Source organism: Salmo trutta, chromosome 2, assembly GCF_901001165.1.
Source record: "Salmo trutta chromosome 2, fSalTru1.1, whole genome shotgun sequence".
NCBI classification, from domain to species: Eukaryota; Metazoa; Chordata; class Actinopteri; order Salmoniformes; family Salmonidae; genus Salmo; species Salmo trutta.
Window position 1 is genome coordinate 5,537,356 of NC_042958.1, and position 72,089 is coordinate 5,609,444.

Here is a 72,089-nt window from a genome sequence, read left to right on the forward strand (position 1 = left end):
TTTGAAGTTCAGTTTGCTTGAAATCCGCCGTCCAGTTCCCTTTTTTAGGAAATGTGAACACAAAGCTCTTCAGGTTCGCTTGTCATTATTCCTGAACCACACACTAGACTACCGCAACACCATTTCCCCTGCCATAACCCCTCACACTAGACTACTGCCATAACCCCTCACACTAGACTACTGACATAACCCCTCACACTAGACTACTGACATAACCCCTCACACTAGACTACAGCCATAACCCCTCACACTAGACTACAGCCATAACCCCTCACACTAGACTACTGTTATAACCCCTCACACTAGACTACTGTTATAACCCCTCACACTAAACTACTGACATAACCCCTCACATTAGACTACTGACATAAACCCTCACACTAGACTACTGTTATAACCCCTCATACTAGACTACTGGCATACCCCCTCACACTAGACTACTGACATAACCCCTCACACTAATCATAACCCCTCACACTAGACTACTGACATAACCTCTCACACTAGACTGCTGATATAACCCCTCACACTAGACTACTGACATAACCCCTCACACTAGACTACTGACATAACCCCTCACACTAAACTACTGTTATAACCCCTCACCCTAAACTACTGTTATAACCCCTCACACTAGACTACTGTTATAACCCCTCACACTAGACTACTGACATAACCCCTCACACTAATCATAACCCCTCACACTAGACTACTGTTATAACCCCTCACACTAGACTACTGACATAACCCCTCACACTAGACTACTGTTATAACCCCTCACACTAGACTACTGACATAACCCCTCACACTAGACTACTGACATAACCCCTCACACTAGACTACTGTTATAACCCCTCATACTAGACTACTGACATAACCCCTCACACTAGACTTCTGACATAACCCCTCACACTAGACTACAGTCATAACCCCTCACACTAGACTACTGACATAACCCCTCACACTAGACTACTGACATAACCCCTCACACTAGACTACTGACATAACCCCTCACACTAGACTACTGACAAACCCCCTCACACTAGACTACTGACATACCCCCTCACACTAGACTACTGTTATAACCCCTCACACTAGACTACTGACATAACCCCTCACACTAGACTACTGTTATAACCCCTCACACTAGACTACTGACATAACCCCTCACACTAATCATAACCCCTCACACTAATCATAACCCCTCACACTAGACTACTGACATAACCCCTCACACTAGACTGCTGTTATAACCCCTCACACTAGACTGCTGTTATAACCCCTCACACTAGACTACTGACATAACCCCTCACACTAGACTACTGACATAACCCCTCACACTAGACTACTGACATAACCCCTCACACTAGACTACTGACATAACCCCTCACACTAGACTTCTGACATAACCCCTCACACTAGACTACAGTCATAACCCCTCACACTAGACTACAGTCATAACCCCTCACACTAGACTACTGACATAACCCCTCACACTAGACTACTGACATAACCCCTCACACTAGACTACTGACATAACCCCTCACACTAGACTACTAACATAACCCCTCACACTAGACTACTGACATAACCCCTCACACTAGACTACTGACAAACCCCCTCACACTAGACTACTGTTATAACCCCTCACACTAGACTACTGACATAACCCCTCACACTAGACTACTGTTATAACCCCTCACACTAGACTACTGACATAACCCCTCACACTAGACTACTGTTATAACCCCTCACACTAGACTACTGACATAACCCCTCACACTAGACTACTGACATACCCCCTCACACTAGACTACTGACATAACCCCTCACACTAGACTACTGACATAACCCCTCACACTAGACTACTGACATAACCCCTCACACTAGACTACTGACATACCCCCACAAACTAGACTACTGACATACCCCCTCACACTAGACTACTGTTATAACCCCTCACACTAGACTACTGACATAACCCTCACACTAGACTACTGATATAACCCCTCACACTAGACTACTGATATAACCCCTCACACTAGACTACTGACATAACCCTTCACACTAATCATAACCCCTCACACTAGACTACTGTTATAACCCCTCACACTAGACTACTGATATACCCCCTCACACTAGACTACTGACATACCCCCTCACACTAGACTACTGACATAACCCCTCACACTAGACTACTGTAACACTGTTTCACCTGCCATAACCCCTCACACTAGACTACTGCAACACCGTTTCCAATACCAAGCTCTGTCAGGTTTATGGGAAGTGTTGCTGCAAAGCTGTTTTCAGGTCTCTACAGAGATGTTTGATCGGGTTCGGGCTCTGGCTGGGCCACTCAAGGACATTCAGAGAGTTGTAATGGGAATATTCATGTTTGTGCTGTTCTTTAAACCAATTTCTGTGTTCATGCAAGTGGCTGACTGAACGAATCCTCACTATCAGTAGCTGCAATTTGGCAGTACGCCCAGACCTTGTTTTGAGAACAAAAGATATCTCACTTTCAAGGTCTCAGCCTAGAGAGAAGAAGCCTTGTGAGTTATTGGACTGTCACATGTTATGAACCAGTATTGGTCAGTCACATGAATGAAACAAAGAGGTAATCATTAATTCATTATGCTAAATCATGCACATATAACTTGTCTGTATAGCCGTATAGACTGCCCAAGCAGAGCTCCTGATTGACATGTGTACTATGGTGCATTAAATTGGTGGGAACCTCTTCGGCACGCTGACAATAAAAAATGATTCATATTAAGATTTCCTTCGAGTGTCCCTGTGTAAGAATTTCCACAACACACTCCTGCATTGTTTTGGCTGTGTGCTTAGGGTCGTTGTCCTGTTGGACGGTGAACCTTCTCCACAGTCTGAGGTCCTGAGCACTCTGGAGCAGGTTTTCATCAAGGATCTCTCTATACTTTGCTCTGTTCACCTTTCCCTCAATCCTGACTAGTCTCCCAGTCCATGCCGCTAAAAAACATTCCACAGCCTGACACTGCCATCACCATGCTTCACCTTAGGGACGGTGCTAGGTTTCTTCTAAACTTGACGCTTGGCGTTCAGGACAAAGAGTTCAATATTGATTTCATCAGACCAGAGAATCTTATTTCTTATGGTCTGAGAGTCTTTAGGTGCCTTTTGAAAAACTCCAAGCGGGCTGTCATGTGCCTTTTACTGAGGAGTGGCTTCCGTCTGGCCACTCTATCATATAGGCCTGATTGGTGAAGTGCTGCAGAAATGCTTGTCCTTCTGGAAAGCTCTCCCATTTTCAAAGAGGAACTCTAGCGCTCTGTCAGAGTGAACATTGGGTTCTTGTTCAAATCCCTGACCAAGGCCTTTCTCCCCCGATTGCTCAGTTTGACCGGGCAGGCCAGGTCTAGGAAGAGTCTTGGTGGTTCCAAACTTCTTCCATTTAAGAATGATGGCGGCCACTATGTTCTTGGGGACCTTCAGTGCTGTAGACATTTTTTAGTACCCTTCCCCAGATCCCTCGACACAATCAATGTGTTAGGATAGTCTACACAGGGGATTGTAGCGAATTCAAAGGGCAGCATGACAGGGACTGATGCACACAACTCCAGTCTGACAATGTACCATGGCCGTTTGAATAGTATATATTTTATATATGTATATATATATATATATTGTCTGTCTGTCTGTCTGTCTGTCTGTCTGTCTGTCTGTCTAGAGTGGAAATGGAATGCAGCGCAATCTGATGAGGAACTTTGCAAAACTATTTGGAACTGGAAAAAAATAATCCCCTTATTAACAATGACCAACACAATTCCAGTCAAAATAGAAGGTTGTATGAAATAGCATTGCCTACCATTACTATATCCAACCCAACTCCTGATACTGTAGCCTACCATTACTATACTAACCCAACTCCAGATACTATAGCCTACCATTACTATACCAACCCAACTCCAGATACTATAGCCTACCATTACTATACCAACCCAACTCCTGATACTATAGCCTACCATTACTATACTAACCCAACTCCAGATACTATAGCCTACCATTACTATACCAACCCAACTCCAGATACTATAGCCTACCATTACTATACCAACCCAACTCCTGATACTATAGCCTACCATTACTATACCAACCCAACTCCTGATACTATAGCCTACCATCACTATACCAACCCAACTGCAGATACTATAGTCTACCATTACTATACCAACCCAACTCCTGATACTGTAGCCTACCATTACTATACCAACCCAACTCCATTTGTTGGCACAATCATGTATCCCAGTGGTTTTAAAACTTTTTGACAGGCAACTTCCAAAAACTAGTGGTACAAATCTTCCGACCCCCTGCGCACGCAAACAAACACGTGAACATGTGCGCACAAACCTTGTGCAAATGTATAGCCTGTCATTACAGCCATAAATGGTGATGCATTTTCTAAACACAAGATAGCTACAGCAATAAACTACGTTTTACACCTGCATTTGGAGCTGAACGTCATTAATGTTGGCAGCCAATATTAACATGGGATATATCATGTTGTTTCTCTGGAGTCCAGAGCAAGCAGAATCATATGGTTCAGAATTGGATGGAAAGCACATTCTGTTTGCACCACACCGTCATGTTGGAAGGCTACATGCCTGCAGAGTGCCCGTTGGCCAGCCGGGTAGCACTGTTCCTTCTCAAAAACGTCATAATACATTCGCCAGAATATGTCTTCATCCCATTGCATTAAAGGCAATGCAATGTTACAGCTGCCTATCTTTGGACTTATAGCCAGTAGCCACGCACTGGCGGACTTATCATTAATTAAGCAGATGAGGCAATTGCCTCAGTATTCACATCATAAAGGGGCCTCATGAGCTGGGCATGAAAAAATTCTATATACAGTTGAAGTCGGAAGTTTACATACACCTTAGCCAAATGCATTTAAACTCAGTTTTTCACAATTCCTGACATTTAATCCTAGTAAAAATTCCCTGCCTTAGGTCAGTTAGGATCACCACTTTATTTTAAGAATGTGAAATGTCAGAATAATAGTAGAGAGAATGATTTATTTCAGCTTTTATGTCTTTCATCACATTCCCAGTGTGTCAGATGTTTACATACACTCAATTAGTATTTGGTAGCATTGCCTTTAAATTGTTTAACTTGGGTCAAACGTTTCAGGAAGCCTTCCACAAGCTCCCCACAATAAGTTGGGTGAATTTTGGCCTATTCCTCCTGACAGAGCTAGTGTAACTGACTCAGGTTTGTAGGCCTCCTTGCTCGCACACACTTTTTAAGTTTTGCCCACAAAGTGTCTATAGGAGTGAGGTCAGGGCTTGTGATGGCCACTCCAATACCTTGACTTTGTTGTCCTTAAGCCATTTTGCCACAACTTTGGAAGTATGCTTGGGGTTATTGTCCATTTGGAAGACGCATTTGCGGCCAATCTTTAACTTTCTGACTGATGTCTTGAGATGTTGCTTCAATATATCCACATAATTTTCCAGCCTCATGATGCCATCTATTTTGTGAAGTGCACCAGTCCCTCCTGCAGCAAAGCACCCCCACAACATTATGCTGCCACCTCCATGCTTCACGGTTGGGATGGTGTTCTTCGGCTTGCAAGCATCCCCCTTTTTCCTCCAAACATAATGATGGTCATTATGGCCAAACAGTTCTATTTTTGTTTCATTAGACCAGAGGACATTTCTCCAAAAAGTACGATCTTTGTCCCCATGTGCAGTTGCAAACCGTAGTCTGGCTTTTTTATGGCGGTTTTGGTGCAGTGGCTTCTTCCTTGCTGAGCGACCTTTCAGGTTATGTCGATATAGGACTTGTTTTACTGTGGATATAGATACTTCTGTACCTGTTTCCTTCAGCATCTTCACAGGGTCCTTTGCTGTTATTCTGGCATTGATTTGCACTTTTCGCACCAAAGTACGTTAATCTCTAGGAGACAGAACGCGTCTCCTTTCTGAGCGGTCTGACGGCTGCGTGGTCTCATGGTGTTTATACTTGCGCACTATTGTTTGTACAGATGAACGTGGTACCTTCAGGCATTTGGAAATTGCTCCCAAGGATGAACCAGACTTGTGGAGGTCTAAAAAACAAATCTGAGGTCTTGGCTGATTTCTTTTGATTTTCCAATGATGTCAAGCAAAGAGGCACTGAGTTTGAAGGTAGGCCTTGAAATACAGTCACACGTACACCTCCAATTGACTCAAAAGATGTCAATTAGCCTATCAGAAGCTTCTAAAGCAATGACATAATTTTCTGGAATTTTCCAAGCTGTTTAAAAGCACAGTCAACTTAGTGTATGTAAACTTCTGACCCACTGGATTTGTGATACAGTGATTTATAAGTGAAATAATCTATCTGTAAACAATTGTTGGAAAAATGACTTGTGTCATGCACAAAGTAGATGTCCTGACCGACTTGACAAAACTATAGTTTGTTAACAAGAAATGTGTGTAGTGGTTGAAAAACGAGTTGTAATGACTCCAACCTAAGTTGACGTAAACTTCCAACTTCAACTGTATATATAATTTTTGTAAATCATTTATTTTCTTGAGGCCCCCCCATACTCTGCTCGAGGCATAATAAATACATAACCAAAACATTTCCTCAAAATCCGTCTGCTGGAGACTGCATCTCAATCCATCGCATCCGCCAAGGTCTCATCTTCTCACAAAAACATCTGTAGCGTCCTAGCGGTTTGGGATACACACTAATATGAAAAGATGAGACTCTCATGAAGACGATGATGTTCTCAGTGTTGTGTCTCTGACTGATTAAATTATATGACATGCTACTTTGAAAGAAAGTTAGTGGGTGCACAGTTCGGACGCTGGAATAATTTTGGATGAACGTGCGAAGGTAACCTACCTTTTGAAGTGATGTGTTTGACAGTCACCTCTGGGATGCTGCCTAGAAGGCCAGTATCCCGGAGTCCCCTCTTCACTGTTGATGTTGAGACTGGTGTTTTGCGGGTACTAATTTAATGAAGCTGCCAGTTGAGGACTTGTGAGGCGTCTGTTTCTCAAACTAGACACTCTAATGTACTTTTCCTCTTGCTCAGTTGTGCACCGGGGCCTCCCACTCCTCTTTCTATTCTGGTTAGAGACAGTTTGCGCTGTTCTGTGAAGGGAGTAGTACACGGCGTTGTACGAGATCTTCAGTTTCTTGGCAATTTCTCGCATGGAACAGCATTATTTTCTCAGAACAAGAATAGGCTGACGAGTTTCAGAAGAAAGTTCTTTGTTTCTGGCCATTTTGAGCTTGTAATCAAACCCACAAATGCTGATGCTCCAGATACTCAACTTGTCTAAAGAAGGCCAGTTGTATTGCTTCTTTAATCAGAACTAAAGTTTTCAGCTGTGCTAACATAATTGCGAAAGGGTTTCTAATGATCAATTAGCCTTTAATAAATGATAAACTTGGATTAGCTGACACAATGTGACATTGGAATGGGCCTCTGTAAGCCTATGTCAATATTCTATTAAAAATCAGCTGTTCCCAGTTACAATAGTCATTTACAACATTAACAATGTCTACACTGTATTTCTCACCAATTTGAAGTGTCCCAGCTACAACATGAATGGTCGTTTTGTTAGATGAAATCCTTTTTTATATCCCAAAAAGTCAGTTTAGTTTGCGCCATCGATTTCAGTAATCCACTCGTTCAACATGTAGACAAAGGAGTCCAAAAAGCTACCACTAAACTTCGTACAAACATGTCAAATTACGTTTCTATTTAATCCTCAGGTACTCTAAAATGTAAATACACTATAATATTTCATACGGAAAGTAGTATGTTCAATAGGGAAGGAAAATTCGTAAGTGCAGGCCGAAAGACTGATTTTGTCCAGGTCTCCTAACAAAAACTCCAAATACTTGTTAGTTTTTCATAAAATAAGCCTGAAACCTTGAATAAAGACTGTTGACATCTAGTGGAAGCCATAGGAATTGCAATCTGGAAGACGGACTTACATAGAAACAATAGGTTTCCTTAATAAGAGCCTTGGACCTCAAAAAAATTAATTATGGTTGGATTTTCTTCCGATTTTTGCCTGCCATACTAATTCTGTTATAGACTCGGACATTATTTTAATGGTTTTAAAAACTTCAAAGTGTTTCCTATCCAATGCTACCAATATGTATGCATATCCTGGCTTCTGGCAGTTTACTTTGGGCACTTCGGTCAGGCGGAAATTCAGGAAACTAGACCCTATCTCTTAATGGTCAAAAAAAGGTGCTTTCTTTCAAAAACAAGGACATTTCTAAGTGACCACAAACTTTTGAACGGTAGTGTATATAAAAACATTTTCCTTAATGTGAGAATAGTTATAGAATGTATCCATAATAAACATCCCCTTTTCTGTATCTTTCTATTTTTCCCACCCCCGTCTCCAGCTCTGTGTAATAAGCCTAATATATAATAATAAGTAATAAGTTATTATTTAGTTAGTAAATAAATAGTTAAACCAATTTGTGTAGTACTGAATAAGGCTCAAGGTTGGGGGTTCTTGCAGATCCAAGAAGGTCACGACTGTTCAGAATGAGACTGATATGAAGTAATGGTTAATACGTGTCTGTTATCAATATTTAACTTATGTATCTTTAGAGTTTAATTCAGGAGATGGTAACTCTCTAAACAACTTATTTCGTGGTGCCCCAAATCCTAATGAGGTAATTGTTACATGAATATTTTAAATGAGTAACAATTAAACATAGTTAGTGGACTAAATAAATAACAGTCATCAGAAAGTAAAGTCATGACACTATGTTGATGTAAAAATCGGAGTATAATATTTATACAGATGTCAACCCCAATGCATGTTCATGTCATCGTCACCAATTAACTGCATTACAGTTAAAAACAACTTTGACTACCACCACCGATTCTAAATATTAATCAGCGAAAACAGACATATATATCCAAATTGGACTTTAGTTACCACATTGTGGGCCTGCTACAATACACCAATCATGTTGTATTTGACGAATATCCACTTGTTAGATTAGATTTGTTGAATGTGCACCAATCAGATTTGTTATATCAGATTTGTTAAATGTGCACCAATCAGATTTGTTAGATCAGATTTGTTGAATATGCACCAATCAGATTTGTTATATCAGATTTGTTGAATGTGCACCAATCCGCCGTCTTTCTTCTAACCCCCACGGTCTGCGGTCCATTGAACTCTTTACATATTGGCTTCTTAAAATAATGACGCACTCAACTTGAAAGGCTTGTGAGTGTACAGAGAACGTCTTTCTTTTCTGAACCAAGGACAGACCTATTGAATAGTCTATTCGTAGGCTTTAGCCTAATGTCAATACAAATACATTTACTGTAGCTTTAATAGATTCATATTTCTGGATTATATTAATTCGATTTCTGCCCTTTTATGGTGCTGAAAGGAGAGCGACAGGATCGCTCAATGATGTTGAACCAACTTGTGGTCCTATAGGATAGCTCTGCCATTCGGCCAGTTCTGGAACAAACAACAATCATTTGCAATATAGCCTAATAGGTCTGTGACTATGGGATTTAGTTATTCGTAGGTTAAAGCCTAATGTAAATACAAATACACATAGCTTAGGACGTTGTAAAGCTCTCCTCGCTGTTTGCGAGGAGAGCTTTAGTTATGAGGCATTTCATTGCATTGTGTAGCTTACACTGCGCTGTATCATAAATAAACATTGATAAGCTTGAATACATGGTTATAATATAGGCTACCCTATTACAGAGTAAAATAAAACAGAGGTGAACTAGCAATTCATTGATAAGTAAACATACCATCAAATAAATTGACCAAGTCGTAAACATGAATCATTACTACGTATAATTTGAGGAAATTAGTTTTAAAAAAGTCATAAAATCAATATGTTGGTGTGGTGTATTCATGCATCTCAATAAACTATAAACTAAATGCATTATTACCTCCAACTTGACCCAACTAACATTTCCAATTTTCCACCCTGACATAACAACCTAGAACGGGCAGAACAGTGTTGCTATAACCAAGAGGTTACATATTGTTCTGGGTTCCACTGCGCAAGAGGGGGTCTGTGGAGTTTTATGAACATCAAGGCAGACACACGGTGAACTTGGATCCTAGATCTCGTTGGTGTGATGATAAGTCAAGGCAGACACACGGTGAACTTGGATCCTAGATCTCATTGGTGTGATGATAAGTCAAGGCAGACACACAGTGAACTTGGATCCTAGGTCTCGTTGGTGTGATGATAAGTCAAGGCAGACACACAGTGAACTTGGATCCTAGATCTCGTTGTTGTGATGATAAATCAAGGCAGACACACAGTGAACTTGGATCCTAGATCTCGTTGGTGTGACGATAAGGTTCATGTGGCTAACCCTCTCTCACACTCTGCCGAGCTGCAGGAAATTAGATATGAATGTTCAACGTTCTGATTGGCCAAAGTGGTCAAGCCTCCGACAGTCCTCCGCAGTGCAGACACGTAGCCTACAGTTGTTCGTTCTGGTCACTGTCACAGAGAAGACGAGAGAAACCACCATTTACCTCTAGGCTACTATACATATTTATTAGGCTTGTCATTCTATCATCTTTCATGGAATTGTAGTGGTAATTAAATGTATTTTATTTAGAATTTATCAGAATAAAATGACCAGAAATAGTTTTACCAGCTTAGTGTATTCTCAAAATGAAAAAAGTTAGTGAGCACCGCTCCCCCCCACTCTCCGGCAGCACTACACCCCTGGACCTTACGCCAATTAAGATAAGCAGAGTATGGTGTTTACATGACTAATGCCATACTCTGCCTTCTGCTATAATTTGTATTTGTATATATTATGGATCCCCATTAGCTGCTGTCAAGGCAGCAGCGACTCTTCCTGGGTTCCAGCAATATGAAGGCAGTTATACAATTTAAAAAACATTACAATACATTCATAACAGATTTCACAACATATTAAGTGTGTGTCCTCAGGCCTCTACTCTACAGTACTACCGCATATCGACAACACAAAATCCATGTGTACATGTGTGTATAGTGCATATGTTATCGTGTGTTTGTATGCATGTTGCGTCACAGTCCCGGTGTTCCATAAGGTGTATTTTTATCTTTTTTTATTTTTTTTAATCTGATTCTACTGCTTGCATGAGTTACTTCCTTTTTGTGACACCTGACCACACGACTGAACATTAGTCCAGGTGCAACAAAACTAGTAGGACCTGCCTTGTTGATTGTGCTATTAAGAATGGACATGTCACAATGGGTGGCTTGAGGAAGCAGGAGAGGTGGAGTCAGGTGCAGGAGACAGATGATTCCGGGAATAATACTTTTAATAAATATTCGCACAGAAAATACAAGCACGGAGTGCAGGGTGTGCAAAACCGAAGGCACCACCCACTACGAAAGAAAACTAGGGACGCAGCCCACCAATAATTCAGTGGAAAAACACAGACCCTCACAAGCAACATCAGCCCAGACAATAAACAATCCCGCACAACCCACAAACCTAACTAGCTAGCCCAAATACCCCTCCCCACTAAGAACTAATACAAAACAAGTGCGTAACTAACCTAGACCGAACTAACAGAACGTGAAACAGAGATCAGTGGCAGCTAGTAGGCCGGCGATGACGACCGCCGAGCGCCGCCCAGGCCGAGGAGGGGCGCCACGTAGGTGTCGTGACAGGACAGCAGTTCTTTATTATAGACCGACTTCTCCCCATCTTAGCTACTGTTGAATCAACATGTTTTGACCATGGCAGTTTAAAATCCAGCATTACTCCAAGAAGTTTAGTCTCCTCAACTTGCTCAAATTACACATTATTAATAAGAAGATTTAGTAGGGCTTAGTGAATGATTTCTGGTCCCAAAATCAATGCATTTATTTCATGCCACCCATTCTGAAATTAACTGCAAGTCTTTGTTAAGTGTTGCAGTCATTTCAGTCACTGTAGTAGCTGACGTGTATAGTGTTGAGTCATCCGCATACATACACACACTGGCTTTATTCAAAGCCAGTGGCATGTCGTTAGTATAGATTGAAAAAACTAAGGGGCGTAGACAGCTGCCCTGGGGAATTCCTGATTCTACCTGGATTATGTTGGAGAGGCTTCCATTAAAGAACACGCTCTGTGTTCTGTTAGACAGGTAACTCTTTATCCACAATATAACAGGAGGTGTAAAGTTATTACGCATATGTTTTTCCAGCATCAGACTATGATCGATAATGTCAAAGGTCGCACTGAAGTCTAACAAAACAGCCCCGACAATAATTTTTATCATCAATTTCTCTCAGCAAATCATCATGCATTTGTGAAAGTGCTGTGCATGTTGTATGTCCTTCCCCATATATATGCATAAAGTCTATAAAATAGTATTGTATCTGGTCAAACACATTTTTTTCCAAAAGTTTACCAGGGTTTGTTAACACGCTGATTGGTCGGCTATAACTTTTGCTTTCCTCCAGGTCTGAGGGAACACACTTTCTAGTAGGCTTAAATTGAAGATATGGCAAATAGGAGAGGCAATATCGTTCGCAATCATCCTCAGTAATTTTCCATTCAAGTTGTCAGACCCCCGTGGCTTGTCATTGTTGATAGACAAACAATACTTTTTTTCCACCTCTTCCACACTAACTTTAAGAAATTCAAAATTACAACGCTTATCTTTCATAAGATATTAGTTTCAGCGTATGGATATTAGTTTCAGCGTTTGCTGCTGGCATCTCATGCCTAAATTTGCTAATCTTGCCAATGAAAAAAAGTCATTAAAGTAGTTGGCAATATCAGTGGGTTTTGGGATGAATGAGCTATCTGATTCATTGAATGTTGGAGCTGAGTTTTTTCCCCAAAATGTTAGGTGTTCCATAGCTTTTTTCTATAATTCTTTATGTCATTTATCTTGGTTTCATAGTGCAGTTTCTTCTTCTTTTTTTATTCAGTCCAGTCCCATGATTTCTCAATTTGCAGTACGTTTGCCAATTGGTTGTACAGCCAGACCTATTTGCCATCTCTTTTGCCTCATCCGTTTCAACCATACAATTCCTCATCAATCCACAGGGATCTAACAGTTTTTACAGTCATTTTCTTAATGGGTGCATGCTTATTAGTAACTGGGATAAGAAATGTCATAAATGTGTCAAGTGCAGCGTCTGGTTGCTCCTCATTACACACCACAGATTAACAAATATTATTTACATCAACAACATAGGAATCACTACAAAACATATTATATTACCTCTTATACACTATTAGGTACAGCCTTTGGAACTTTGGTTTTCCTAGATATGGCTACTATACTGTGATCACTACATCCAATGGATTTGGATACTGCTTGCAAACAAATTTCTGAAGCATTATTAAAGATATGATGAATACATATTGATGATTTCATTACCATGCTGTTTGTAACTACCTTGGTAGGTTGATTGATAACCTAAACCAGGTTGCAGGCACTAGTTACAGTTTGAAGCTTTCTCTTGAGTGGACAGCTTGATGAAAGCCAGTCAATATTTAAATCACCCAGAAAATATACCTCTCTGATATCACATACATTATCAAGCATTTCACACATGTTATCCAGATACTGACAGTTAGCACTTGGTGGTCTATAGCAGCTTCCCACCAGAATGGGCTTCAGGTGAGGCAGATGAACCTGTAGCCATATTACTTCAACAGTATTTAACATTAGATCCTCTCTAATCATTACAGGAATGTGGTTCTGAATATAAACAGCCACACCTCCACTTTATGCATTTGTCTTTTCTGTAGATTTTATAACCATGTATTGCTACCACTGCATCGTCAAATGTATTATCTAAGTGAGTTTCAGACATCGTCAGAATATGAATGTCATCTGTTACTAGCAAATTATTGATTTCTTAAGCTACTTATGATAATGTGGGCTAGTTTTAACACTTTTCTGGGATGCTTGATTATTTTTCTTGCCTTACTGGGAAGCTTAGCAGAGGTAAACATTTTTATTAGTGCAGGGTGAGCTGCACACAGTGGACTTCCCACTGTGGACTTCCCACACCACCTCAGTACTAACAGTATTCCTCTGGTTCATAGGCATATGATTACTGCATACAATAGCTGTAGAATCAGCAGAGGCATTTCGGGCAGTAAGATGGACATACAGTAACAGTTTGGACACACCTACTCATTCAAGGGTTTTTCCTTATTTGTACTATTTTCTACATTGTAGAATAATAGTGAAGACATCAAAACTATGAAATAACACGTGTAATCATCTAGTAACCAAAAAAGTGTTAAAAAATATGTTTTAAATTATTCAAATTAGCCACCCTTTGCCTTAATGACAGCTTTGCACACTCTTGGCATTCTCTCAACCAACTTCATGAGCTAGTCACCTGGAATGCATTTCAATTAAAATGTGTGTCTTGTTAAATGTTCATTTGTGGAATTGCTTTCCTTCTTAATGAGTTTGAACCAATCAGTTCTGTTGTCACAAGGTAGGGGTGGTATACAGAAGATAGCCCTATTTGGTAAAAGACCAAGTCCTGATTATGGCAAGAACAGCTCAGATAAGCAAAGGTAAACGATAGTCCATCATTAATTTAAGACATGAATGTCAGTCAATCCAGAACATTTCAAGAACTTTGAAAGTTTCTTAAAGTGCAGTCGACCGTCAACTGTTTTTTGAATACTACATGATTCCACATGTGTTATTTCATAGTTTTTATGTCTTCCCTATTATTCTATAATGTAGAAAATAGTAAAAATAAAGAAAAACCCCAGAATAAGTAGGTGTGTCCAAACTTTTGACTGGTGCTGTACATTAGGTTATTTACAATATAATCAGTTAAATATCTAACGGCCGTCAAAGGGAGTAGACCAAGGCGCAACGGGTTGAGTGCTCATAATTAACTTTATTTAGAACACTAAACAAAACAAGAAAAACACGACAGCCAAACAGTACTGTCAGGTACACGAAACACTGAACAGAAAATAACCACCTACAAACACAATGAGAAAAAAACCCTACTTAAATATAGTCTCTAATCAGATGCAACGAGATACAGCTGCCTCCAATTAGAGACCAATCCCAAACACTTCCAACCTAGACATAGACAACCTAGAATAAACATAGAAATAGACTAAAATAGAACATAACCCAAAAAACCCAAAGCACATAAAATAAACACCCCCTGCCACACCCTGACCAAACTACAATAACAAATAACCCCTTTTACTGGTCAGGACGGGACAATATAAAATTATTAGTGTGCATGTAAACTTAATGCGTTAGCCAGCTAACTTTGTTATTAACAACCCAAAATAACTGCTGCTTTTCTGGTTTATTAGGAAATCTACCATACAGTATATATGTGTTGTTGGATCAATTAGACCATGCCCATTCCAAGTGTATCTTTCAAAAAAAAATTTAACATTTCATTATTTCTTGCTATACCCCTCTGGTCTAGCCTTTCGACTTGAAGACCAGGTCCTGGCCAGTGGATAAAGAAAAATATATTATTAAACACGTCTACTATGTGGTCCAGGATGAAAAATGTCCTCTTGGCCTGCACTTGTATTGATATGTATTATCAGTGATATATCAATGCCATTCTCCAGAGTGAAACACAAATGTTCCATTACATAACTGTAACTCAGTTCTGTCGGTGGTGTCAGCCCTTTGAATGTGTGTGTGTGTGTGTGTGTGTGTGTGTGTGTGTGTGTGTGTGTGTGTGTGTGTGTGTGTGTGTGTGTGCCTGTGTGTGTGTGATGTGTCAATACAAGCCAATTCCAAGTATACAAAGGGGTGCAGAGATGTACGTTAATGGTGATACTTTACCAAATATGGTTAAGAATGAAGACGTCGCAAGGAAGCCTTCTTCCTGAGCAAGGCAGTTAACCCACTGTTCCCTGGGCGATGAAGACGTGGATGTCGATTAAGGTAGCCCCCTGCACATCTCCGATTCAGAGGGGTTGGGATAAATGCGGAACACTAGTGGTTAGAGGGTTGTGATGGTAAGCGAAAGGTTACTGGATGGAATCCCCGAGCTGGCAAGGTAAAAATCTGTCATTCTGTCCCTGAACAAGGCAGTTAACCCACTGTTCCCCGGTAGGCCATCATTGTAAATAAGAACTTGTTCTTAACTGACTTTCCTAGTTAAATAAAGGTTAAATAAAGGTTAAATAGAAAATAATAATTCAGTTGAAGGCATTCAGTTGTACAACTGACTAGGTATCCCCCTTTCCATATAAAAATCTATTATCACTGTTCCAGTCTGTGGAAAGGGTGGTTGCTAAGCTCCCCCCCATCCCTCCTGCCTAGCAACCAGCCAGACGACTGCATCAGACCTCAAACAAAGTTGTTTTTCTCCTAAGCTCCTCAGATGTTGATTTGGGCTCAGAACGCTCATAAAATCGCCCAAAATATACTCCAATTACTGTGTGTGGGAAAATCTGCGACATTCTGTCAAATCCTATGCCTCTCCTATAGACACCAGCGCAATAGCAGCTGGATCTGGTCTACTTCATTCTTCCCCTCCCTCTCAACCCTGCCTGCCCTGCCCAAACCAGAAAAAAAACAAGCTTATGAGATGTCTAACTTTCTATACCGTGTCTGATTTTACCTTGACACTTCCGGGTTTAGCCTTTTATCTCAGCAAAAAGCACATTGAATTGTGGTAATGAATTGCATCGTGCTGAGAGCAACATATCATTCAGCTGTGAGTTACATTCAGTTGTAATTGGTCAAGAGAGCATTTTAATTGATGCCTTTGGTCTCTGTGCTCTAAATGACGTTTCACAGTCCGTCCAAATGTAAATTGGGTCTACTAAAAATAAACGCCCTTCACGTCTAATAAAAAACAGCCTCAAATTTTGACACTCTTTATGATTCTATTAAGTGGAAAAATGCTTGATGGCTATACCTTTTCAGAGGCTAAAGCCATTAATTATTCAAGGTTCACCTTGTGGTACTAAAGCAATGTGGTCGCATAATAGAACTGCAAATGTTACCACAGTAAAATTGGGAATTTATTATTTGGGCTAATTGAAATAGGACTGAATTATACCTGTCTGTAAATTAGATGTACATACTGGACCACGGAAGAGTAGAATAATTGTTTTATTTCACACGAGTGTAGCCACAATGCAGCAGTAATCAAGTGTAGAGTCGGACCTGTGTTACTGGGCTTGGTATGTCTGCCAAGTAACACACCAAAGTAATAGATGATTTCATAACGTTCAAATAGAATCAAACTTTATTTGTCACATGCGCCGAATACAAGAAGTGTAGACCTTACCGTGAAATGCTTACTTGGTTAAGGGCTTGTAAGTAAGCATTTCACGGTCAGGTCTACACTTGTATTCGGCGCAAGTGACAAATAAAGTTTGATTCTATTTGAATGGTAGATTTGATGGCAGATTGATTTGGTGTGTGAAGTTTGAAAGTGTAAGTAGGCTTTTGTAAAACAGAATCCAGGTACCCTATAACTAGCTAATTATATATACTACACAGATTAATTGACAATGAAAGATGGTTTACTCTTAGACCAAGTTACAGTATAAGGATTCAAAACTAAATTACGTAAATTATAATATTGTCAATGTGTGTTGTTTCTGGCCCCAAAATAATAGATTGTAAGTTATTGGCAATTTGTTACTAAGTTACTGTTAATTGGGCAGTGCAGTACTCTCCCATTGCAGATCTGAATAAATGTTCATCTTTTCCCACTGATGTGGACTTTAAAGCATACTCCTATGCTTATTTACACATTTCCTTTAAGAGCAGAGCCAAGTTTTTGAAATCCACACTTTCGTCCCCCATGTGCATATTATTGTGTTATCTTGCCAGGCATTTTGCTTTAAGATGTGCCAGCATTCAAACACCATGTAAAGCCTCATTCGGCAATGTTGAAGCTGTGACAAGTGATTGGGCTTTACGAGTGTCTCACCAGGGGTAATTATCAGCACCCGATAAACAATCATGTCCAAATAGGCTGCAGATCTGGAGGCCGCAAAATTGATTACCTATCTGTAAACATATTAGGATTATTCACGGACATTAAATAAAGGTTAAATAAATAAAAATAAATCATCTATGATCGCTAAACTTGAACTATTAATCAAGGCCTACACTGCGTCATAATACTGACAGGACCAATGTCATTATAGTAATAATTGCTGATTGACTCTTATGACGCAAATCTTTTTTTATATGGTGTCCATATTAGCACAGTCACTACTGTTACAGTACAAGACACTTTAAAAGAGAGGAACTTGCTGTACAACAGCGTCACTGCACAGAAAAAAAAATGTATGAAATTGTATGAAATGTATGCATTCACTAATGTAAGTCACTCTGGATAAGAGTGTCTGCTAAATTACTAAAATGTAAATGTAAATGTCCGTATGTACAGTATTGGGATTCAGTAGCATGGAGGTTGATTCAGTTGTGTAAGCTGATGGATAGCGTGCGATAATCCCACCTATTGTGGTCCCTCTAATTAGTTTCCCCATCTCTACAGAGATAACACTGTTTGCACAAAAAACATTGTATGGGATTCCGTAGTCCCGTGTGGCTCAGTTGGTACAGCATGGAGTTTGTAACACCAAGGTTGTGGGTTTGATTCCCACGGGGGACCAGTACGGGGGGGGAAATGTTTTAAATGTATGCATTCACTACTGTAAGTCGCTCTGGATAAGAGCGTCTGCTAAATGACTAAAATGTAAAATGTAAATAGCAGCTCTGTCCTTACAGCAAACTGGTTTTATGGCACTGATGAAATGGCCATTCTCAGGATCACAAGGTCAGTGGCCATTCTCGTTCACGCAAAGAATCACGGGTCATGGCCTCTCTCCATCGCCGCCTCCCCAGTCGCAATACTAAATTACTTTAATTTAAGCTGAGACATATGATGTAATTATGTCTTATCAGGCATTCTATTTTCCAAAAAGTATTATTAATTTAATTTTAAGCACACATCCAGTGCCTAGGGTTTTCATAATTGCATTTATCTGGGTGCAAATCTATTTTCTCCTCCAGACACAACATAGCGGGCTAATCCCCACCGTAAAACAGGTCATTACCATTAATTAGCCATTTGTACATTAATTACTGCGTCACCTGAGCCACAAGTGGGTAAAACAACACATGAATGCGTCCCTTAACTTTACGGCGGCCATTTCTTAATCACAACATATTTGAATGAACCTGGGGATGCTCTGTCATAGAATATACCAAGGCAATGTATTTACAGGTTTTTGCATTATGATGCATTTACATGACACTACAACATTATATGGTGGCCATGTTAGCACCCCATTAACATTACATGGGGAATATTTAAAAAATGCTATGCAATTGAATGTCTGAAATAGATGCGGTAAAGAGGTCAATGGAACTCGACCAAAACAATGGCCATGAAAAAAGCATGGGGGAAAAGAGCCACGGGGGAAAGATCTTGAGTGTCCTTATTGCCCCCCAGCAAAATGAGCCTATATTTAGATGTGCATTTCACACTATGTTGAGGTGAAAAGTACAGTTAAAAAGGAATTTGACTACCACCACCGATGTACTGTATTGTATGTTGCTAGCTATGCTAACCAGCTTATACAAATGGGAGTTTGCATTTAGCAGTCACTTCTTCTAAACCTGAAAAGGGACAACTTCTACATGTCGTGCAGAGAAAACAGCCAAATATATAATATATCTCCAAATCAGACTTTAGTAACCATATTGTGGACCTGTTACAATTCACCAATCATGATGGATTTGACGAATATCCACTTTGTTAGATCAGATTTGTTGAATGTTGAACGTCTGCGTTCCATTGACTCTTTTAGCGCATATATTAGAACAATATTCAGAATTCTAAAAGTTGTCCCAACTCTATAAAGGAATTGTTCTGGAATATACAATTACACCTCTTCATGGATGATACAAAAGATCCAACGATCCTGTTAAACTCTCCTGTGTTGTGATTGACGTGCATGTATTGTGTTTCACAGGTTCCGTTGTTACCACTGCGGTGGTGGTAGTTAAACCTTCACATTGTACACAACGCAGAGAGACAAAGATCAACAGGGTTTGGTAAACAAAAGGGGAGAGAAGTTTGTTTCTCTCTAATCATGTCTTAAATAGCAAACTACAGTAGAACACTATCTGTAGTCTTAAAGAGTGGCTGAACTCACTGCGTTTTTCTGCTGCTCATTTAGAAAAACAACATTTGAGTCCTGGGTGTGTTATGGCAATTATTGTTGTTTGTCCCTCTTGAGGCACGGTAGCAACAACATAGCCACTTCCTCAAAATAGTCCATATTAATATAAGATAAATCATGCAATTTGTAATTCATTTTTGTATTTTTTGTCAAGGTTTTTGTTGCGCAATTTTACATCTAGCTAAGATATTTGGTGCAGTATTTCTCTAGTTAAAAAATGTGCATGAAAACCAAGTCAGTGCACTGTAGACAGTATCAAGTCAGCTGCTGCTAGCTGTGCTCAGATCTGATTTCTGAGAATGTGTCTACAACTTCATCATCAGCAAGCTGTCAAACTATCATAAATACAGCACAAGCTGCTACACAATGTTTATCACTAGCCCAAAATCACTAGCTAGCAAGCTAAGTTCCATCTCTGTGTTTTTCAATGGATCTAGCTAGTACTAGTAGCTAGCAGACACATTGAGCGGACAGACCACGTTAGATAAATCATCTTATTAAGTCACTGGTGCTTCGTTGCTGTTTAGTTTTGACAACTGTCTAACTATTTATTACCAGAGTGTGGATCTGTTTGGCAGTGTTTCATAGAGAATCATGTTACTAAACAGGTCACAGCAGGAATTGCTTTTGAATTTTGGAATATTAACAAGTGGCAGTTGGGATGCAAGTGCGCATCATCTCAATTTTAATTTTGCCCAAAACAGTGTTCATACTCTAGTGATCACTGTCAAATAGAAACACATCAACAAGTCCTATAAAGGGCTTAGTTTCCAAGTGTTCTTTCCACATTGGTGATGTATTATTGTCTTATTTTAAAAAGTCTGAGTTGGAGGCGATACATAATGTGCAGGTCTGTCTCACTGTCTGGAGGTTCTGCTGCTTTGATTGGATAGAGCACAATCAGTGCAGCTATTTCTCCCCGCATGACAGTTCTGTTAGTGGACAAGTGGGCATTATTGTAATCCAAATCCAACCCCCGTGTAAATCGTGACGACCTCAGTTACATAAATCTAAAAAAAACTCTGTTTTGGAATATAGTTGGGGTCATTCCACCAATTCTTTAAGAAGTGTAACTTGGTCCAAAAAAACTTTTACATTTTAACATTTTGTCATAAAAAGCACATTTTCAACTTCATAAAAAAAACATTGTCACATCTCGAGGTTAAATAAAAATACATGTTTATAGTGCCTTTTAAATGCCAAATAAAGTAAAATGGTTGACGATTTCATCGTAAATCAGCAATAGATCCCCTTGTGACAGGGGAATGGAACCTTGTTGTGTGCGACAGGTGTAGTCGTGGGAAGTAGGGTGCTGAGGGTGCTAAACAAACCATACCTGAGGTGGGAGAGAGTTCCATCTAGTCATTGCTCTATATTGCTTTGTACGTTGGGGACAGTGAAGAGACCCCAGGTAGCATGTCTTGTGGGGTATGTATGGGTGTCTGAGCTGTGTGATTGCACAGCCAGTTTGGTACTTTCAAAGACCCGTAGTGATGCAGTCAATCTCTCCTTTACTTTGATTGAGGAAGTTGGTTTTTGCGTTCAGTTTAATGTCTTTGCCAGAGGAAGCATTAGCTTTTCAGTTCTCTCAGCATTTTACCCAGCAGGTTGACGTTTATTGGGATGAATCTTGTCCTGGAGGCAGAGCTGATCGGTTTCCGCTAGATGGGCCAGACGCACAGTCAAATTTGTCTATATCGTAAAAAAGTCACAAACAGTTTAGGGTCAACATAAGGTTAGTAGTGTGGTTAGGGTTAGGTTTAAAATGTTATGACTTTGAAGCTAGGCCAACTAGTGACCACCCTGCAGAGATGCCTCCAGGACAAGATTCATTCCAATAAATGCCAATCTGCTTTTGCCCAGGTGATGGCACCATGCCATCCACAGGATGCCAGTAGCAAGTTGGCACCTCTTCCTCTCTTGACTCATTGTAATTTCACAGGGCTCTGTAATGAAGAGTTTGTATCCAAATAAAATGATGTATTTCCTCCTGCCGTTTCTCTTGACACAAACCCCTAGACATACAACCATCTCAGCTCTGCAGATTTAGCTGTGAAGAGACAGAATCATTAGATCATTTATTCTGGTATTTCTGGTCACAGGTTCTGGAGTGGCTGAAAAATCACAACATTCACCTAAAACTAACCCTACAAATAGCACTGTTGGGAGCTTTGGAAAGCCATAGTCAATCAGTTAACAGTATAATAATACTCTTAGTAAAAAAATGGCATCTTTAATTTACAATCTGTGGGTACTATGAGATTAGAACGGTTCGAAATTCATGCGAGACATCACAGCACAGTAGAAAGATATATATGGCACATTGAAATCTAGAGAGGGTTGATCTTCGGAGATAGCTGGGATTGGCTGAGAGTAGCTGAGGGGTGGGGTTAGGGTGATAGGTAGGATTGGCTGAGAGTAGCTGAGGGGTGGAGTTTAAACCTCATGATCTGTAACAGTTAGGACCAAAAAACACCATATATCATGTATACCGTACATGTCTGAGGAAATTAAACTATATAGAAGTATCATGTATGTGAAACGCATGAATGATGTATCTAAATAGCTGCAAGAAACAACAATGTAACACAAAGTCAATGTTGTCCTTCGAAGAGGCTGGATGGGCCAGTAAAAATAAATAAATAAAAACCTAGACATTGATTTACAGAGATAAACAGATCCCATATTTTATGAAAGTTGTCCCTTAGGGAAAAAGGAAAATAAGATCAAGTCTTCCAACATGCTATTTCAGTATGACACACCACGTCTGACTTGCCCATTTAATGGTGGATAGAGGTGGTCTTTGTGTGCAGACACAGTGCTCAGGCCACACTCTGTTATCCTTGATCATGATGGTGACACAGCAAACCCTTTGTCATAGACTCCCACCAACATTATCAGTGTTGATGGTGCTCAGTCACCAACATTATCAGTATCTATGGTGCTCAGTCACCAACATTACCAGTATCTATGGTGCTCAGTCACCAACATTACCAGTATATATGGTGCTCAGTCACCAACATTATCAGTATCTATGGTGCTCAGTCACCAACATTACCAGTATCTATGGTGCTCAGTCACCAACATTACCAGTATCTATGGTGCTCAGTCACCAACATTACCAGTATCTATGGTGCTCAATCACCAACATTACCAGTATCTATGGTGCTCAGTCACCAACATTACCAGTATCTATGGTGCTCAGTCACCAACATTACCAGTATCTATGGTGCTCAATCACCAACATTACCAGTATCTATGGTGCTCAATCACCAACATTACCAGTATCTATGGTGCTCAGTCACCAACATTACCAGTATCTATGGTGCTCAGTCACCAACATTATCAGTATCTATGGTGCTCAGTCACCAACATTACCAGTATCTATGGTGCTCAGTCACCAACATTACCAGTATCTATGGTGCTCAGTCACCAACATTATCAGTATCTATGGTGCTCAGTCACCAACAGCATGTTCTGCATGGAGAGAGAGAGAGAGAGAGAGAGAGAGTTGGGAGAAAGTATTGTTGTCATTGAGCACGCACTTATGAACGTGGCTGGATGTGAATGTCATTAATTATTGCAAACATCATTGCCCTGGAAAAGTGTTTAATTTTCAGATGCACTCTGCTTCACTCAAAGTGGCCCGTGCAGAATGCTCCAGTTGAGAAAATGGATACTGGCAAGAAACCAGCGCTGGACAAGTCCCTTTGAGTACCATTCACTGCCCCACACTGACTATTGCTTAGATAGTGCTGATCATCAACAACAGCAACAGTATTTTACATAACTGGATTTAGCCTGATTTTTATGTAACTTTGATTGTCTATTGTTAAGGCAGAACAGCCGGAGTAGAGCTTGAACCACTGACCTTGTGGTTACAAGGAAAGCACTTCTCTGGCGGGTTCCCTCTCAATCACTACACTGGTGGCAGCAATGTGATAATCTCTCAGGCCTACACTCTTAGAAAAAAAGGTGTTATCTAGAACCAAAAATGTTTCTTCAGTGTCCCCATGGGAGAACCCTTTTACAAACCCTTTTGGTTTCCATGTAGAACCCTTTCCACAGAGGGTTCTACCTGGAACCAAAAATTATTCTCCTATAGGGACAGCCACAGAACCCTTTTGGAACCCTTTTTTCTAAGAGTGTAGAATGCAAGTGTGCCCTTGTCTGTACTGAGGCTTGTGTGCTGGCCTGCTTGTCAGGATATAAGGAATAGTGGAGCCTCTTTGGATGATTCGGGACAGCCTCGCCAAGCGAGGCTGTCCAGAATCTTGATAGGGATAGTTGTCCTGTCAACGGGACAGTTGTAAATCATGCAGCACCTTGTGTCAGCATCACAGATTTTAGAGAAACAACAAATGTCGGAACATATATGTGTCTTATATTGGCTGAAAGCTTAAATTCTTGTTAATATAACTGCACTATCCAAATTACAGTAGCTATTACTGCGAAAAAATGCCATGCTATTGTTTGAGGAGAGCTCCTAACAGCAAACCACTTTCTTCACTGCGATAGGTTTGATAAATTCACCTCTGAAGGTGAAATGTGTACTTACATTCTGAAATCTTGCTCTGATTTATCATTCAAAGGGTCCCCGAGATAATATGAAGTGGTGTTTTGTGAGATAAAATCATTTTTCATTTCCTAAAAAGGTCCATATAGCATATAGCATGCACGATCGATTTTGTATTTCCACTCATTCAATTTGCAAAGAAAGGAATCTGTGAAAATCTAACCCTAAACGTTGTTTCAACCAGTCAAATCCCATTTGTATTTATTCCTCTGAGATCCTAGAACGTAACCAGACTTCACTATATCATTAGGGGTGTAGTATATCCTATAGGACACCAAATTTGGTCAGAGAGCGACGCCTTCATGGCACGCCGATGACACGGGCGGTCTTCACTTGATCGACTGTAACTTTGTCAAATAAGCACTAATCGGGGTCGAACAAAGCTAGCTAGATAGCAAATGAGCTGGGCTTTACGGGAGTATCTAGAAACTCCATATCTGTCGCAAAATGTAGCTGCTAACCTTGTGCGACAGCAAGCCTTTTCCTTTTGGACAAAAATTATAAGAATATAGAGAGTTATGAAGTTATGAAAACTGGTTGTTTTGCAAATGTTGAACTTAAAATATGGCTACTAATACTGGAAAAGCTAAATCAAAGTCCAAGTATACAGATTTGAGGATATTCTTGCTGAAAAATATAATGTGAATGTAAATGTCTCCTTCACGATTTGCCCAAATGTACCTGGGTGACTTCACACTAAATGTCATGTAGTTTGCTCATATTTTAAGTTATCCGTCTGAAACTTTGCACATACACTGCCTCCATCTTGTGGACACCATTGGAATTACAACCAGAGTGATGGCTGGATGTGGGACCTTTCTGTTGAATTTCAAAGATGGTGGTAGAACTTTTTTTTTCTTCTACCAGATCTATTGTGTTATATTCTCCTACATTCAATTCACATTTCCACAAACTTCAAAGTGTTTCCATTCAAATGGTACCAAGAATATGCATATCCTGAGCTACAGGCAGTTAGATTTGGGTATGTCATTTTACGCGAAAATTGAAAAAAGGGTGCTATCCCTAGAAGTTTTTAATGGCATAGGAAGTAGCCTTTTGTGATTTACCTGTACTTGCAGGGTCTCTGGTTCAAGCCCTGTCTCAGCTGTCTCCCCCTCAATGGCTACAATATTGTTGTATAGCCTCTGTACCAGTGGGTCTGATCTGTGCCTTTTTCAGAGGTCTGACTGCATAGCTATTAATAAACATGATCAGGGCCTGCTCCAAACTTAAGCGACATAAGCATTCGCTTAGGGCCCCCAGCCACTTATAAAAAATAGTCTGGGTCTAGTTAGAATAGGTGCAAGTTCGAAATTTGGTTGTGCATCAGCAGTTTTCTTTCTTATTATGTCAGTCCTTGACAGTCACTCAATTAGCCACGTCAGCTAACACTTTTTTAGATTGGTGAGTTAGTCTAGCCAGCTATCTAAACTTGTAGTAATCATGGCTGAATACTGACCGAGCACACAGGGCAAGTGCCTAGGGGCCCTGACCTCCAGGGGGCCCCCATTGATGTTGTTAGTCACTCTCACTCAGAAATCATTAACATAATATGTCATGGCAACATTTGTAGATTTGCAGGAAATTAGCTTTAAAACTGTTTTTTTTTTATCTACACCTCATGGTAAAATGGGTAGAATTCCAGGAAATTAGCTGTAAAATGTACATTTATTTCTCAGCCTTCATCAGAGGGGGCCACAAAAAATGTTTTGCTCGCAGGGGGGGGGGGGGGGGGGGCAACCAAATCTCGCTTAGGGCCCTCAAAAGGCTAGAGCCGACCCCCTCAATGAGATGGACACACCTACATTCCATATGTAAATTCTTCTTAAATTGAGTGACAACCCACACAGTCTCTTAAATGATTTGTCATGTTTTGGTTGCTGAGAAAAGAGTGAGGAGCTATTTTGCTCTCTTCTCACACAAATCTCTCACACAAATTTTGTCATGAATGCTAAAATTATTTCTAGCTTTCGAAATCGTCTGTAGGCTACTCCCGCTGCTATGCTTGATAATGACTTTTCTATATTACATATGTTTAAGTCTAGACTAGTGCAATTTGAAAGAATGTGGAAAACGGGCTTTGCAAAAGTGTAGAGGTGTGTACACCAAGCACACAATAGGGGAACTGCACACTGACGTTGCATGAACAGCCACGTACTGTACCGAGAGCAGAGAACAGAGACTATTATTTTACAACACCTTGTGCAGAGCGCGCAGTCACCAGTCTCTCTCTCTCTGCAAAGCTGACAACTTCAGTAGCCTTGCTATTGTTCCAGCATGTTACACATTCGCCATTCTGTGTCCAAGCATATCGGCCTGGCAACAGTTTAATTTGCTGAGCAGTTTTGGAAGATCGTTTTTTTTTCTCTCTCTCGGCTGATGTGACATTATCCATCTGTGATGATGTGGACCTCTCAGGACTTTATTGGATTCGTTGTATTGTCTAGTTTATGTATACAATTTGGATTCTGCTTTGAAGGTAAGCTGAGACATATCGCCCTACAACACTTCTATCAATTTTAGTCTCTCTGGGCTTCTGGGTTAAAAACAATATATATCGCATTTGAATTCATGTTAAAAGTGCGTATAACTTCAAGATGCAGACATTAAATAATAAATATATCACGATTGACGTAACAAATGCAACATACTTCTGGGCTATAAAATAAATGCAGAAAAAGTACCTAGTTTTGATCCAATGTTGTCCAAATGAACCAAACGCAACTGTTGATTGCTTAAAATGACACCTGGATATAATTTAGTAGTTTATAATACTATTATAATTAGTAGAACGTAAATGTTGGACTACCAGGCACAGGTTAATATCGTTGTAAGAATAACTTTGAAGAAACACTGAGCGCGACATGCATTTAAAGTAACGGATATGCAGAAACAGTGTTGGATTGGCGTAGAACGAGCAGTAGTTATTTTTTCAGCACCATGGACGGTTACCCTGTTGACATATCGGTGAGAGTTTGCATCTGTCCCTTTGTGGTTTCTCTCTACCTTTGGATCTCATCACACGAAATCTGACACATCTGCCTTGGTATTGCCACTGCCTCCCTAGCCTGTATCCCTTGAAAATGATCAGAAAATGTTTATTTTTATTTTTTTAAGCGTAGTGTGTGTTGCGGGGGGGAAACTGTAGGCTACATTGAACGACAGTTATTGTGATGCTTAGAGTGTAACATGTTCCACACTTAAATATATATTCAGATAGGCTATACTATACTTGTCTTATTTAAATTACACTATGCACATTCATTTGAATTTTAGTTATTGGAGAATGAATCTGGCAAATGTGTTGAGGTTAAATCACGTTTATCTCATATGTCCGTGCTTTGAGAAGGGGCTGATATATGTTATAAGGCATTATGTTATGATCAAGGTATGATACCCATCGCAGTGACAGATCTAGACACATAGGAAGCCCCTTAATTTCAGATGATATAGTTCACTAATTCGATTAACCTACACTTCCCTTACAAAATCGCATTACCATATGTGAAATAACTGTTGGTACGTGTTGAGCTTAAATTTCACGTGAAACCATATTAAATTAAACTACCTTTTGACATTCGAGGAAAAAAAAACGTTTTCACCTCATGTGAATTACAGTTGCACATGTGAAATTTGCAGTTCCACATGCTAAAAACGTTCGCATGAAAATCAGATATGCAGTTTCACATGTGAAAATCTTTCTCATGTGAAAATATCACTTTCACATGTTCAATTGCAATTTCACATGTGAAAATCAATCACATTTCAAAGTAAAATTGACAGTTTCACATGTAAGGAAACATTCACGTGAAAATCTTAACTTTCACATGTGAAATTGTGGTGGTGAAATAGTGTTATTCTTCTCACACGTGACATGCTGCAGTAGCAATGTTTCAACATATGGAATTGCAAATTCTGTAATGTCATTCTGTAAAAAGGTAACTTAGCCTACCTGAGTATAATAATTCAAGTGCATTGAAAAATTGTTGGTCAGTGACCAGTGAAAAGAAGCCCAGTGAAAAGAACAGAGAAGCTAGAGTTCCATGTCTTTTTATTCCACCAGTTTAACATGTTAGAATTAGTGCTCTCAGAGTTAATCAGTGAACTCCAGTTAATATACTGAAAACATCCTAAATACATGATCTATAAAGCTATACTGCTGCAACAATGCCATATCAAAAGAAGTTGACTTTGAGATTAAACAAAAGTGTATTTATCAATTTATCTGATTTTGCTAACTGTTACTTTGAACAAAATCAAGACGTCAATTTTCTTGTAATGATTTTTTGTATAAAAAAAAATCGTAAATTGCAGCTCAATATGAGCAAATTAGGAAATTGCGATAAATCGTGATTAATCACAGGAGGAAATCCTGCCATGAATTGGATAAACATTTTTTCATTGTTTGACAGTGTGAAAATGCACATGTGAAAGTGTAGAGGACATGAGTCACTCATGGTCATGTGATCATGTGGCCCTGCATGCAACGTCAAAGTTTGTGTTGGCCCTCTTGGTCTAATGGTCAAGACGTCAGATTTTCCAGTGGGAGACCTGGCTTCTAATCCTGCCAGTTACAAAAGCACTCATGTAAAACATAATACGAGAAATGTTGGGAAACCACGTGTCTTAGTGGTGAATACGTGTCTGTTTTACCCATGTGACGTTTTATTTCCCATTTGATTTGTTCACATGTGAAACGTATGTGAAACGTCACATCTACGAAAACCACGTGTCTGACTCTGTGAAAATATATATATTTCCTTTCCTTTTTGAAATCTTTCACGTGATTCTTCACACAGGTTTATCACGTGTTCTCTTGATCTGATTTTTTTTCATGTTTTTTGTTGTTGTTGTAAGGGTTTATTTACTCAACTACCATGTGTTGAAAGAAGTGCCTTACACTATGACAGGTTTGTTATATGTAGGCTGTAGTTGTGGAGGACAAACAGCGATTATACTGATTGTTTTTCTCTATCTTTCAGGAAAGTTTACGGATATCCCCTCCAATCTAACGGTAAAAGAAGGTCAAAACATTGAAATGGCGTGCGCCTTCCAGAGTGGAACCACGTCAGTTTACTTGGAGATTCAATGGTGGTTTATAAGAGCACCAGAAGAACCCAGCAACAGCGAGGAGGAGGATGATGACGAAGAGGTATGCACTTCACTTGTTCCAAATAAAGGGGGAAAAGTCTTGGCCCTGCACATTGCAATCATGATTTCATAGTGGTGCAGTTTTGTATAATCCCATTCCGCACAGAAACCTCAGTGAATTCTCGCATGATTGGATTATCATTACCAAGAGCATAGCACCCCATAGCCTTTTTAAAATCCCTAGATTATCCTGTAAAACTTACTGTAATAAACTTTGATAACAGATTGCCACAACATGCAGTGGTAAAATAATACTGGTCTGTTTAATCTCAGCCTGTCTTTACCAAGTTGATTTAACCAAGGGCTAATTTAAGTGACTTGCATATGTAGTCTGAGGTATGTATGTAGCACCATTCTGCCAGAGTTAAGAGAACTGATCATCATTTATCATTATAGGGCCCTCAGAGGCCATGCAGGAAAAAACTTTGCTGACACGTTCTTGCAAATTGGCTCATTAAAGCCTGAACAGTGTACCGAGACCCTCCTCGACTGGCATTTGTAATGTATTTCTACACTGGATAGCTACTTATGACAGTTTTTCCTTACAAATAATGATCAGTTACTTTGTGTTTGTGTATTATTTTGCTCCCTCTATTGAAATAGCTGGTACATTTTAGGGGAGTTTGTCAGTTTGTCATCACAGACATCAAACAAGGAAATGTTTCCTTTGTTAAATGCTCGTCTTCCTCGCAGTGAAACCACAATGCAGAGAGAGAGGCTTGTTCTTGGATATCCACATGGCTTTAAAATAGTTATTACTTGTCCATTGTTGTCACCCATCATGCTGGCATTGCCAAGGCTTTGATCCGTTTGATCTATGACTCTTAGATGTCGGCTGAAGGAGCTGTTGATGCTCACCACGCCATTGCTGCTCATATGAACTAGTTCTTTTCATGGTATTTGTTTGAAATGACAAGCAGTGGTTTTGTCCTGAGAGGAAAGGGGTTTCGACAAAAAACAAGCCAAGGATTCGTGAGGAGGACTATAAAAAGAGGCTGAGGAAGAAAAAAATTAGAGCTGAGAAAAAGAGTGGAATAGGATTCATAGTGGAACAGACGTGCACAGGGTGCTGCAGGGTTCAGTCCATGACAACAACACAACAACTGAATCCCGCTTTAAAGGGCGGGCACGTCCACTATATCACAGTGGCATCACAGTGTTCGTTCTGTAGCTGTCCCGTGAGATATAGTCCCAGTGACACTATCACGTGTAGTGGTTGACATTGTTGGAAGCTCTCTGCTTTGTTTGACTGGGCTAAAATGGTGGTCTATCGCTCTACTCATGCTGAAGAGGGGGATTCATCTCTCCTCAAGGCTGGAATGGATCTATCGCTATCTGTTTAATCCACACGTCCGCAGAGTAAATCTTTACAATCCTCTTCGCTCGTAATTCTATTTGGTGTGGGATTAAGGGTTAATATAAGCAAAGGAAAATGTGATTTCTCTCTCAAGGTAACAGCCGTGTCTTCCTGGGTCATTGAAAAAGCCTAAACCCATTGATTGCCATTGTGTGCCACGGCCTCTCTCAACGAGATAAGATACTTTTCTGTTTTCCTCTCTGTTAAAGACAAAGTGTGAAAGTCACAGACATACAGAACGTGTCCTCAGTGAGACCTGTCAGCTTGTCAGGCTTGGATCAAGTAATGAGAGCACTTATTTCCTGTTTCTAAAGGAAACATACAATCCATAGCTGTACTCCAGCCTCTTGACCTGCAGCCTTCACCGGCCATCGCTCCTACTGCCCCTCTGTCCTACTGCCCCATGAGCCTTGTACCCTGTCTGGCTCTCTGTCCTACAGCCCCATGAGCATTGTATCCTGTCTGGCTCTCTGTCCTACTGCCCCATGAGCCTTGTACCCTGTCTGGCTCTCTGTCCTACAGCCCCATGAGCCTTGTACCCTGTCTGGCTCTCTGTCCTACAGCCCCATGAGCCTTGTACCCTGTCTGGCTCTCTGTCCTACTGCCCCATGAGCCTTTTACCCTGCCTGGCCCTCTGTCCCATTGCCCCATGAGCCTTGTACCCTGTCTGGCTCTCTGTCCTACTGCCCCATGAGCCTTGTACCCTGTCTGGCCCTCTGTCCTACAGCCCCATGAGCCTTGTACCCTGTCTGGCTCTCTGTCCTACTGCCCCATGAGCCTTGTACCCTGTCTGGCCCTCTGTCCTACAGCCCCATGAACCTTGTACCCTGTCTTGCCCTCTGTCCTACTGCCCCATAAGCCTTGTACCCTGTCTGGCCCTCTGTCCTACTGCCCCATGAGCCTTGTACCCTGTCTGGCTCTCTGTCCTACTGCCCCATGAGCCTTGTACCCTGTCTGGCCCTCTGTCCTACTGCCCCATGAGCCTTGTACCCTGTCTGGCTCTCTGTCCTACAGCCCCATGAGCCTTGTACCCTGTCTGGCCCTCTGTCCTTAATACACAAAGTATTTGGACACCTGCTTGTCAAACATCTCAATCCAAAATCATGGGCATTAGTATGGAGTTGGTCCCCCCTTTACTGCTTTGTCAGCCTCCACACTGCTGTGCAAGCTTGCTACCATTCAGCCACAAGAGCATTAGTGAGGAGAGATTGTCATTGTATGCTGAAGCGTTACGATTTCCTTTCACTGGAACTAAGGGGCCTAGCCTGAACCATGAAAAATTGCCCGAGACCATTATTCCTCCACCGCAAAACTTGATGCATTCGGGCAAGTAGCGTTCTCCTGGCATCCGCCAAACCCAGATTTGTCCGTTGGACTGCCAGATGGTGAAGCGCGATTCATCACTCCAAAGAACGCATTTTCATTGCTCCAGAGTTCAATGGCGGCGAGCTTTACACCACTCCAGGCAACGCTTGGCATTGCACATGGTGATCTTCAGCTTGTGTGCTGCTGTTTGGCCATGGAAACTCATTTCATGAAGCTCCCGACGAACAGTTCTTGTGCGGACGTTGCTTCCAGAGGCAGTTTGGAACTCGGTAGTGTGTGTTGCAACCGATGACCAATGATTTTTGCGAGCTATTTGCTTCAACACTCCCTTTCTGTGAGCTTGTGTGGCCTACCACTTAGCGGCTGAGCCATTGTTGCTCCTAGACGTTTCCATTTCACAATAACAGCGCTTACAGTTGACTGGGACAGCAATAGCAGGACAGACATTTTACGATCTTAATTGTTGGAAAGGTGGCATTCTATGACGGTGCCACAATGAATGTCACTGAGCATTTCATTAAGGTCATTCTACTGCCAATGTGCGTGTATGGAGATTACATGGCTGTGTGCTTGATTTTATAAACCTGTCAGCAAAAGGTGTGGTTGAAATAGCCACATCCACTAGTTTGAAGGGTTGTCCACATAATGTGATAACATTCAGAGGCAATACAATGCATAGCCTCCCATCGACGCCGGTCTCATTATGAGACAGACACACAGCTCTAATGGATAGAATGTTTCCAGGATCACATGACCAAGATGTCAGTGGTGGGGAACATGTAGTATAATAAAGTAATAATTTGGTGAGTTTTTATATTTGTCCTGTTTGAAAATGTGCTTCTTTCCATATCCCAACTCCCACTGAGAATGGGGTCATGGCCAGCCTTTATCAGTTGCAACTGTGGAGCAATTAGGATGAAGTGCTTTGCTTTAAGGGCTCATCGACAGATTTTTCACTTTGTCGGCTCGGCGATTCAAACTAGCAGCTTTCGGGTTACTTGTCATGGTCGTGTGGAGAGACGAACCAAGGTGCAGCGTGATTAAAGTTCCACATCTTTTAATAAAGCGAAACTTCCAAACAAAACAAGAAACAAACGAACCGTGACATCAGAGGAGCTACATGCAGTAACTCAAAACAATATCCCACAAACACAGGTGGAAAAACAGCTACCTAAATATGATCCCCAATTAGAGGCAACGATTACCAGCTGCCTCTAATTGGGAACCATACAAAACACCAACATAGAACATTTACATTTTAGTCATTTAGCAGACGCTCTTATCCAGAGCAACTTACAGTAGTGAATGCATACATTTCATTTCATGCATTTTTTGTACTGGCCCCCCGTGGGAATCAAACCCACAACCCTGGCGTTGCACACACCATGCTGGCATTGCTTACACCATGCTCTACCAACTGAGCCACAGGGAAGCTGTGTATAGAAAATATAAACTAGAACACCCCCTAGTCACGCCCTGACCTACTACACCATAGAGAACCAAGGGCTCTCTATGGTCAGGGCGTGACATTACTGGCCCAATGCTCTAACCACTAGGCTGCCTGCCTGGCCATAGTGCATATAGGTTATGTCCTGCTTTCTATCCACTTGTCGCTTGTCTTTTTCCCTGCTGCTTCAATCTAATATTCTGTATTCCATGAGCTTGTCTTTTTCCCTGCTGCTTCAACCTAATGTCCTGTATTCCATCAGCTTGTCTTTTTTCCTGCTGCTTCAACCTAATGTCCTGTATTCCATCAGCTTGTCTTTTTTCCTGCTGCTTCAACCTAATGTCCTGTATTCCATCAGCTTGTCTTTTTCCTGCTGCTTCAACCTAATGTTCTGTATTCCATCAGCTTGTCTTTTTCCCTGCTGCTTCAATCTAATGTCCTGTATTCCATCAGCTTGTCTTTTTCCCTGCTGCTTCAATCTAATGTCCTGTATTCCATCAGCTTGTCTTTTTCCCTGCTGCTTCAATCTAATGTCCTGTATTCCATCAGCTTGTCTTTTTCCCTGCTGCTTCAATCTAATGTCCTGTATTCCATCAGCTTGTCTTTTTTCCTGTTACTTCAACCTAATGTCCTGTATTCCATCAGCTTGTCTTTTTCCCTGCTGCTTCAATCTAATGTCCTGTATTCCATCAGCTTGTCTTTTTTCCTGTTCCTTCAACCTAATGGAAAGCCCTTATTACACTGTGCCAATAACATTACTGATTTCTCATTTGGAATGACTCAATTATTGGGCCATGAGTGACTTTGGTAGGAGACAATTAATTTGAAGGGAAGCTTGATAAAGAGATGGGTGAGAGAACATGGAGACGTTATGGAGCGATAAGTTTGCAAGGGCTCCTGGGAAATAACAAGAGCCACACGCTGTGGGATGGTTCTTGCTAAGTATAATCATTATTGGACCAATGAGTCAATGATGGGAGGGGGGGGGGGCATTGCAGGTAATCATTGCAAAATGTCCTCCAAAAGATTAATCAAAACAGCTTTTCAACACAGAGTTCCATTAGATACTTATCCTCATGGCTGGTGTGGTCCCAATTGGTGTTGCGAAGCTTACGGATACTTTCAAAATACTTTGCTACAACTATTGTACTGTAATCATTTCCTCTCAGTACTTTTTTTTGTCAACTTGACACAATTTCATCTTTCACTCAGGGCCCCTCGGGTGGGCCTTGTGAGCCACTGGGGGGATCACAGGAACTAACTAGTGTGACAGACAGTCCAAGAGTGTGAGGACGTCTCCTGTGTAAACCTGCCATGTGTTAGGCCAGATTAATTAGACCACCTAGAGGTGCCATTGGGCAAGTTAGAGGATATAACAGCCATCTTGTTTTCAACATCCCTTCAGAAAATCCCCTGCAGAAACTCAGTGCTAATATCAATGGGTATGCTTATTGAGTGCCATATGCATTGGTTGCATGGCTCTGAGCAGTGTCCAAGGGGCTTTGGTCCAAAGACGCCAAACGGAGGTGATTTGTAGGAAGAAATATAACTAAGACAGGCTTGTAGAGCAGCACAGATAGGGATGTCTCCTGGCTTTACGGACATATTTGGTCAGAAAGGAGAAAGACAATTTTCCAAGCACGAGGCACCTCTGTCTAAACATGAGCTCGAGAGAGAAGGCGTTGTCTTGCATGCACAGCCAGCATCCTCCAATTCAATGTACTGGATCAAAACACAATCTCACTTTTTTGGAAGAGATTGGGCACAGTCAGAGAATGACTAGCAATTGATCCAACCAACTCAACGGGAGACGAAAGGAAGGGGGAAACATTGGCTGCAGGTGTATTCGTATTCATGTGTGTGTGTGTGTGTGTGTGTGTGTGTGTGTACACTCATACGTGACTAACTGATGTTGTTGAGCCGTTGTATCTGACATGACAAGTGACGCAAAGTTTCAAGCATCACTACAACACATATTGTTCAAGGGACAACACAAACGCCTTATCCTTTTGAGTTCCAGAGATGATTTAAGCCGACAAAGACAAGAACCCCTGCAGTTATGTGACATTCTGCTCGTGACCCCCTTATGGCCATTTCAAACATCAGCGACACTCGAACGATGTTTCTCCCTCAGATCCAGATTGTCTACAGTGATAGAAAGCACAGGCAGGAATGGGCTTATATGTATCGCATAGGGACAGGAAATTAAACACGGATTTAGATGATTGGCTGCCCAGGATGCTGGGTTCCAGGGAGGATTACAGGGAGAAGGCAAAGATGGAGGTTTACAGTTATATAGGTTCCAGAGCTGCAGTGTGACAGAATCACAATGATAATCGATGCGCAAGGAGATGTGTTTTTTTTGTCCACTGCATAGATCAATATTTAAGCAAGTCTCCTTCTGATATGACATGCTTTTTCAAATGGCTAGTTCTGTACATTCATACGGCTTTGAGATGTCAGTCATAAGTCTGCTTCGAATGGACATCTTGATATACACTGAGTGTACAAAATATTAAGAACACCTTTGTAATATTGACTTGCATCCCCCCCTAAGCCTGAATTCATCGGGGCATGGACTCTGCAAGGTGTCGAAAGCGTTCCACGGAGATGCTGACCCATGTTGACTTCAACGCTTCCCACAGTTGTGTCAAGTTGGCTGGATGTCCTTTGGGTGGTGGGCCATTCTTGACACATACGGGAAACTGAGTGTGAAAACCCAGCAGTGTTGTAGTTGTTGACACAAACCGATGTGCCTGGCACCTACTACCATACCCTGTTCAAAAGCACTTAAATCTTGCCCATACATTCTCTGAATGGTACTCATACACAATCCATGTCTCAATTGTCTGAAGGTTTAAAATGTTTTCTTTAACCTGTCTCCTCCCCCTTCATCTACACTGTTTGAAGTGGATTTAACAAAGTGACATCAATAAGGGATCATAGTTTTTTTTAAACCTGGATTCACCTGGTCATTCTGTCATGGAAAGAGCAGGTGTTCCTACGTAAGTGCCTTTCTGCTGGTCTTTATTGTAACTTTTAATAATATTTCTTATTATTATTGTACTGATGATATGATATGTAGGTGTAGGCCTTAATACATTGAACCAAGTAACTTATGCAATAATCCCACAACAAACTAAGTTAGGAAATAATATATTAAAAGTCTTGTGGAACATTTCTAAGAATAGTATTCAATTGAATTATGTAGATTAAACACTGAGCAGTAGCCTTTAGCCTATAACAACCGGCGGTCTCCTTACTTGAGGAAAGTGTTGTAGGCACCTGACCTAAATGTATTTGTTACCTCGTGCCGAGAGGAAAATCTAAAGGGATACGTCCAATTTTATTGCAATGACATTATTGAGGGGAAGTTATTAATCATGAGGCCTTTCTGCAGTAGGAGATCTAAAAGTGAAGTAGGGGTAAGTACCCCTTTGAGTGCTGTTCTAAGATCAGTTTGTCTTTTTTAGATTATAATGAGTCCTATAACATTCACAAGGGGGACCTGATCTTAGATCAGCTCTCCTACTCTGAGATGCTTCAGGAATACGGCCCAGCAGTTGTCCCCCTACTGAGAGATTGTAGTGATATCTCCACTTCAAGGTGTGACCCACTGTGGTCCAGTGGTATCAGGCTGGCTGCTCCACAACTGTAATGGGATAAATGAAGAGCCCATTGTGGAGTTTCCCAGATGAATCTCGTGGATGTCTGACAGAAGCGTCAAATAGGTGAGTGTCTGCATATGAAAGTGGTTGATTAGATTAAACGTGACCAATCCCCTTGATGTGTGGGACGACATTGACCTTGCCACTGTGCCAGCCTCCCTCTTCAACACTCCCAGACCTCTCTCTCTGTCTCTCTGTCTCTCTCTGTCTCACCCCCCCCCGATGGGGGGAAGGATGGAAGGATGCAGGGAAGGATGCAGGGAAGGATGGAGGGAGAGAGAAAGAGGGAGAGAGAGAGAGAGAGAGAGAGAGAGAGAGAGAGAGAGAGAGAGAGAGAGAGAGAGAGAGAGAGAGAGAGAGAGAGAGAGAGAGAGAGAGAGAGAGAGAGAGAGAGGAGAGAGAGAGAGAGAGAGAGAGAGAGAGAGAGAGAGAGAGAGAGAGAGAGAGAGAGAGAGAGAGAGAGAGAGAGAGAGAGAGAGAGAGAGAGAGAGAGAGAGAGAGAGAGAGAGAGAGAGAGAGAGAGAGAGAGAGAGAGAGAGAGAGATCCTGTATTCTGAGATAATGCAGCTGTCACACAGTTTTGATTCAGAGCATCGATTCATTCTTTAATTGCTTAGCGGATATTGGTTTGGGGGATATCACAGTAATGTATGGTCTAGCGGAACAGTATGGCACTGATCACACTGTGATATGTAATCATATGTTGTCGCTGCCAATAATCCTCGTATTAGTTGTGCCCTCAATTGTTTAGGTCAGATCTCAACAAACGCCCATTTCCTGACTTCCTTGGTATACTTTGTTAAGTCAAAAATGTGATTGTCTGTGCCTTGTTAATGCGTATGACTCACACCTGTACTGACTTAACTCTAATGGACAGGGTGCAGGGCACACGCTGAACATAACAGCTATCAGCGACTGGATCATTGTGTCCTTTGTGATGAACAGGAAACGTCCAAGATAATAAATACTTAGCCGAGCTTGGACTGGAGGGTTACACAGGTCAAAACTCAATTCACATCCCCTCTGACAGTCCCTCCACCTTGACTGACTCACATCAGACTGTACTGTGTTGCTACGCACCTGTAACCACGCTGCCAACCAGGTTATCATGGTAAATGTAGTCAGAAATTGCCTAGATGAAACTGCAGTTAGTTGTTATGAGCTTCCTGCTTAACAGTTGGACTCATATTGAGTGCAATTTTCCATGGTGGCTTTGGAGATGAGCGAGCAACAAGAGTTTGGAATTAAGCGTCTAATTAGGACTCCCAGGGAAAATGTATTTACTGACGGATCATGACCGAGACACCAATTTTGATATCAAGCATTTCAAGGGTACGCGGCCTCGTTTTGTGACAAGCATTTTAAGTCTGACAGAGAAAAAGGGCAAAAAAAACGTATTCAGCAGAAAAAGTTTCTCAGTGATGGAACGTAGCAGTGGTGGATAAAGTACCCAAATTCATACTTGAGTAAAAGTAAAGATACCTTAATAGAAAATGACTCAAGTAAAAGTAAAAAGTCACCCAGTAAAATACTACTTGAGTAAAAGTCTAAAAGTATTTGGTTTTAATTATACTTAAAGAAAAATTCTACCACATACTAGTATCTTGTGGTGTTTGTTTCATTCCTCCATTATTGACAATCAACTTTTCATGTAACTTTAAAAATATAGTAATCATCCGTTTATGATGCATTTTGCATCATATGATGTAAAATGCATCATAAGGGGAGGATTTCTGTATTTTGAAAGTTACATATCTTGAAAACTTGATTGCTCGCAAGCAAAACATTTTGGGACTGTGTCAACAATAGACTCATTTTTCTTTAAGTATCGAAAGTAAATGTAATTGCTAAAATATACTTAAGTATCAAAAGTAAAAGTATTAATAATTTAATATTCCTTATATTAAGCAAACCAGAAAGCACGATTGTTCTTTTTTTACAGATAGCCAGGGGCACACTCCAACACTCAGACATCATTTACGAACAAAGCATTTGTGTTTAGTGAGTCCGCCAGATCAGATGCAGTAGGGATGACCAGGGATGTTCTCTGTTTAGTGAGTCCACCAGATCATATTCAGTAGGGATGACCAGGGATGTTCTCTGTTTAGTGAGTCCACCAGATCAGAGACAGTAGGGATGACCAGGGATGTTCCCTGCTTAGTGAGTCCACCAGATCAGAGGCAGTAGGGATGACCAGGGATGTTCTCTGTTTAGTGAGTCCTCCAGATCAGAGGCAGTAGGGATGAACAGGGATGTTCTCTGTTTTGTGAGTCCACAGGTCAGAGACAGTAAGGATGACCAGGGGTGTTCTCTGTTTAGTGAGTCCACAGGTCAGAGACAGTAGGGATGACCAGGGATGTTCTCTGTTTAGTGAGTCCTCCAGATCAGAGGCAGTAGGGATGACCAGGGATGTTCCCTGTTTAGTGAGTCCACCAGATCAGAGGCAGTAGGGATGACCAGGGATGTTCTCTGTTTAGTGAGTCCACCAGATCAGAGACAGTAGGGATGACCAGGGATGTTCTCTGTTTAGTGAGTCCTCCAGATCAGAGGCAGTAGGGAGGACCAGGGATGTTCTCTGTTTAGTGAGTCCACCAGATCAGAGGCAGTAGGGATGACCAGGGGTGTTCTCTGTTTAGTGAGTCCACAGGTCAGAGACAGTAGGGATGACCAGGGATGTTCTCTGTTTAGTGAGTCCTCCAGATCAGAGGCAGTAGGGATGACCAGGGATGTTCCCTGTTTAGTGAGTCCACCAGATCAGAGGCAGTAGGGATGACCAGGGATGTTCTCTGTTTAGTGAGTCCACCAGATCAGAGACAGTAGGGATGACCAGGGATGTTCTCTGTTTAGTGAGTCCTCCAGATCAGAGGCAGTAGGGATGACCAGGGATGTTCCCTGTTTAGTGAGTCCACCAGATCAGAGGCAGTAGGGATGACCAGGGATGTTCTCTGTTTAGTGAGTCCACCAGATCAGAGACAGTAGGGATGACCAGGGATGTTCTCTGTTTAGTGAGTCCTCCAGATCAGAGGCAGTAGGGATGAACAGGGATGTTCTCTGTTTTGTGAGTCCACAGGTCAGAGACAGTAAGGATGACCAGGGATGTTCCCTGTTTAGTGAGTCCACCAGATCAGAGGCAGTAGGGATGACCAGGGATGTTCTCTGTTTAGTGAGTCCACCAGATCAGAGACAGTAGGGATGACCAGGGATGTTCTCTGTTTAGTGAGTCCTCCAGATCAGAGGCAGTAGGGAGGACCAGGGATGTTCTCTGTTTAGTGAGTCCACCAGATCAGAGGCAGTAGGGATGACCAGGGGTGTTCTCTGTTTAGTGAGTCCACAGGTCAGAGACAGTAGGGATGACCAGGGATGTTCTCTGTTTAGTGAGTCCTCCAGATCAGAGGCAGTAGGGATGACCAGGGATGTTCCCTGTTTAGTGAGTCCACCAGATCAGAGGCAGTAGGGATGACCAGGGATGTTCTCTGTTTAGTGAGTCCACCAGATCAGAGACAGTAGGGATGACCAGGGATGTTCTCTGTTTAGTGAGTCCTCCAGATCAGAGGCAGTAGGGAGGACCAGGGATGTTCTGTTGATAAGTGTGTGAATTGTACCATTTCCCTGTCCTGCTAAGCATTCAAAATGTAACAAGTACTTTGGGTTTCAGGGAAAATGTATGGAGTAAAACGTATATTATTTTCTTTAGGAATGTAGTGAAGTAAAAGTAAACATTTTCTAAACTATAAATAGTAAACTAAAGTACAGATACCTCAAAAAACGACTTATTAAGTAGTACTTTTAATTATTTTTGACACTGGCCGTCCGGGCTAGTAGACTACAATTTCTACTAGCCCGGGTCTGCTACACGAAAATGGAAAAGGACTAGTTTGGCACATTTTCTTGTGACTGAAAATTACTATCCTTGGGCTAGTGCAGTGGTATTCAAAGTCGGGGTCACGACCCCTAGTGGGGTCACAGGGTAACTGTAAAATATTGGGAACTAACAGTGAAGAGTAATGATTTTGGTATGGGATAATATACAAACCTTTTTCAGAAAGATAATTAGAAAAATAAAATCTTATTGATTAAGTGTATTTTTTATTTTTTTATGTTCATAAAATATGAAAATGCAATGAAATGAATTGAAGGTTATTTGTCTGATATAAAAATCTAACTTTACCGATTTTTAACATCAAATCAAATGTTATTGGTCACATACAATTTTTTTTGCAGATGTTAAATGCATGTGTTCCTAGCTCCAACATTGCAGTAGTATATAACAATTCACAACAATACACACACATCTAAAAGTAGAAGAATGGAATTAAGAAATATATAAATATTACGATGAGCAATGTCGAAGTGGCATTGACTAGAATACAGTAGAATAGAATACAGTATATACATATGAGATGAGTAAAGCAGTATGTAAACAATATTAAAGTGACTAGTGTTCCATTATTAAAGTGGCCAGTGATGCCATGTCTATGTATATAGGGCAGCAGCCTCTAAGGTGTAGGGTTGAGTAGCCAGGTGGTAGCCGGATAGTGATGGCTATTTAACAGTCTGATGGCCTTGAGATAGAAGCTGTTTTTCAGTCTCTCGGTCCCAGCTTTAATGTACCTGTACTGACCTCACCTTCTGGATGATTTGATTTGATAGCGGGGTGAACAGGCAGTGGCTCAGGTGTTCAAACACTCCAATCAGCTGGTCTGCGCATGCTCTGAGGATGCGGCTTGGGATGCAGTCTGGGCCGGTAGCCTTGCGAGGGTTAACACTCTTAAATGTCTTACTCACGTCGGCCCTGTGCTAGCCTAATTTCCACCCTTGCTGCTTTGTCACATACATTTTCTCTGCCTTGGAAAGTTGTGGTGTTTTTGTTTGCTCAACAGACATACATCAAGACCATACTGTATCTGTTCACAAGGACACGATTGGGGTTTTCTTAGCTGCCTGAAATGCAGGGTCAATGTCAGAGCAAAATAAATATCTACTTTGGAGAAGAAATCTTGGGTTTCCTTGCTCTCAGGTGGGAGAAGAGAGAAACCACTTTCGGTGAGTGAAACAAGTCATTTCAGGCTGTCTATCATAGAGCGGACCAGCTATCTATATATTTGAGGGCTAGAGGTATCAATCATCCATGCACCCCTGCTGCTCTTACTGACAATATGTTGCCTCAAGACCATTACGTAGAGAGATATGGTGACAGGTTATGGCATGTTGTTGTGTAATGGATTTTTACAAATTCTAAACTCAGCAAAAAAAGAAACGTCCTCTCGCTGTCAGCTGCTTTTATTTTCAGGAAAATTAACATGTGTAAATATTTCTATGAACATAACAAGATTCAATAACTGAGACATAAACTGAACAAGTTCCACAGACATGTGACTAACAGATATGGAATAATGTGTCCCTGAACAAAGGGGGGGGTCAAAATCAAAAGTAACAGTCAGTATCTGGTGTGGCCACCAGCTGCATTAAGTACTGCAGTGCATCTCCTCCTCATGGACTGCACCAGATTTGCCAGTTCTTGCTGTGAGATGTTACCCCACTCTTCCACCAAGGCACCTGCAAGTTCCCGGACATTTCTGGGGGGGAATGGCCCTAGCCCTCACCCTCTGATCCAACAGGTCCCAGACGTGCTCAATGGGATTAAGATCCGCGCTCTGAGCTGGTCATGGCAGAACACTGACATTCCTGTCTTACAGGAAATCACGCACACAACGAGCAGTTTGGCTGGTGGCATTGTCATGCTGGAGGGTCATGTCAGGATGAGCCTGCAGGAAGGGTACCACATGAGGGAGGAGGATGTCTTCCTTGTAACGCACAGAGTTGAGATTGCCTGCAATGACAACAAGCTCAGTCCGATGATGCTGTTACACACCACCCCAGACCATGACGGACCCTCCACCTCCAAATCGATCCCGCTCCAGAGTACAGGCCTCGGTGTAACTCTCATTCCTTCGGCGATAAACGCAAATACGACCATCACCGTCCTGTCTCTCTGTAGCGCTGTCATAGGTGTCTCACAGTACGGACATCGCAATTTATTTATTGCCCTGGCCACATCTGCAGTCCTTTATGCCTCCTTGCAGCATGCCTAAGGCATGTTCACGCAGATGAGCAGGGACCCTGGGCATCTTCCTTTTGGTGTTTTTCAGAGTCAGTAGAAAGGCCTCTTTAGTGTCCTAAGTTTTCATAACTGTGACCTTTATTGCCTATCGTCTGTAAGCTGTTAGTGTCTTAACGACCGTTCCACAGGTGCATGTTTATTAATTGTTTATGGTTCATTGAACAAGCATGGGAAACAGTGTTTAAACCCTTTACAATGAAGATCTGTGAAGCTATTTGGATTTTTACAAATTATCTTTGAAAGACAGGGTCCTGAAAAAGGGACGTTTGTTTTTTTGCTGAGTTTATTTGTGGATATACCCCACTCATTGGTTGGCTTTACATGAAACAAAACAGTGGAAGTGACAGGATACAGCATGTGTTATTGGTATCGTTGAGGGAAATGGGTGTATTTGTTTCCAGCTGGAATCTCTTCAATTTGATTACATTCAATATGATTGTATCAATCCCTTCGAGGGGAGTTTGTAATGAAAATGATTATTATCAGTCCAGGAAATATACTTTAGTAATTAGTGTACTTTTATTATATTGGATTGCTTGTTTCTCATCATTGGTAAGGCTCTGTTATTATTGGATGTTTGAGGCAACAGCCTTTTTTTTACTGGTATGTTATGACCATGCATTCACTGAGTGTACAAAACTTCCCTGTAGCTCAGTTGGTAGAGCATGGTGTTTGCAACGCCAGGATTGTGGGTTCGATTCCCACGGGGGGCCAGCACAGAAAAAAAAAAATGTATGAAATTGTATGAAATGTATGCATTCACTACTGTAAGTCGCTCTGGATAAGAGCATCTGCTAAATGACTAAAATGTAAATGTAAAACATGGGAGCACCTGCACCGGTTTGAGTGTGTCAAGAACTGTAATGCTGCTGGGATTCTCTTTCTCTCTCTCAACTTTCCATTGCCTAAAAGGGGTCTGTTGCATTGAGAATCAAACGAATCCTAAAAAAACAACGATATTATGTTATCACAAGATCTGTCATCCGCCAATGATTTTGACTTAAATACCTCAAGATGTTTTTAATGGTTGATTGATGTGCTAATTTACTTCCATCCAATTGGATAAAGTGATTCTTATTAGACTGTGCATATTAAAGTTAGCTTCATAATTACAGTGATTATTCAACATGAATGTGAATAATGTATTGTTTTGTTCTATAAACACTAAGTGTGTTTCCATGCGTAGCCACTTCTTGCCCAGAGACATTAACAACATCAGTGAAGAGATCTATAGTATATAGAAAAGGTAGAAAAAGTTTTCTTTCAACATCTCTCCATGGAAGTATGGAGGTGTTCTCTAAGTTATTTTGTAAGTTGTTGGTCTTCCTGATATTAGTTCCTTGAACTATCTTTCTGATTGCTTACTTTCATTTCCTGTCTTTTACTCCGCTGTGAGTCATAACACACAGCCTCTGCCAATTCTGAAAGGCCAATGCTTTTCTACAACATGCATTTTTCCTAAACATTTCAACAGAGATGGCATTGAGGGTAGAGGATGTTGGTGCTGCGTCCTTGGAACTGTACTGTTGTGTCTCACCTTCACCTTGTTTCTCAGGATATCTCTGATGAACAAGAAGAGGAGAAGAGAGGAAGGAAGTCACAATTAAACGATTTATTCAGCGAAAGAATGCAAAAAAACTCTTGTTTTTTGCAAAAAGGGATTTGAAATATTTAATTTACTGTGAACCAGTTTCACGTTGAAAATAGGATGTGCTTGTGCATCAGATGTGATTGTCAAACCCCCTTCATGAACCTTGATAAATTAATGTATTCCCATGGTACTTTTTCATTCAATTCTCATAATGATTCTACTGTATTAAACATGCTTCAGTTGTTTTACACAGCAATTCACCATTTTTCATAATAGCCTACTTTACATTGACATTTCATATTGTCTGCCTCTGTCTCAGTCTCCTCATTTGTAACATGCCAGCTCTTCCTTTCCTCTGTGTCAGAGAGGGATAGGACTGTCAGCCTGAAAATAAAACTGCCCAATCAATTGACTTTCAATATTCTCCAGTAAACATTTGTTTAAGTTAACCTACAGCTATCTCTTTTTGAGACATTGTGTCCCATTCTCTGTTTGTATGTTGACATGTTCCTTGTCAGTAGTTTGTTGTGTGTTGGGTGTGTGTGTGTGGGGAGTGATCTATGATGGCACTAACAAGAGGTTAACTCAACATCTGTGGGGATCATCAAAGATTGGAGAAATTCCTCTGTACCTCCACTTGTTATGGGAACTGATTGGACTTCTATATGATGGCATTGCTGATTGGACTGAGAGGTTTGATGATATACTTGAAACACCACCATGGTCTCATGCTTCACTTATATAGTTGCCAAGGTGGTGTGGAGATAGAGGAGACTAGGGAGCCACAAGTGGCTTTGAAGCCATTTTTAGAAACTCTTTAAACGGAATCTTGTCTCCTGTTTCCACACTATGAGCGTCTGAAGGGCTGAGTAGGAGTTTCCTTCTCTTGATTTTTTCACATTTACTTCTGTGCCCTCTAAACAGCCCTGAAATGCTCAGATTGTTACTTTACACTATTTATCTCAAAGTTACTCATTTCACAAGTCCTGTGCAGTGATATTTTACACTGCTCAAAAAAATAAATGGAACACTTAAACAACACAATGTAACTCCAAGTCAATCACACTTCTGTGAAATCAAACTGTCCACTTAGGAAGCAACACTGATTGACAATAAATTTCACATGCTGTTGTGCAAATGGAATAGACAACAGGTGGAAATTATAGGCAATTAGCAAGACACCCCCAATAAAGGAGTGGTTCTGCAGGTGGGGACCACAGACTACTTCTCAGTTCCTATGCTTCCTGGCTGATGTTTTGGTCACTTTTGAATGCTGGCGGTGCTTTCACTCTAGTGGTAGCATGAGACGGAGTCTACAACCCACACAAGTGGCTCAGGTAGTGCAGCTCATCCAGGATGGCACATCAATGCGAGCTGTGGCAAGAAGGTTTGCTGTGTCTGTCAGCGTAGTGTCAAGAGCATGGAGGCGCTACCAGGAGACAGGCCAGTACATCAGGAGACGTGTAGGAGGCCGTAGGAGGGCAACAACCCAGCAGCAGGACCGCTACCTCCGCCTTTGTGCAAGGAGGAGCAAGAGAAACACTGCCAGAGCCCTGCAAAATGACCTCCAGCAGGCCACAAATGTGCATGTGTCTGCTCAAACGGTCAGAAACAGACTCCATGAGGGTGGTATGAGGGCCCGACGTCCACAGGTGGGGGTTGTGCTTACAGCCCAACACCGTGCAGGACGTTTGGCATTTGCCAGAGAACACCAACATTGGCAAATTCGCCACTAGCACCCTGTGCTCTTCACAGATGAAAGCAGGTTCACACTGAGCACGTGACAGACGTGACAGAGTCTGGAGACGCCGTGGAGAACGTTCTGCTGCCTGCAACATCCTCCAGCATGACCGGTTTGGCGGTGGGTCAGTCATGGTCTGGGGTGGCATTTCTTTGGGGGCCCGCACAGCCCTCCATGTGCTCGCCAGAGGTAGCCTGACTGCCATTAGGTACCGAGATGAGATCCTCAGACCCCTTGTGAGACCATATGCTGGTGCGGTTGGCCCTGGGTTCCTCCTAATGCAAGACAATGCTAGACTTCATGTGGCTGGAGTGTGTCAGCAGTTCCTGCAAGAGGAAGGCATTGATGCTATGGACTGGCCCGCCCGTTCCCCAGACCTGAATCCAATTGAGCACATCTGTGACATCATGTCTCGCTCCATCCACCAACGCCACGTTGCACCACAGACTGTCCAGGAGTTGGCGGATGCCTTAGTCCAGGTCTGGAAGGAGATCCCTCAGGAGACCATCCGCCACCTCATCAGGAGCATGCCCAGGCATTGTAGGGAGGTCATACAGGCACGTGGAGGCCACACACACTACTGATCCTCATTTTGACTTGTTTTAAGGACAGTACATCAAAGTTGGATCAGCCTGTAGTGTGGTTTTCCACTTTAATTTTGAGTGTGACTCCAAATCCAGACCTCCATGGGTTGATACTTTGGATTTCCATTGATTATTTTTGTGTGATTTTGTTGTCAGCACATTCAACTATGTAAAGAAAAAAGTATTTAATAAGATTATGTCTTTCATTCAGATTTTGGATGTGTTATTTAAGTGTTCCCTTTATTTTTTTGAGCAGTATATTTAACCAGGCAAGTCAGATAAAAACAACTTCTTATTTACAATGACATCCTACTGGGAACAGTGGGATAACTGCCTTGTTTAGGGGAGGAACAACATATTTTTTACCTTGTCAGCTCAGGGATTTGATTCAGCAACCTTTCGGTTCCTGGCCTAATGCTCTAACCACTAGGCTACCTGCCAACCCTTGAGTTCTTCTCAAATGGAAAGAGGTGATAACTTATACAGATTTAATGCAAACAGTACACCCAAAATGTATGAAATGCGATCACGTACAGCAGTATTTTCAAAAACTCATTTTAAATTACATTTTGTTCTGTCAGTTAAAACCTATGTACACTTGGAGTGCTGTTTAGCCGACTGAAGCCGAGTCCTACACTCTCTTTCATATTGGGAGATGCTGCAGTTCATCTATTGTACATGTAATTACCATTGCAGCATCTGACACTTGACCAATGGCAGTGGAGCCTTTCCAGCTTTTTCCATTTTGAGAAGAACTCAAGAACATGATTGCAGTGGCCGTAATTAACATTAACAACAGATCTCGCGCCATAACGTCTTGAGCGCCCACTCAAGAGTCAGTGAGCTTTGTAATTAGCGAGCACTTACAAGGCTGCATGGCATTTTATGTACTCCAGCTTAACACACTCAAACGTTATTATTGGGTACTTGATGTTATGACGAAGGACTTGTTAAAAGGGCAGATATTTTGTAGAGGAAGTTCACTTGCAGTTCCCAAAACAAATGTGAAACTGGCACACTTCCATATTAGGACAGCCTCAGACAATGCATCAAGATCAACTCTTGTCTTACCAAGTGTGTGGTTTTTGCATTTGATTTGGATTCCAAGTTGTTCCTAACCAACTTGAAGAAGACGTACTGCTGTGCACAGGGCTTCTACTTTTCAAATCAAATCAAATCTAAATTAATCTGTCACGTGCACAGGACAAAGCAGCTGTAAATGCTATAGTAAAACACTTACTGGTTGACTTTGTCAAGTGTTACAGAAAGTGAATCTACATCGAAGTTGACTGTCGTTCATCTGGTTGTTGGCTTGGGCAGCCTTTAGTAATGGAAGTGTATTGTATTGTTCCTCACTTCTCCAGACAGTGAGAGGGGAATAACATGTTGAGCTCAAGAGCCTTAGCCCAGCTCTTGAAGGATGAAAGCGTGAGTCTTGTTGTTGCAGCTGATCTTATGATTTGATTGTTTTTTAAATCAAGGCTGCTTATTGATTGCCTCTAATTAATGAAATGTAACACAGGGGGCCTATAGACAATAACCTAAGAATTATAACAGCCTCTAGTTCATTATAATGAAATATGTCAGACGATCGTAATGAAGGGTGGAAGTGCAATACAGTTAGGTCTATATCTCAATGTAAATGATTCCATTCTTCTCTTTTGACATTCATTTGGTTGCAGGGACCTGGGCGGCCCCTTGCTTTATGCACAGTAATTGCGGGACACATTTTACAAGAAGTCAATTTCAGTTCGCATGAAGAATGGCAGTGTGTGATGGTGGAGGGTTTTTGTAATAAAGAGACAAGAGATTGAAACTGAGAGTGTGTGGAGCTCAGAGGCAGCCAGGCGTAGAAAAATGAAAAATAAATGAGAAAATAATGGAGCTTTTGTTTCTTAGTGTCACTGCAAACTTTTGCATCACAGTCAAAAGACGTTAATTCACTCTAAAGAACACTTGTAAATTAAACAGAACACATTTTTAGACAAAAGGGTATCATTATTGATGAAAACAGGCGTTCTAAGACTGGGAGCCTATTTCCCATTTGAGGAAACAAGCTGTTCTGTTACGCTCCAGTTACGGATAGGCTAACGCTTGTGTACATTTTAATAGATTTCTCTCATCATGAAATCAACACATTTCCGTGACAGTTAAATGTCTGATGACACACAACGCCAGTCTGCAAGTGGCCTATAAATGTCTATTTCGCTTCATGATAAATCCCTGGATCCTGAATGAATATCGAAAAATTCATTATGTCACAATTAAGTTAATTGCATTTGTACAAGGCTAAATGACTAATGGAGTTCCACAATTAAATGCCCAGCATTTTTTTATGGTTCGCAAAGCCACTGTAAATTGACTAGACCCAATTGGGATAAAGTACCCTATAAAACTGTGATCCAGGACTGAACGAGAGACAGGCTCCAATCTCTTTCTGCTGGACCTAGTCTTTGGTCATTGATGGTTAGATGATTGTTAGACTCGTTCACATTCTACAGTACATCCACTCTACAAAATTATTCTGAATGTAGAGGGAAACCAGGAAGACAGATGTGAGTGGATATCTATCTTTTAGAAGATTACCCATCCCAGAATAGATGTCTATCTTTCAGAAGATTATCCATCCCAGGTGATTTATATGGACACTACATGGAGTCTATAGTTTAATCAAGGGACAGTTTGTAAAGAAAATATTGAGATTGGTGACTTTGGTCAAATCCATGCCGAAGCCCCACCAATTCTCTTGACATCATCGTCCGCAATTGTCTATTATTAATAGTTTTGATCACAGTTGACAGAAAGTATTCTATTGTAAGTAGTTGCTTCTCGAAAGTCATTATATACTTGACAGAAAACTCGCTAGTTCAGATTTTCTTATGTAGCTCCTGTACCTTTTCGACCTTAAAAGTCTCTCGTGGAGCCGGCATATTTCAACCTCTGAAGGTGTTTCTTTCATGGACTGGTTTGAAAGAGGCTCTGCTGTTCTGCTCAAGCCTGTCATCAGCACACTTTCGCAGAAATAAGTCTATTTGGCCTTCGATGAAGATTAAATAAATTATACCCTCTAAAATCAATGCCCAGTCCATGATGTAGGCTTTGGGCTGAGTGTTTGCTGTGGTGCCAGAATACAGCCACCAGAGCCAGAATGTGGGCATGTTCAACCTGAAGCTGGGTCCCTTTTTTTGATGTCTCTGTGTTTTCACTTCATTTGAGAGTCTCCTATTGGAAGGTTTGTTGTGGGTATAAAGACACCAGACAGTTCATTATGTCTCATCAGCAGGTAGAGAAAACATTGGCTTTTCTTAGATGATGATAATGCAGAGTTCTTTGCCAGTTCAATGTCATTTATGAGTAATAGTTTGTTGCAGTCAGTTGTCAATTTGTCAAAGAGTATAAACATTCTGTTTCATACTGTTTCTTTTGACTGAATATCGAAGTAACTGTATTTCATTGATTCTTTTCTGAAAGCTTTGTCCCCATTCTAAATGTACAGAATGGGGGGAAAAAAATAAGGTTTTCCTTCATTTTAGCCGATCTTTTGTGGTGATTATTGGTATATTTTTGCTGCTTCCATATGTGATTAACTACTTATCGATGTAGCTATCAAACATTTATAGTCGTCCATGGATGACGACGATGCTGCATTTACACACAAAATATACTTTTGAGTGCACCGTACTAAAGGAATGCCAGAGACTTTCTGACTAGTTGTATTTGAGTGTCTGCGAAGACTAAACTGGTATATAAATATTTCTCCTTGAACATTAGAGTGGCACACTCTTAGAGACCCATAATGCATTGCTGTCCACTTTTCAAATGTCTTTTCAGCTTTGTTCCTGTTTTTTAGGTGTATATTTGTTTTCTCTGTTTTCTTAGATGGAAGTCATACCAGAGCCGGATCCAGACGATGAAGGGACTAAAATAAGTGTAAGTTACTGCATCTACAGATGTGGTGTCCATATTAAGACATCAAATTAAATAAAATGTATTTACATAAGCAGATGTCACAAAGTGCTTAAACAGAAGCCCAGTCTAAAACCCCAAACAGCAAGCAATGCAGATGTGGAATATGGACACCATAAGTATGTGACTCCATAAGTATGGACACATAAAACCATCACTATGTGTTACTGTTGTGTCATTACATGGTTCTCTGTACTGCACCACTAGTCATGTGGCTTTGTGATGTAGGTTGATCCTGCATTGTTCATGAACATCTCTATATCTCCCTACAGACGGTGAAGGTACAGGGAAACGACATCTCCCACAAACTGCAGATCTCCCGGGTGGGAAAGAGTGACGAGGGCCTGTACGAGTGCAGAGTCACCAATGCCAACTACGGAGAGCTGCTGGAGTACAAGGTCCAGGCCTACCTGAAGGTGAACAGCACACGGCCCCGCATCAGGCTGGCCAAGAAGACATCCCCCTTGTCCCACCTGACAGCAGATAAGAAGCCACGCAAGACAGGCGCCACAGCAGCACAAGACAGCATGAGCCCCGACCTGAGGGTTCTCTCTACCTCCAGCTCTCAGACATCATCAGCCAAGACAATCAAACAGAGTTCAGGTGAGACAATCAAACAGAGTTCAGGTGAGATAATCAAACAGAGTTCAGGGGGGATAATCAAACAGAGTTCAGGTGAGACAATCAAACAGGCTCAGGTGAGATAATCAAACAGAGCTCAGGTGAGACAATCAAACAGAGTCCAGGTGAGATAAACAGAGTTCAGGTGAGATAACGCTACGTCGGGTTCCGGTACTCGCTTTTTCATGTTTCATGGAATTTCAGTGGACTTGATCATTAGCCAATCCATCTATCTATTTTGTATCTTTTTTTTAATCCTTTTTTTCTGCCTGTATGTCAGTCTGTCTGTTTGTCTACCTGTCTATCCTTGTCTGTATGCCTTTCAATCCAGGCTGCAAAGATTTTACACATTGCCGTACCTGTAAACCATGGCAATTGTTAGCCGAGTAGGAATTCAGTGCATGGTGTTGTCTGCATTACGTGCCTGTGCAGAGAAGGCTAATGTGTCAGGTCTCGTTACCTCACAGTTTGCATACATTTGTTTTGGCATTGTTGGTTTTTCAAAGCTATTGGATCACTTAATTAAAATACAACGAATGTCCCAGAAGTGAGATGTACCAAAAGGCCTTCACAACTTTGTTTAAACTACGTGGCAAGTCGCCAACCCGTTGTGGGAAAAAAAGAACTATGCTGAACAAAAATATAAATGCAACATGCAACAATTTCAAATATTTTCTAGAGATACAGTTCATAGAAGGAAATCAGTCAATTGAAATAAATGTATTAGGCCCTAGTTTATTTATTTCAAATGACTGGGCAGGGGCACAGCCATGGGTGGGCCTGGGAGGGCATAGAACCACCCACTAAGGAGATAGGTCCACCCACTGGGGAGCTAGGCCCAGCCAATCAGAGTGAGTTTTTCCCCACAAAAGGGCTTTATTACAGACAGACATACTGGATGTGGAGGTCCTGGGCTGGTGTGGTTACACGTGGACCGTGGTTGTGAGGCCAGTAGGATGTTCTGTCAAATTCTCTAAAATGACATAGGAGGCGGCTTGTGGTAAAGAAATTAACATTCAATTCTATGGCAACCCGCTCTGGTGGATATTCCTGCAGTCAGCATTCCAATTGCACTCTCCCTCAACTTGAGACATTTGTGGCATTGTGTGACAAAACTGCACATTTTAGAGTGGAGTTTTATTGTCCCCAGCACAAGGAGAAAAGCTCACTAATAGGAATGTAAACACATTTGAGAGAAACAAGCTTTTTGTGCACATGGACAATTTCTGGGATCTTTTATTTCAGCTCATTAAAAACGGGCCAGCATGCGTTTATATTTTTGTTCAGTATACTTTCATAAGATCGAATACCCCTGTGTCCTATCCGACATGGCTGAGCGTTGAACTATACTGAGAACTGGGAACATTTGTGAAATGGGTGAATGACACCTAGATGCAGTGCCATCTGGTATCACCAAATCCCAGCAGGGATTTACTAGACAAATCAGACTGTTATTGCATCTTTTTCAGTAGGCCACATCCACAGCTAGCACCATCATGTAGGCAGATAGATGGCGCAAGGCCAGCTCTCTCCTAATCTCAGTTAACCCAGAATTTTAATCTCTGGGAGTTTGATCAGTTTTGTGATTAACTTCTAGGTCTATACTTTTTAAGAAATTTAGACTTCTATCGGTTTGCGAACTCTCCACCCTCGCAAAAGGAAACTCTCAGCCAAAGTCCCCCCCCAAAAGACAGTTAAAACACTACCTCCTATTCAGTCCCGTTCAGATTCTTTGGTCTACATGCAGAATCTGCCCATGGGAGATTAGCTGTCTCCCTATGGTAGCAGCATAAGGCCAGGGTGATGCACCCTTCCTCAGGGTGATGCACTCTCCCTCAGTGGGGAGGTCACTCTGCCCTGCATTCCATTAGACAAAATATTGATTAAACTAGAGACTCAGTTAGACTGTAATGATTGCTAGTGGACCAGGTGACTTTACTCTGTGCAACTTAAAGCCATTTGAGTCCTGTTAGGGTAAAACTAACAGTCCTTGGGTGTAGTATTTTCCTTGTGCTCACTCCTGTTTTAGTCTTATTTATTAAATCAAGAGTTTGGTTGTGACAATTCATGTTTTTTTAAGCTTTTCCTGTGATGCACTTTTTTTTTTTTATCTAAGAATGACATGTAGGCTATATTCTGTGGCGTGAGTATGTTTTCAGGTGGGGCTAGCGTGGATGGTGTGAGATATTCACTGCACATCATCAGTGCAGTCTCCATCGGCAGTGCAGCGTAGCCCACCCTCCCAGGCTGTGAGCTGATTAATGATTCTCCATGCGGAGGATGTTTTGGCCTAGCTCCTCTGTGGCACTCCTGTCCACTTGATCACCCCAGGCCAAATTAAATCTGGCAGGGAAGAACAGCGGGTCACAGGCCTCCGTCTTTTTCCTCCTCCTGATATTGAGCCGAACCAAAATGTCCCCTGACAATTCTCCTCTTAGAACATTGCTGTGCTTGGTCTGACAGACAAATCCAGTAAATGTCATCATGATTTAGGGAATATTTCATTTTCCATTTCCTGAATGCTGCCTTGTATCGGGAGGATTACATTCTTGCTCTTTTCCCTCCCGGACACTTTTTCAGTCTCGGCAGGTACAAGAACAAGTTCATCTTGTTTCTTTTTATGCTTTTTGGACCTTGGATCCAGTTTTAGTTTGTGTGTTCCAGGGTGATTTAACAGAATAAAAGCTTAATATACACTAGAGCATGTACCATTGCCATTCAGAATATCTTCCCATCTCTCCCTTCTGTACTCTAAGTTCTGCATCATTATCCTTAGTACAGAAATGCCTCGATGCCTTTTTTCTGTGCTCTAGCTCTTGCTTTTATCAATTCAAGGACAATGTCCCCGAGACACAAATGAACCAAATTTGCATAAGACTGCCAGGCTATTCAATATCACACAGTTGTCAGACAGTGTGGGTTGCTCAAAATGCAGTGGAAACTGACTTCAGAACAGACAGCAGCTTGACAAGTTCAGCCAATGGTAGCTGTCCATGTAAATCCTTTCACGTCAGTTCAAAGACCGTTTGTACTTCCTGTACTTTAGGGTAAAGATTCTATCCTCATTTTTTTGTTGTGGGTGTTTGGTGTAGTGAGTGTTCATTTGAATACATTTAAATTAATTTACTCACATTTGGAAGCTAGTGGCCTTATCCAGCCTTCATATTTCATTTCAGAAGCAGATCATTCTATATGTGCCTAATGTATATAATGTTTCAGACTAGTGTCATAGCTTTTGCATACATTTCTCCTCAGCAGTTCATAATTGTGAAAGATAACAACTGTGCACATATTTTGTGTGAAATGAACGCATAATCTATATAACGACGGATGAGTACCAACCTCACACCCAATGTACAGCTTTATAAGTACAAAATACATACGTTACAACAATAAGTGTTTTTGTCAGTGATAAAAAATGAATTCAAGATAAACGCTATATATGTGTTGACCGTATTCCTTCTTTCACAGGCACGAGGATAGCTACAAGCTTTGGACTTGCCATCCTGATTCTTGCCTGTGGCTTCATGAGGGATACCTTGCTATAGTTTCAAGGTCTGACTTTTCCTCCGAGTATCACTCCCTCTTCTCGAAGCGAAGGAGAAAATGGCCTGTTATTACCACCAAGCGGACGACACAGTTGGCCCTAATTTTCCACTACTCTGCACCCAATGCATTCTTATTACCCATTGTACACAAGAGGCACCTTCTCAAAGGCCAGCGGTGGGATTACCTGTTGTGCCGACGTTTCTTCAATGCACCCAACAATCGAAACAAAATGGAAACTGACATTGGCTCCTTGGAATATCTTTCACAGACCTTTATTTTGAGTTTCCTGCAGTGAATCTATCGTGTCATTGCTTAAAGTAAAAAAAAATATATCTATATTTGTGTATATATAATATCAGTATATATAATTGTTTTATTTCAAACACCTGGAACTGTATATAGCTTACATTCGCTATGTTTTCACTATTATGAAACTACATCGTGCAAGGCTATTCATAGTCCTCTTAGAACAAAAGAGCTAGTCAAATACAACAACATGATGTTAGGGCCTAGTCGGATTGCTAAATGAAGGCAACTCGACAATGAAATATTTTATCGTCCATATTGTGTGTAACCTGCAAATACAGTTCTTGAACGTTGTTATTACAGATCACTTCTCATTAATGCTCACCTTTACTTTTTTACATGGTATTTCTTCTGTTTACAATTATACTACTTTTCCGACCCTTATCATTTCCTATTATGATTCATGAACATGTCAAATGTTCATAATATGACCGTGCCAGCAGACTATTCATCTAAATTGGCCTGCACTAATATTGTACAAAGCCATTAATAGTCATGCTTCACGTACGGTACAGCTCCCCTATTTAAATGTTCTACCATCACTGAAAAAAAAGGACTGAGTATCAAGGTACTGCTGTAGCCTATTGTTCAGGGACACTATCTTTATGTAAGAATCTTACATTAGCCAAGAAGACATCTTATACCGTTTTGATGGTGCAATGATTCCCCCCAATGATACCTAGAAGATACGTTTCTTATCTGTTACACAAACGTAAGGACGAGGAAAGACTCTATAGGTCTTGTGATTAAAGGAAACGGTTTTAAATTGCTCTCGCTCTTACCCCTTCACAATGTTCATTGACACAACGCTTTGACAATCTGACCTCTTGATTCAGAACCCGTTAGCAGACGTCATGGATTTTACCGTTATACAAAACTGTTAATAGAAATAGGAGCTTTCTAAGTATCTCTGCATTGTTCCATAGACATTCACCACTTTGAATAATTTCCATTAACTCAATGGATGCATCGATGTTATGTCGCATTATTGTTAAGTAAATTGACCACTGGACATATTCCCCCATAAATACAGATGACAGATCTTAATTTGAGCCAGTTTGCTACAGCAGGAAAATAATCCTTCAGCAACAGGACATTTTAATTATTATGTGGATTATAGTTAATGGACATTTTCAAAGTGTAAAATATACATTTCTGAATCTTTTTAAAACCTCAAATACACTACAAGTAGTAAGTTCCCCTGCTACGGGGTGATCACATTAAGATCATACATCTGTACTGTTTGAATGGGTGGAATTGTTCATTGATGCAGTAACAATGCTTCAGATCTGCCATTCAGTTGAGTTGAAGAGGGTAGCCAAAGACTGAAGAGAGTCTCCATTGTAAAAATGTATCATGCAACCAAAGACATTGCTATGGCCATACAATATGGCGTTCACCAACATTGATCTCTTTGCTCATACTGTAGCCTAGTGCTCTCACATATTGTTCCAATGTATTTCCAATCTGGGCTTACCCAGATTCACAACGCAACATCTGTCAATTTCTTCAAATCCTGTTTAAAATAACAGCATTTTGGACTTACTGGGATGGAATAATTCTAGGTATTGGAAGTACCTACAAATTCCAGGGGCAACAAAGAAGCACCATTTTGCTGAAAGTCTCAATAGGCTTTTTCCACAGTTAACATAGTCCAGTCTGCTGTACACAGCACTGCTGAGATCAGTGAGAGGATCTAAACTAGGGTTTCCCAAACTGGGTGCACATTTAGATTTTTGGCCCTAGCACTACACAGCTGATTTGAATAATCAACTAATCATCAAGCTTTGATAATTGTAATCAGCTGTGTGTGTAGTACTGGGGGCGGGGCGAGGAACAAGTTTGGGAAAGGCTGATCTGAACATGTTGATTCAGCAATTGGAGTTAGCTGACAGAACATACCGCAGGATACACCTAGAGACATATCCTGATCAGCAAGTATTGTCAGGGTACAAGATGTGTGGACGATATATTTAATCTGCACTGTTCCAGTGGTGCTAGGATGACAAAACTCAGTCTAGCAAGGCTGTGTCATGCCACTCAACCTCAAATCAATACTAGGCTAAAGTCCATTGAGTAAAGTAACATCATAACTATTTAAATTAATTCTAAATGTTCAGTTTTGTAAAAGAAGAGTTGACATCTCTAGTAGAATGTTTATACCGTACAAGTTCTCTAGCCAGGGGCTGGTGAAATGGATAGCATATTTGTGTGCACAGTTAAAGTGATGCTCCAGAGCTTTTGTATAATTTCAGACAGTCATTTTTGAAAGTAGTGTTCACGAGCCAAAACGGGTCCCAGAAAACTGTGCACAGTTGTGTACTATGTCATCCATTTCGTATGATGTTACGTCATGCAAAAATATTTAATTTTGTTTTGCAAATCAGATGATATGTTACGAATTTGTAAGTGCTTAAGATCCCGAACTGCATCTTTAAATGAATGCCTTCAGTTTGTCAAATCCCTGTATAGAATTTAAATTAAAAAAATCTGTAAAACTTGTAAAGTAAATAATCAGCATGTAACCTTTTTTAATCAAAATGTCTAAAAGCAGAGACAAGTGATGTTCTGTATTTGTAACAATGTTGTCATTTATTCATTTGCTAACAACAGGAAATGGAATTACGCAATTCTTTAAAAAAAGCTTTATTGACAGTTGGATTCGCCATCAGTTACGGAGGACCTCTTCTAATGGCAACTTACCTGTTGCACGGCCTACAGTACTTTAACTCACTGGATTTTATCAGCAAGAAATGGAACCACTTCAGAGAATTATGGGTCAAGCAAAGTGAATATATATCATTTGAAGGATCGACAAAAGTCATTTATTAAGGTAATTGCAAAGTCTGACAATTGTGGTGGCTTACAAGCAACAAAGTCTCAGCCATCAAACAAGATACGGGCAATCCCACATGAAGGAATTACTCTGAGACTCAGATTTTTTACTTTAAAATGTTTGCCAAACAAAGTCCAATTGATATCAAAGTTTAAGAAACCACAATGACTACTTTTAACAATTTACATTCAAAACTTGACCTTAATATATTTACTTGAAGAACAGTGCTGATGCAAAGTATGGTAACTGAATGATGGTTTGTTCTGTTGGTGCCGTTATTCTGTAACCAAACTTTGCATCTGCACTGTTCTTCAAGTAAATGTGCTTTTGTCAAATTTCTGTGTAAAATGTTAAAAGAAGTCATTGTGCATAGAGTTGTTTTTGTTTTAATAGGCAAGTCAGTTAAGAACAAATTCAAATTTTCAATGACGGCCTACCCCGGTCAAATCCTCCTCTAATTGTGCGCCGCCCTATGGCACTCCCAATCACGGCCGGTTGTGATACAGCCCAGGATCGAACCAGGGTCTGTAGTGATGCTTCTAGCACCGCCACTCGGGAGCCCACTTTGGGAGTTGTATGGTGTGTTAAACTTTGAAATCAATTGGATTTTGTTTGGCATAGATTTTTTAAGTAAAACAAATCTGAGTCTCAGTGTCATTCCGTTACCGGGGAATTTTCCGTACAATGCAATGACAATTGAGTAGCACTATCAGTTTCTGTTCTTTTTTTCTGATCCATTGTTTCAGCTCCACATAGATGTATTGTCTCCTTATCATGATTCATCTCCATGCAGTCTTGTCTGTTTGTTGAGCCGTCGAAAATGTTATGAACTGTAATTTTATTTTGATTTGGTAGTGTGTGTGAAGCTTCTGTACTGGAACGTTGACACAGTTTGTATTGTAATGATGATATCAGAATAATATTTAAATAAATCATTTTCACAGACTGGATTCAAACACTGCTTCCATTGATGAGTCCATTTGTTAAGTCTGTAATATACTGTGACTTGATATGTCCTAATATAGACACCTTACTTACAAAGCTAGCATGGAGATTAACTTTCTGCCATTGTTATGATATAACATATCTGTAGTTGCTGTTTGCACGTTTGCCTTCACTTTTCTATTGTAGGAAGGTAATTGAGTTAATAGTTTGTGTTCACCCCGGTATCGTGGGAAGGTAACTGAGTTAATAGTTTGTGTTCACCCCGGTATCGTGGGAAGGTAACTGAGTTAATAGTTTGTGTTCACCCCGGTATCGTAGGAAGGTAACTGAGTTAAAATAATAGTCATCAGAGATACTGTATGAGGGTGTGATCAAGCATAGATTCCTGGTTGCTGCTAATGACACCGCTTGACAATTTGACATGCAAATATGACGAGTAGCTTTCTGAATAACTAAGCCGGGTTTACATTTTGAAAACTCATGTCAGGTTGTTATCAAATACTAATATCCAATTCCATTTCTGACACTCTGTGGGATCAGGCATTAAACACATGATAAAGAACCTGTTTATTATGTATTTAGTTAGAAAATACAGATACTATGTGTTACTTATTGTTAAAGTTTTACTTAAATTAGAATTTGACAATGGTGGATGCATGGCACCTAGCCAGAGAAGACACAGGTATTTGTGTGATTTGTTATTGATTGGAGAACTGAGCAAGCAGAGATGCAGTGTAACAACTTGGTATTACTGGAGGGCTGTAACTGTACGTGTTGATTTGAAGTTGGTCTCCGCCTCGGTACACTGTTTGTCGCAGGAAATGTCTCTAATCACAACTTCACTGCCCGAAAAATTAGCTTGTCACATTTCATCCAATCATTATTTTGAGTGGCGAGATAAAAAATCTCTTTTAAATTCAAATTTGAAATGTACAACTATGGGTGTAATCAGGTTTGTTTAATCAGAAGATTCGGAATGGGAAAAGAAGGACATTTAGGAAGGACGGGGCCAACCATTGGCCCCACGGGTGGGAACGCCAGATGAGCAACATTGTAAAATGATGCCTGGATTGTGTTTGTTAATTTGGTCAGCACCAAGTCTGTTATTTATGTGGAAATGAGTGCAACCCAGCCTCCAGCACTTTGGTTCAGGCTTGCTACATCTCCATAGGGATATATGGCTGGGGAAATTATTATATGAATAAATCATAGGCAGCACATTCCCAATCCAGCCACTGGATTCCAAAGTGTATTAATCTGATAACAAATATGCTATATTACAGAGACATGATCATTCCACATGTATTGCAGAAGCCCAAGGTTTCTGTCCGTCTGTTCCATATTAGGGTGACATGGGAACAGAATTTCATATCTTCTCCAACTAAAAGAAGATACTCAGGGTCCGAAACCTATCTTGAGGTGTGCCTGTAAATCACATTTTTACATTTCCAATTGACAACAATAAATGGATGCATGTGGAACGTGTGTGCTATACAGTATGCATGCTTTTCATTGGTCAGGATATTGACCATTTAGGGTCCTCAATGCATTTGTGTTTCTTTGCATCAATTCCTTCCAATCATGTGAAGGAGGCTAAGCAATGACACTGAAACAAGTAAGTTAGTGCTAGGGAGGAAGGAGGAAGGAAGATGGCGGACTGAACGAAGTTATGTAGAGCACCTCAAGATAAAAACATAATATTCAATATCGGTAAGTTAGACTAAAATATTAGCACTTCACAATCTGGTGGGTGATAACCTTCAATCTGGATAATAACACAAAACAAATCTTAAGACTAGAGACATTTATCGACAAATATTACGAAAACAAGCAACACCCAAACATGACGGAGAGTAAGACGGGAACCGATTTCAAAACGAAAACGTGACTCTTCTACAGACACAGATGATTTAATATTTTCACCACCGGGAATGGTAAAGGTCGAAACTGATCTGTTAAAATCAATAAATGACAAACTGGGTATACTTGAATTAGTTAGTAAGGATATAAAAGAGTTGAAGGCAAGCCTCGAGATGAGTGACGAAAAAGCTGCGACATTGGAGAAGGAAACACACAAGCTAAAAGGGACAGTCAATAAGATTGAAACCGAAGTGAATGAAATTAAAAAGGAGAACACCGTTCTGAGAGAAGCCTTACTGGACATACAAACTAGAACCATGAGAGAGAATCTGGTACTTACAGGTGTCCAGGAGAAAGAAGGAGAAGTTGCTGAATCTGTAGTTAGAGAGTTCCACCCCCACCTAGGCAGTGGCAGTGCTGGCAACACTAGCTGCAGTAACCCATGGGGGGGGGGGTCACACTCGGACATTCAGAGAGGGGGTATATTATTGTGACCCTGGTGGCACAAAATCAAAAGTCTGACTGCATGGAGATGCTTGGGAATATGGTCAATACGGGTGACAAGCAACACTGGACTCTATTATTATGGAGGGAGATTTTAATACGGTCTTAAATACCTCTATGGACCGGAAAGGAAATCACACTACAAACTATCACCCTCAGGCACTTAAGGAAATCATGAATGTCATGGATATATTGGAATTAGTGGATATATGGAGACTTAAATACTCTGACCTAGTGAGATATACATGGCGTAGGCTTAATCAAGCTAGTCGTCTTGACTACTTTCTTATGCCATCTCTCTAGCACCAAAAGTTCAAAAAGTGTTGATAGGGGACAGAATGCGGTCGGATGATCACATAATTGGCATATATATTATTCTTACAGAATTTCCATGTGGGTGAGGATATTGGAAATGTAATCAAAGCCTACTAGATGATAAATTGTTTAGAACTAGGACAGAAGAATTTATAACTGACTTTTTCAGACATACAGTGGGGAGAAGAAGTATTTGATACACTGCCGATTTTGCAGGTTGTCCTACTTACAACGCATGTAGAGGTCTGTAATTTTTATCATAGGTACACTTCAACTGTGAGAGACGGAATCTAAAAATCCAGAAAATCACATTGTATGATTTTTAAGAAATTAATTTGCATTTTATTGCATGACATAAGTATTTGATCACCTACCAACCAGTAAGAATTCCGGCTCTCACAGACCTGTTAGTTTTTCTTTAAGAAGCCCTCCTGTTCTCCACTCATTACCTGTATTAACTGCACCTGTTTGAACTCATTACCTGTATAAAAGACACCTGTCCACAAACTCAATCAAACAGACTCCAACCTCTCCACAATGGCCAAGACCAGAGAGCTGTGTAAGGACATCAGGGATAAAATTGTAGACCTGCACAAGGCTAGGATGGGCTACAGGACAATAGGCAAGCAGCTTGGTGAGAAGGCAACAACTGTTGGTGCAATTATTAGAAAATGGAAGAAGTTCAAGATGACGGTCAATCACCCTCGGTCTGGGGCATGCAAGATCTCACCTCGTGGGGCATCAATGATCATGAGGAAGGTGAGGGATCAGCCCAGAACTACACAGCAGGACCTGGTCAATGACCTGAAGAGAGATGGGACCACAGTCTCAAAGAAAACCATTAGTAACACACTACGCCGTCATGGATTAAAATCATGCAGCGCACGCAAGGTCCCCCTGCTCAAGCCAGCGCATGTCCAGGCCCGTCTGAAGTTTGCCAATGACCATCTGGATGATCCAGAGGAGGAATGGTAGAAGGTCACGTGGTCTGATGAGACAAAAATAGAGCTTTTTGATCTAAACTCCACTCGCCGTGTTTGGAGGAAGAAGAAGGATTAGTACAACCCCAAGTACACCATCCCAACCGTGAAGCATGGAGGTGGAAACATTATGCTTTGGGGATGCTTTTCTGCAAAGGGGACAGGACGACTGCACCGTATTGAGGGGAGGATGGATGGGGCCATGTATCGCAAGATCTTGGCCAACAACCTCCTTCCCTCAGTAAGAGCATTGAAGATGGGTCGTGGCTGGGTCTTCCAGCATGACAACGACCCGAAACACACAGCCAGGGCAACTAAGGAGTGGCTCCGTAAGAAGCATCTCAAGGTCCTGGAGTGGCCTAGCCAGTCTCCAGACCTGAACCCAATAGAACATCTTTGGAGGGAGCTGAAAGTCTGTATTGCCCAGCGACAGCCCTGAAACCTGAAGGATATGGAGAAGGTCTGTATGGAGGAGTGGGTGAAAATCCCTGCTGCAGTGTGTGCAAACCTGGTCAAGAACTACAGGAAACGTATGATCTCTGTAATTGCAAACAAAGGTTTCTGTACCAAATATTAAGTTCTGCTTTTCTGATGTATCAAATACTTATGTCATGCAATAAAATGCAAATTAATTACTTAAAAATCATACAATGTGATTTTCTGGATTTTTGTTTTAGATTCCATCTCTCACAGTTGAAGTGTACCTATGATAAAAATGACAGACCTCTACATGCTTTGTAAGTAGGAAAACCTGTAAAATCGGCAGTGTATAAAATACACAGCTCAAAAAAATAAAGGGAACACTTAAACAACACAATGTAACTCCAAGTCAATCACACTTCTGTGAAATCAAACTGTCCACTTAGGAAGCAACACTGATTGACAATAAATTTCATATGCTGTTGTGCAAATGGAATAGACAACAGGTGGAAATTATAGGCAATTAGCAACACACCCCAATTAAAGGAGTGGTTCTGCAGGTGGTGACCACAGACCACTTCTCAGTTCCTATGCTTCCTGGCTGATGTTTTGGTCACTTTTGAATGCTGGCGGTGCTTTCACTCTAGTGGTAGCATGAGACGGAGTCTACAACCCACACAAGTGGCTCAGGTAGTGCAGCTCATCCAGGATGGCACATCAATGCGAGCTGTGGCAAGAAGGTTTGCTGTGTCTGTCAGCATAGTGTCCAGAGCATGGAGGCGCTACCAGGAGACAGGCCAGTACATCAGGAGACGTGGAGGAGGCCGTAGGAGGGCAACAACCCAGCAGCAGGACCGCTACCTCCGCCTTTGTGCAAGGAGGAGCAGGGGGAGCACTGCCAGAGCCCTGCAAAATGACCTCCAGCAGGCCACAAATGTGCATGTGTCTGCTCAAACGGTCAGAAACAGACTCATGAGGGTGGTATGAGGGCCCGACGTCCACAGGTGGGGGTTGTGCTTTACAGCCCAACACCGTGCAGGACGTTTGACATTTGCCAGAGAACACCAAGATTGGCAAATTCGCCACTGGCACCCTGTGCTCTTCACAGATGAATGCAGGTTCACACTGAGCACATGTGACAGACGTGACAGAGTCTGGAGACGCTGTGGAGAACGTTCTGCTGCCTGCAACATCCTCCAGCATGACCGGTTTGGCGGTGGGTCAGTCATGGTGTGGGGTGGCATTTCTTTGGGGGGCCGCACAGCCCTCCATGTGCTCGCCAGAGGTAGCCTGACTGCCATTAGGTACCGAGATGAGATCCTCAGACCCCTTGTGAGACCATATGCTGGTGCGGTTGGCCTTGGGTTCCTCCTAATGCAAGACAATGCTAGACCTCATGAGGCTGGAGTGTGTCAGCAGTTCCTGCAAGAGGAAGGCATTGATGCTATGGACTGGCCCGCCCGTTCCCCAGACCTGAATCCAATTGAGCACATCTGGGACATCATGTCTCGCTCCATCCACCAACGCCACATTGCACCACAGACTGTCCAGGAGTTGGCGGATGCTTTAGTCCAGGTCTGGGAAGAGATCCCTCAGGAGACCATCCGACACCTCATCAGGAGCATGCCCAGGCGTTGTAGGGAGGTCATACAGGCACGTGGAGGCCACATACACACTACTGAGCCTAATTTTGACTTGTTTTAAGGACATTACATCAAAGTTGGATCAGCCTGTAGTGTGGTTTTCCACTTTAATTTTGAGTGTGACTCCAAATCCAGACCTCCATGGGTTGATAAATTGGATTTCCATTGATTATTTTTGTGTGATTTTGTTGTCAGCACATTCAACTATGTATAGAACAAAGTATTTAATAATATTATTTCATTCATTCAGATCTACGATGTGTTATTTTAGTGTTCCCTTTATTTTTTTGAGCGGTGTACTTGTTCTCCCCACTGTAACATAGGTACAGCAGATCCCCTTATTGTATGGGACACTTTTAAGTGTGCCTTTAGAGGCCATGCAATTCAGTACTCATCTCTAAAACAAAAGGAATTTAGATCAAAAGAGTCCATATTAACAAATGAAATTGAAGGACTAACAGTACAGTTAGATAGCAATAAAAACGGTACCATAGAGGCACAGAATAAGTTAGATGAAAAACAAAAAGAAATGGAGGAACTTATTCAAGAAAGATCCAGTGTAATATATTATAAAAATAAAGCGAACTGGATGGAATATGGGGGAAAATGCACCAAATTCTTTTTCAATCTTCAATATAGAAATGCTACCAAAAATGTTTTATTAAAACTTGTTACAAATGATGGAGTCACGCATGATTCACCAAATTATATATTGAAAGTAAAGTAAAGTACTTTAGGAATATGTTTTCGTTTCAGGCTCCTCCATCTCTACTAACTGAAACTAATTGTATGGATTTTCTTCCTAATAATAATGTAAAATTAACATCTGTACAGAAAAACTCATGTGAAGGCCAAATTTCAGAGGAGGAACTGCTTGATGCAATTGGGGCCTTTAAGGATGGTAAAACTCCAGAGCTGGATGGCATACCAGTGGAAGTATACAAAACTTTTTTATATATACTCATAGGACCATTATTAGCATGTTTTAACCACTCCTATATAAATGGTAGATTATCAGACACGCAACAAGAAGCTCTGATATCATTCTTACTGAAACAGGACCCAAATTGTATATATAATGATCCAGTCCATTTAAAAAATTGGAGACCTCTTACACTTCAGTGTTGTGATGCAAAAATCCTAGCAAAATGCTTGGCGCATAGAATTAAAAAAGTATTGTCAGATATTATTCATCCTAATCAGACAGGTTTTTTACATGGACGATACATTGGAGATAATATGCGACAAGTACTGGAAACAATAGAATACTATGAAATATCGGGGACACCAGGCCTGGTTTTCATAGCTGATTTTGAAAAGGCTTTTGATTGTAGGTTTAAAATAGTAAATAATGGTTACATCTCAGAAACTTTTAAACTATCTAGAGGAGTAAAACAAGGTTGTCCACTATCGGCATATTTATTTATTCAAGAAGGGCCTTTTTCCCTTTATTCAGATTACACCTGCTCACTTTCGGTTGTTTGAAAAGGAAAAAATCTCCAAAATATCTTTATTTTTTAAACAAGCCTTAGAAAGTTGGTTGCAATTTCAGTTTAATCCACCTGAAAAGACAGAAGAAATAATACAACAAATATTGTGGTTAAATTCAAATATAGTAATTGATAAAAAAAAAGTGTATTTTCGAAGAAATTTTTTAAAAATATATAATTTTAGTGAATGATATTATAAATAGGACTGGTGGAGGGATGTTACACATGCAGCAAACACAGACATATGGAAATGTCTGCTCTACCCAAAATTACAACCAATTAATTGCAGCATTACCACAAAAATGGAAGAGGCAAGTAGAAGGGGAAAAAAGTAAGGAACATAAATGGCAAGTAGAAGGGGAAAAAAGTAAAGAACATAAATGGTTAAAGAAAAGTGTCATAAATAAAAACATATACCAATTTCATTTAAGGACCAAAAAACTGACAACTGTGTCATATAAATTGCAAAATAGTTGGGAAGAGATTTTCGATGTACTCATTTCATGGCACATTGTTATTCAAACTTCGAATTTTTCTATTTAAATTACTATACAAAATTCTTGCAACTAATTGAATGTTATATATATGGGGGATACAATCTTCCCAGCTCTGCAGATTCTGCTGTGCGGAGGCAGAGTCATTAGATCATTTATTTTGGTATTGTCCATATGTAGCTCGTTTTTGGTCACAGGTCCAGGAATGGCTGAAGAATTGCAACATTTGCGTAGAACTAACGCTGCAGATAGCAATACTGGGTGATTTGAAAAGCCATAGTCAATCAATCAATAATATAATAATTATTTTAGCAAAAAAATGTATTTTTAATTTACAATCTGTAGAAGCTATGAGAATAGAAAGGTTCAATTGTTTTGTGAAGCATCACAGCACAGTTGAAAAATATATGGCAAATAGAAATCCAAAATGGATGATGTTGAGAGATAGATGGGAGGGGTTGAATGGAGCTGAAGGGTGGGACTAACAACAAGATAAACAATGTAAAAAAACAGGGTCTGTAAAATGTATATAGGTTCAGAACTTTTGTGAAATAGCACAGTTACAAATAGAAATCAAACTGGATGGAAGGAAGGACTAAAAACAAACAAAAAAGAACTATAGTAAAATAGACTGTCTGTAAAATATGTATAAGATTAATAAATTGAAGGTAAATGTCACGGCTGTTCGAATGATCGGACCAAAATGCAGCGTGTTCGTAGTTCCACATATTTATTAAACGTGAAACTGAATGCAATACACTTAAATAGTTGAATATACAAAAACAACAAACCGTGACGCAGAGGAAAACACACTACTCAAAAGATAATAACCCACAAACAGGAAGAGGAAAAAAACCCTACTTAAATATGATCTCTAATCAGAGGCAATGAGGAACAGCTGCCTCCAATTAGAGATCAATCCCAACATAGAAATAGAAAAAATAGAACTTAAACATAGAAAAAGAAAACATAGAACAGCCAAAAACACCCCCTGTCACACCCTGCCCTACTCTACTATAGAAAATGACATCTTACTAGGGTCAGGACGTGACAGTAAAAGCCAAAGTGTTTATTAGTTTACTCCAATTGGGGGATCGGTGGTAGTGTTTGCGGGGAATAATAATAAAGGTATATTCTTTAAAAAAAGTAAGTATGTCTATATAGGTATGTGTATGTATATATGTGTATATATGTGCATGCGTGTATGTATATATATATTTACCCCCAAAAATATATGGGGGATTGGAAATGATGCAGACAATTACATTGATGGAAGCAATATTCTTTCCGCAATATTAAGCTGATCCACCCCTAAAAAAAATAAAAAATAAAAAATAAATAAAAAATAAGTAAGTTAGTGCTTGGTCATTCATATTCCAATCACCCAGCTCAATGAAACATCAATCGGTTTAGGCTACAACATGATATTCAAATTTTCCCTATACCAATCATGAGGTTGCTACAACCTAACCTACGAATAAAAATGTACAATATAGGTGCACAGGTTGAGAGAAATTAGAGTAATCAAGGTGACAGACTTTGACAAATTCAGTATCGCCTTGCACAATATTGCCTGCATTTAGCTGATCCAGGGTGTAATCATTAGTTACAATATGATATTCAAATTTTCCCTAATCCAATCATGAGGTTGCACCAGTTGCAAACAAGAGTTTCTATTGGACAAATTAAAATCTGTTTATCCCCGCTCTGCTCACCTTTTCCCTTCACTTGTGGACTTCAGTGCACAACATATCAGCTGTCATGTGACCAGGCAAAAACACCTTTCCAAGTCAAACCTTCATATCATATTAGCTAACGTCAAGTCAACATAGTTCTAGTAGCTAACGCGTTAGTAAACACGCTACAATCATGCAGTACAGTGTACAGTCAGCAAGAATTTAGCAGTTACACTGGCGGGCCCTAGTGGCAATAAATTAATAAAACATTTACCTTGACTTGGAAGACTTCCAGTGTTGGATAGCCATAGCCAGCTAGGTAACATAGCATCGCTTTGTTTGAGCTGGGTGTTTGAAAAAGCTAAACTAGCTAGCTGCATTTGCTAGCTAAGTAAGTGAAAGTGAAAAATATACCAAATATAGCTAGCTCTTGCTGTCTCTCTCTCTCTCTCTCTCTCTCTTGCTTCTCCTTCATTTCTGAAGAAATTAATTGGTTCAAATCTGTTCTACTATTTTCTTTCTTTCTTTTTGAGTCAACTACTCACTACATTTTATGCACTGCAGTGCTAGCTAGCTGTAGCTTTTGCTTTCAACACTAGATTCATTATCTGATCCTTTGATTGGATGGACGGAAGCTAGCTGTCCTGCGGCTACACCATGGCGCTACCCTACAGAGTGCTGTTGAGGCTACTGTGACCTTCATTGCAAAACAATGTGTTTTAATGAATGATTTGGTGACATGACATAGTTTTATCTAAAAAGTGTAGTTTTATCTAAAAATGATTATTTTTTAATGTTTCACAATTACTTTTTTTCTGAAATTGAATGAGGAGGATGGTCCTCCCCTTCCTCCTCTAATGTTAGCTAGTTCGAAGCGGCGTCCACTAACAACCCCGCTGTGGCATGTTGAGAGTATCAAGACGTACATGTAACCCTCCTGCCCTGCCTTTTGGCCCCATGACTTGGGGTCATGCAAGAAAAAGCCATTTAATGGCTTGTTAGAAGCTGTTGGAAGAAATGCTAAAAAGACAAAACAATGCAATTCAAGGACATTGCACTCTCCCAACTCTCTGTTCCTATCAATCTTTTTCACATGCACAGGCATGTGCACACACAGGCACCGAGAGAGAGAGAGAGAGACTTACATTATTTATTAGTTCTCATTAAACAATCAATTGATACTGGCATTGATGTACAGCTCTTTAATGGCACTTGCAGAAATTCTTTACTTTAATGTACTATGGTTCTTTTACCTTGTTTGATTATTTTATTCTCTAAGAGTCTCAGCAGGAGGGGGGGGGTGTTCAAATGAATCAGTCCATACTAAGCAACCCTTGGGATTTAAGAACCCTCAGGCTTTTCAGGGAAAGCGTCTTGTTATATCTGGCTCTCGGTCTTTACAGGGAAAATGTATTGTCATCTCTACCACAAGGACAGTGAAAAAATACTTAAAGCACTACAAATCATGGAACATATGGCAACCATGTAAACGTTCTTCTGTAAATAATGGGTTAGATAAACGATTAAGGACATCACACTAACTAATATGGTGTCAGATGCAAGAGGTAGGTGGATAGGGAATTATATTGCTGTGAGTGAGTGGGTGTAAATTACTAAATGGAGCCAATAATATAGAGTGTTTAACAGTGGATATGTAGGCCTGCTTTGTTCAAATATGGAATGAGGGGTAGTTGTTCAACTGCTTCCAGATAATTGTAAATAAACACATTAGTTGCAATTCATTTTGTAGTAAAGCAATACCAGCAGCAAAACCATCAAACATTTCAAAACATTTCTGAAATGTTTTTGGGAGGGGATTAGCACATTACAGCAAAATGTTTTGTTCTGTTGTTTGCCTGATGCAGCGAATGGAACTATTGCCCAGTGAAACCAGAGGCATGTATTATGGAATTACCTCTAAGCACGACTGCATTCAAATGATCCCTGGCTGCCATGGGGACACAGTCAGGGAAGAATCAAGCACACAGACCAGAGGACGTGAGAGTGACAGGCTCCCGTCAAATTAGTTCATGTTGTTTTAGGGCATCTTTGTCCCTGGAATGAATCAGTGGCATGAATTCAGAATGGTAAAACATGTAACCCTGACAGCACATACTGTACAATGACTTGAAGTCAAAGTTGGGCTACAGGGTTCTGAAAAGGTTACCTAGAATCTAGATAAGACTGCAACTTTTCAATGTGATTTTGTGAGATGAAAAAAAAAACATAGCTTTTCTTCATTCCTTTTAGTCTGGTCCTCATTAGAAACGGAATCCATATTAGCATCGATGTTTAGCGATAAATCTGGTAAAATATGTGAAATCCATTGAAGGACAATTAAAGGGTACAGTAAATGGTCAATAATGCAAGTGGATTCGTTTTGATCCTGACGTACTGCCTAGAGTACTTCATTATAAAAGGAATACAATGAGACTACACAATGCCTAGACATAATTAACGGTTCACTTCCTGGTTACGAAGCAAATGAATTCATGGCAAAGTTCCTTTTTTTTAAGTCACACATAAGGCCTAGTCTTCTCTTTTGATCATTAATTTATTTTAAAGATATGATTGCTAAGGACTTTTCATTGTATTCTGCTCAGTCTTCCCAGCCTTGCTTTGTAGTTATATGGCATGTGCCAAGACGGGGCACAGCCCAAGTAATAAGAGCTGAAAGAGAGTAATATATTGTTGGCGGTTCATTCACATTCCTCTGCAGGGCTGAGTTATAACATATATTATG

General features: G+C 40.8%; 1 protein-coding gene and 1 long non-coding RNA gene across 2 annotated transcripts; both read left to right on the forward strand.

The window, feature by feature from the left end:
- Nucleotides 1-26,845: 26,845 nt before the first annotated feature.
- LOC115149390 (V-set and transmembrane domain-containing protein 2A) lies at nt 26,846-59,441 on the forward strand. The gene is made up of 5 exons (XM_029692219.1): nt 26,846-27,234; nt 29,738-29,907; nt 51,621-51,671; nt 51,980-52,310; nt 55,800-59,441. Exons 1-5 carry the CDS (start codon nt 27,156-27,158, stop codon nt 55,874-55,876), a joined length of 708 nt encoding a protein of 235 aa, XP_029548079.1. The 5' UTR covers nt 26,846-27,155; the 3' UTR covers nt 55,877-59,441.
- Nucleotides 59,442-61,606: 2,165 nt separating this feature from the next.
- LOC115148069 (uncharacterized) lies at nt 61,607-62,149 on the forward strand. Its single transcript, XR_003866586.1, has 2 exons — nt 61,607-61,904; nt 62,014-62,149. It is a non-coding gene; the product is annotated as an uncharacterized LOC115148069 (long non-coding RNA).
- The last annotated feature ends 9,940 nt before the right edge of the window (nt 62,150-72,089 follow it).

What these genes read in the sequence shown, in the direction of transcription:
- LOC115149390 (XM_029692219.1), top strand. Translation starts at nt 27,156, where the DNA reads ATGATGTGGACCTCTCAGGACTTTATTGGATTCGTTGTATTGTCTAGT. An exon ending in ATGAAGGGACTAAAATAAGT is followed by an intron (nt 51,672 to 51,979) that starts GTAAGTTACTGC and finishes ATCTCCCTACAG; the next exon opens with ACGGTGAAGGTACAGGGAAA. An exon ending in GACAATCAAACAGAGTTCAG is followed by an intron (nt 52,311 to 55,799) that starts GTGAGACAATCA and finishes CTTCTTTCACAG; the next exon opens with GCACGAGGATAGCTACAAGC.